This window comes from Phoenix dactylifera, chromosome 12 (genome assembly GCF_051530095.1).
Source record: "Phoenix dactylifera cultivar Ajwa chromosome 12, Ajwa_hap1_PhDact_Kaust_v1.1, whole genome shotgun sequence".
Lineage (NCBI taxonomy): Eukaryota > Viridiplantae > Streptophyta > Magnoliopsida > Arecales > Arecaceae > Phoenix > Phoenix dactylifera.
This window is the reverse complement of record NC_143201.1, coordinates 4,476,334-4,530,000: the sequence shown is the minus strand read 5'-3', so window position 1 is coordinate 4,530,000 and position 53,667 is coordinate 4,476,334. Positions and strand designations below refer to the sequence as shown.

At 36.8% G+C, this 53,667-nt stretch overlaps 1 protein-coding gene across 2 annotated transcripts; it reads left to right on the top strand.

The window, feature by feature from the left end:
• The first annotated feature begins 11,280 nt into the window (after positions 1-11,280).
• LOC103716927 (rho GTPase-activating protein 7-like) lies at positions 11,281-49,974 on the top strand. 2 transcript variants are annotated; one of them, XM_008805128.6, is made up of 22 exons: positions 11,281-11,885; positions 19,320-19,356; positions 21,248-21,324; positions 22,509-22,579; positions 22,673-22,751; positions 22,888-23,032; positions 23,155-23,274; positions 24,613-24,690; positions 24,887-24,942; positions 25,038-25,107; positions 25,501-25,588; positions 28,956-29,199; positions 31,019-31,240; positions 34,857-35,186; positions 35,602-35,651; positions 40,033-40,093; positions 40,172-40,255; positions 41,314-41,427; positions 41,518-41,687; positions 44,016-44,085; positions 49,285-49,473; positions 49,554-49,974. In XM_008805128.6, the coding sequence occupies exons 1-22, from the start codon at positions 11,823-11,825 to the stop codon at positions 49,740-49,742; spliced, it is 2,607 nt and encodes an 868-aa protein (XP_008803350.4). In that variant the 5' UTR covers positions 11,281-11,822; the 3' UTR covers positions 49,743-49,974. The 2 variants fall into 2 exon arrangements, with proteins under 2 accessions (XP_008803350.4, XP_088564366.2); XM_088708240.2 differs by lacking the exon at positions 34,857-35,186 and having other exon boundaries at positions 11,313-11,885.
• Positions 49,975-53,667: the final 3,693 nt, after the last annotated feature.

The following is a 53,667-nucleotide window of genomic DNA, read 5'->3' as shown; positions in this document are numbered from 1 at the left end:
ATCTCGACATCAGATTCCGTATCAGTGCCACACTAGCACAGTATCGATACAATATAGTATAGATTTTTTTTTTGGCGTACCAACAACCGTACTAAATGCCGGTACCGAATCGGTATGGTATGATATCTTCTGTACTGTCTGATTCGAGTCGATACGATAAATCTTACATAAATTTATTTTCCAACCGACTGTTACGTCTCATATATGAACTTGCATTGCTAATCAATCGACTAGCATATCAATGCCTGTCTCAGATGGTACAAAGTTACTCATTGGTGGAAGGATGTGAGTTTGATGCTCAAATAACGCAAGCCATCTAAGCAAGGGTGCATGATTGCTTGTTGTATATGCAAACATGGTGTGGTGAATTATTGTGTTATGCTAATAGATTTGCTCGACTCTGAGTTTTGTTTGGTTGCTAGTCTTTTAGCTTGTTGAGAGCAAGTTATTAGTTTAACTAGTCAAATATATGCAAAAAACTGTATTTTAACTTTATTCAGCCCCTTTACTTTTCACTTTCTCGACAAATTATCCAACTGATCCAACGAATATGTGAGACTCTGAAACTGAGCCCGGTCCATTGACCGGCCCAGCCCAAGGATTTCGACCTCACGTGCGGCGCACGTGAGGGCGGGTGAGAGGGGGGGAGCCATCCCGAAGAAGCCGGCTCCCCTATTCTTTTTTTTAGGGTTTCTCCTCTCATTGAAGAGATTGGAAGAGGAGCCGCTGCCGGCCGAGAGAGAGGGAGAGAGAGAGAGAGAGAGAGAGAGAGAACCATTAAAAAGGTGGGTCTTCTTCGGCACGGGTCTTCCTCTTCCTCCATTACCGCCGAAGAGAAAGAGGATCGCCGGTCTTCGTCGGAGGCTAAGGTAAGGGCTTCTAACTTTCATCTCCTTCCTTCCGTGAAATTTAGCCATGATTTACTGTGGTTTTGAGCCGGCCAAGCGCCGAACTTGGGTCCAAAATGGGGTTTCGGCCCGTAAGCTCGTCGTCGTCGCGTGTTCATCGCCGCCAGCCACCGGGGGGTGGCCGGGCTTGCTCCGCCACCCGCCTACCGCTGCCAAGGCCGGCCGCCGCGGCCGCCCTTGGGTTCGATCGAGAGCAAAGAGGAGGGGGCGGCAGGGGGTGATGAATCCCTGTTTCGCCGAAAGAGAGGAAGGGAGTCGGGAGAGAAAAGAAGAAAGAAGAAAGAGAAAAGAAGAAAGAAGAAAAAGAAAAGAAAAGAAAAGAAAAGAAAAAGAAAAGAAAAGAAAGAGAGAAAGAAAAAAAATAATGGTAATAAAATAAAAGGAGGGTGGTCTATGGGTATGAACCCGAATCCGAACTCGAACCCGGGGTGCTAGACACTTCAGCAGGGTCAACCTTGGGAGCATGTTAAAATTTAAGTTTTTATATATATTGTGATTAATTTTAAAAGAAAATATGATTTTTGGATATTAGGTCATGCGAGGAATTTGTGAGATTAATTGGATTTGTTGGGGATCGCGTTCAAAGTAAGTAATGAACTACCTTCGCTAGACTCTTCATTTATATAATATTATTTTTGTATCGAATAAATTGTTAATAAATTTATATGTGATTTATGAATTTTACGAGATGATGCTTTGAATGAAAAATGGATATATAAATTGGAATAATATTTTTCGGACTATTGTTATATTACTGTTCTTGCATTGTATATGCATATTTAGATCGGATTATGATATATCTATTATGTTACAAAAGAATTTTGATGTGCATTAGATTTAGAACTCTCAGCCTGGCTATGTTCTGGACCCTGCCAATAGGGGGTTATGCATTGGCAATTCTGGCCCCACCACAGGGTATAAGTGTGGTATTCTGGCCCACTTCGCAGGATATAAGTGCGGTATTCTGGCCCACTCCGCAGGGTATAAGTGCGGCTCTGTTTCTGGCCTAGCCACAGGGTATAAGTGTGGTCGTAGCTAAAGGCTGATGAGATGAATATAATTTGTTTCGAATCAGATTTATGATTATGCATATAGATATTTGAAAAATACGAATTTTAATGAATTTGTGCTTGAAAAGGAATTGATTATGTTATTATGTTGATTCATCGTAATTTGTATTTATATTTTATGTTATTATATGAATTGACTAGTTAAGGTGTTTATTACTTACTGGGCTGTCTAGCTCATTATACAATTTCTTGTTGTTTTACAGATTCCGAGAACTAACCTATCGGGGATTTAAAATGGGAGAGCGACTAGAAGAACTGAAGCACAAGTTATCCTAGATTAGGCTTTATTTAAATTGATGTTTTATATTTATTGTTCCGCTGCGTATTTAGAACTGTGAGACTATATAATTTGTGTCAGTCAATGGAATAAGATTGCATTTATTTCAGCTGAATTATTTTATTTATATAACTGAGATGTTTGGTTAAGATGCCTTGCATGCTCGTGGGGAGAGTTTCCTACGGGTGTGCGGCGGTTGGCGCGGACCCCCGGCTCGCTATCTCGGGCCTGGGGCGTGACAGAATATTTACCAAACAAACGATAATTTTAGCTATTGGTTAGCTGACTTAGGGGTGGTTAACAATGTTTTAAATCAATCTAGACCCGATTAGATATTTGGCATTGAAACGCAGCCTCGGAGATATTAGCTTATTATTTTCGCTATTAAAAAACAAAATCTATCCAATTACAAATAACTCGTATAACTTTCACCTACGACACTCTTTTGATGTCAAGATGGGAGCACAAACTTTGCCAATTGCTTTTCATTTGGCCAATGATTAAAATGGATTAGAAACTAGAGTTATTGGTTTTCTTTTATTGATAAATCTAGTTACTCTACTGTCCTTCTCTTTGTTTGTACAGATGTTTACTTTTCGATGGCATATATATGTTGAATATGCAAGAATGGATATTTAATCTATTCCTCCTCCTTCTCCTACTTTTGTTTTATCAAAATCCCATTTTCTTCTTAAATTTAAGTTATACGACACCATATAAAATGAAGAGTGCTGATATAAAGTTAAATTCTGAGAACAACAATATGCACAAAGATATGTGCATGTATTAGGAAGGGGTGATGGGTGATAGGCTGCTTTGAAAAATTAAAGTTATTAAATTATCATGCTGCTTGTATTGATCCTAACAGTATCATTCTTAGATGTAGAGCTAGAAAGTTTAAGAAGTTTTTAATGACTAAGTTATGCAATTGGACTTCTATAAATGATTTAGAACACCAACTAATTTCTACAAATTGTAAGAGATCTATATCGAACTAGTTGAAAAACAACGTAACCATGCAAAATATAGGGTAATTGTTGAAACAAATGCTAGCCTTAAAGATGATAATCAAAAAATATAAAATAGTTTATTTTTACAACAAAAATCTTAATTTCATGGCATGATATTGATTAACCTGCTCCACTCATAGTTTATCACTGCTCAATTATAGCCATGCTTAAGAAGTTGTTTGGGAAACAATTATGATATAAAAAAAATATAAATATCAAAGACTTCAAGAAGAGCTTCCCTTACTTGAATTGTAGAAAACCTTCACATGATGTTGTGGACGTATCAAGTTAGAGTATAGAGATAATAATCCTTTATGCAAGAGGCAACAAAAGGAAAATTAGGTGCAACTAGCTACTATTGTTGTTATAGCATTATTTTTGAGAAGATTAGTTATTTTTATAATATTATCCGCCCACTCGACTCATGATTTATCAAAAAAATAGAAGTTAATCCAATTATATATTTGTTGTTGTGTTCAGCTATTTATTGCTTCAAAAAGGGTGTGGGAAATTCATTGGTTTATTAAGAAAAAAGAAAATGAAAAGAACAATAACAAATACAAGAGGGACCTCCCCACACAATGTGACAATTATATTAGAGGGATCTCGCAACACAATTCTCTCTCTCTATCTCTATCTCTAATAAGCAACTCCCATGTACTCTAGATAACTAAAGCATTCTTGCAAATATGTCCAACGTATTTGCTCTTATCATATATTAACTTCTGATTGAATCATGGGAAATAAGGACTTAAATTGCAACTTGACAAAAATAAGGACTCATATATGACTCAACCACTTGAATTGTTTTGTGGTTGTATGTATCAATCATATTTGTTTTAGCATCAAACATTAAACAAGGGAGCTTGACATCAGGTTGGTCCAAAAAATGGTTCAATTAAGTCTAATATTTGACATTTTTCGGATTTCTGGAACTTTTTGGTCTTCAGTTTCTCCATGGGTTAACAATGACTCTAGAAGATGGGAATCCCTTTACCCACATCACTCCTAAATATACTACACAAAGATGCCATACTTCTCTAAGAGTATAATTTTTTTTGAGAGAAAGAAAGGCCAAATCACTACATTATAATCAGCAAGATTTTAATACTTGGGAATACGCCATCCAAGACTCATACTTAAAACCTTTGGTTACTAAGCAAAAGGGTACGTAAGTTCCAATCCAATACTACTTCAAGGATATTAACTTGGATGGAGAATTATAGATATTCAACTTCAACTTTGTAATATTATATTATTCTTTCACTTAACTGCAAAGATATGGAGAAATTGGCTGTTAGCTTTATGCGCACCTTTAATATTCAAAGAAGCAATCATCAATTTATATTCAAAAAAATAATTTTTTTTCAAAGATTGTCATTATTCAAACATGATACTTAACATTTATTGGATTTCTTTTTTGTTTGGCAACTCTAATAATGGAGAGATTTCAGTTTTTAAGGGTTTTCGATCATATTGCTAAATGGAATCGACAAAAATAATTTGCCAGCATGAAGGATGCTAGGTAGGGCTGGAGGGGGCCAAAGTTTGCTCGAGATCTATCAGGCCAAGCCTACTTCAAGTTGGTCCATAGGCTATGAATGAGGCAGTTTCGATTGGGCTGGATCGAAGAAATTGGAAAGCCTCTCCATTTGGACGATGTCAAGGTCGTCGGACTGCATGTTAACAAAATATGATTGTAACAAAAAGAAAAAAAAATATGGAGAAAGATGGACCAAGAAGACAAAATAAGTTAGTAAATTGAATCTGAAAATCCAACATAATTATTTCTTGTTTCTTCACTGAACTAAATTATCTCTTGTTTCTTCACTGAACTAAATTATCTCGACTTTATAAGTCTTGTCATCAAGTAAAAACTCATTGCTAAAGACAATAATCATTATCATTATATAAGCAATCTATATTAGTGTCCTATTCAATGACACCTGGCCTTTTAAATTCCAATTTTTTTTCTAGCCATACACATTTTTTCTTCAAAAGATCATATTGATTGTGATTAGAATCGAATAAATTAAAAAGAGACACTATAGATGGCGTAAGAAAAAAGATAGTTTTTTGTTGTGACTTTTGTTTATGTCTTATCTATATCTTTAATCTACAAGCCAGTTGTTTATCCTCGGATATTTGAGCATATACATAGATGAAAATAAATATATGCTTAGTTATTCAAATAGATGAAACTATTTTATGTGAAATGCTAGTACATCAAAGGAATGGCAATCCTTTTATTGTAGCATTATTTATTATTTTATGATTAGTTCATTAAACATCAGAATTTGAATATGAAAGTTGGAAAAAAATTAGGAGACTGAAAAAAAGAAGTACATTACTTTTTCAAATTATTTTGTAATATCATATGATAAAATAAATAAAAATTAAAAAATTTTTATTGCCCACCCATGGTCTGGTATAAGCCAAAGTGTCGGTGCGGACTAGCATGGATGGAAAGAAAATGCGGGTCCCTATTTGAAAGAGTCCTACCTATATCATTATGATCTAAGATCCACCTTATCTACAAAGAAGATTTTGATTATTATAAGATTAACTTTCAATCACGAAAGTAGATTGCTAGAAAATATCTGATACATATACTTATTTAAATAGAGCCCATAATTAGGCCCGAAGGCTTAAAAAACCGTATGTAATCTCTCTCTCCACTAACTCCCCACTCCTTTCTCCCACCAGATCTCTCCCCTCTGTGTCCTCTCTCTTCTCTCATCGCTTTCCCTCTTGATCTCTCTCTCTCTCTCCCCTCTCTTCTACCTCATCTCTCTCCCACTGTCTCTCCTCTCTGTTCTCTCCCTACTTCTCTTTCTCCCACCTGATATCTTCTTTGTCTCCTCTCTCTCCCACCCAATCTCTCCCCTCTCAACTTTCTTTACTCTCTTCCTCATGATCCCTCTCCCCTCTCATCTCTCTCCCACCAATCTCTCTTCTCTCCCCCTCTCGGTACTCCCCCCTCTCTCCTCTATCCCACCCAATCTCTCTCTCCTCTCCACTCTCTCATCTTTTCCACCCAATCTCTCTCCCATTCTCCTTTATCTCCCACATGATCTCACTCTCCCCTTTCCACTTTCTCACCTTGCTCTCCCTCCCTATATTTCTCCCCTCTCTTCTCTCTCCCATCTAATCTCTCTCCCATCTATGCTTTCTTTGCCGTCTTAGGGCTAGGCCAATTGGGCATCGGTTTGAGTTCGGACTTAGCCTAGAATTTTAAAAAATTTTAAGCCTTAGCCCAACTTGAAGCACAATTTTTTCTCTCAAGCTAACCCTACGCTGCATAGAAACCTGACCTAGCCCAATTCCAGTCCTAATACTAGACAACCACTCCCTAGCACTCCACAATCATTGACCACGCCCATTCATTAGCTAATATCAACCAAGATCACCAATTTCTCTAGTTGGAAATGTGTTAATTCTTAAAGTATCTTTATTTTATACTGGATTATATGATGCAAGCTAGGAGGCCTAACGCAAACTTTAGAGTTACTTAGCGGAAGACTAAAACAAGCTATCTAATAGAAGAAATCTAAACTTAGAATTTTGAAAGCAATTATCCGTTTGGAAAAAAAAATCCAAAGAAACTAGAGGACATGCAAACTAGTAGCTTCTTTCGTCACTACTAAGAGCATCTCATCATCATAATGGACTCCACCAACTAAGGACTTCGATACACTCTATGACTAAAGACTCTGTCAACTAGCTACATCGCAATTCTCTAGAACCATCAGGGTTATACAGCATCTACTACAGAGAAAAAAAATCAGAGTACACCGAATAAAAAGTAACTTAAATTAAATTTTTAATAATTAAAACTGAGTGAAAAGTGGTATTTATAGGTTTTGAGGTCTCTTACAAAGCCAGAATTATTTGGATATTCTCAAAGTTTAAAAAGAATAGGAAAAACAAGTCATAAGATACCTAGACAACTAATTTTTCTAGTCTCAGCCCTTTAGAAGAATTTTGACAATGACCTATCTGTCCTTGAAATCTTTTCTTTGGCTCCTTATGGCACCATCAAATCAATCGATGGTGACTAGATCCACTGTCATTTGCCTTGGAATGAGTTTGTCTTTGAGTAAGGGCTGGAGCCTTCGAACAATAATAGGTTGTAGTCTGATACTTTCTAAATATGACTGATATACTTTTTGTTAGATTCTATCAATGCACATAGTTTATCGTCATCGAGGTTCTAGGCCAACCTGCCTTATTTTTGGGCCTAACCATATCTCTCTTTATGCCCCCTATGTGGATAAGTCTAGCATCTCTCTCTCTCTCCCCCCCTCCTACCTATTTTCATTTTCTCAATCTTATATCCCTCTTCTATCCATCTGCATCCACGCCTAGATTGATTTCTTTTTTTAATATATATGAAAAATAGTGTATTGCACCATTTGTCTTGAAATAAGATCAAGACAAAGAGCCACGAGCTTTTAATGTCCATCAACTACCAGGTAAAAGTGATGCCCACTAAATATATATTTGTTAAAGCCTGATATACATTATTGACCCTTTTTCTAATAGCTTAAATTTTTGGGGTCAATTAGTTACTCAAATTTGCAGAAGGTAAATTAGTTAATTAACAATATTAAGTAATTCTTCGTTAATAGTATTAAACAAACTTTCACCATTCAATCACTTCTTTTGACTATGTTATGACTTAAGAATACACTAATTATTAAATTCAAGCAATATCTAAAGAGGGTGTTAAGACTGATATACATATTGACATTTTGTTGCCAGCTTAATTTTTTAGGATAAATTAGATAGTTATCAATATTAAGCAACTCTTAGTTAACAATATTAAAAAAAAATTACTCCCTTCTTTTGACCTTGTTCCAACTCAAGATTATACTAATTATTAAATGAATTAGAGATGTAACACAATTTGAGAGGTAAAAAATCTTTAATACTCCATTAACCTTAATCACCATAACGACTTCCTTTCCTAACCTCTTTTCTCCTGCACAACTACATGTTTTGCCACATGACCTGCTCTATGCTAACATAGTGGAACCACTAGGAGATGTACAGTGCAATGCCCCCAACCATATTGGAGAAAGAAAGCTATATGGCATTACAATTTGAGCCCCATGCTTGTGCTGAATTATTTTTAACTCTTCCTCCTTTCCCTCCCTCCCTCTTTCAACATAGAGATATTCTACCTCACAAACTTTACTTAATACGAAACTTTTCTTTGATTATTCCTATAACCAACATGATGTGTGGAAAAGAATTGGCACTTATGGTAGAACAAGGTGAGGCCATAGAGAAGGTGGGCATAGGGAGATTGGGAAGAGGAAGATTATGGATAGTTTGTGAATATAGACAAATAATATGTTATTAAAATGATATCCGGCCGGTGTTAACCAATTAGGGGGTGCGGTAAATTGGCATGATACTCCATGGTATGGCTTCCTAACATTTTCTTGCAAATATGAAAGCTCTCCTTTTATTTTCATATAGAAGGATGTGTTACTCTCTTCCCTTCGTTTAGTGTTTTAACTATTGTATTTATCTAGCTATCTAATTAATTTAAGTCAGGAGCATGTATTGGGCCCTTAATCTATGGATTCAAAATCTAATGTAGTCCATCTATATTAATGCCAATAGATGTTCATTGATTCTACTTGATCGTAAATAGTCTATTTTAATTTAATGATAAGACATGCTAATGCCTAATTCTTTAGGTGCACCTAAGATCAACAGTTTAGATGGGTACCAGTTTTGCATGATAAAGTTCAGTATTTTTCTTTTAAAATCCAATTAACCCTTACATTATTTTCTAAATAGGACATGAACTAATGCAATATTTTTATGACATGATTATGATTTACAAATAATTTAAATCAAGGGAAAAAAAATCCAAAAAGGCCTTTAATGTCCATGCCAAGCATTTGTAAGAATAAAACAAACAAAAAAAGGACTTATCTATCATTTTGTTGGGTTTAAAGCGGCAACACAAGTGAGTTCTCATAATTTTGTAAAAGCATCTTAGATTTAAAATTTTCAAAAAAAAGGCTGCATACCTATCTTTATAATATTTTATTTTAAATAATTGCAACAAACTTGGTGGTTGACCGTTGCATTCTACTAAATAAGGGTGAGGAAAATTTACAAATATTTTTTACCTTTACAATTGGTCAATATAGTTAATACAAATTAAGGGCTAGCTATCATGCGTGCTCACGGAAGATTAAATGCAAAAGAAGAAAAAATTCTATTGCATTAATAAATTATTACGAGAGAAAAGAACACCAACATTATTGTCCAACTATAGTCTTCATCGACAAATCGTTCTCAATAATCTTTTGACTTGTTCATATGCCACTGCTTTGATCACAAGCCATTTTATGAATGACCAACCACTACCTAACCCTTGAATGAGATTTCGTATTTGTCCAACGTTCCTTTAGTTTTATGATCCATCACAGATTGGGACCATTCGTCCATTTAATAAATCTTCTCTTAGCTGCAAAAGATCAACAAAATTAAGAAGAATATAATTGCGCAAAAGTTTACCCCATGTAAAATTTAAGCAAAGAAGTCCTATATTTTGGGCCCACTTCTCACCTTGTCCATGAGATCCAAATGTTTGTATTCCACTGGAATAATCATTACATTTTCTCCACAACCAATTCACATGAAGTCTTTTCTAGACAACTAAGTCTATCATCAATTAGCATAGCCAAGGGCAATTCATACCCAACTATTCCATGCCCCATAGTTATCCTACATGGAGACATTCTACCACCAAATAATGCGAACCATTGGCTCCTCTCCAAGCAACAAGTCACATGGATCCTTCCTCGCACGTGCCTTGTCACATGAACAACATATGCTCCAGGGATCTCATTTGGTTTCTTTTTCTTTTCTCCAACGCCAAAAACCAAAAGGACTAACATCACAAGCTGTCAATGGTCCCAGCTGCATACCGAAAGACCCATCCGTAGCTGTGGCGAGAGGAAGGAATGGACTCTTATCCCCTCCCCCTTTCTTGCCGCTATAAAAAAACCCAGGCGGGCGGCGGAATTGGGGGGGAGAGAGCGCGGGCCGGCGGTCCCTCTCCGTTTGTCCCGCCCCCACGACACAGACGGGTGCTGCGACCCATCTCGACGCCCCAAAGTAAAAATATTTTGGACCTCCAAATACCTACTTTACATGCCAAAACCTCACTTCCCTCTACCCTCTCTTTTACTGACCCAAAAGCTTTCATCATAGAGGCAGCATTTGGTTGGGAATAAAGCAGGCATAGGACTTGTAATCAGAAAAGAGAACATCAAAGCAGGCATTACACTCTGCAAAGTTTTCTCTGGATATCAAATATGATTTTTCCAAGTATTACTCTTCCTTATCACTTGCTATAGCCTTTGTAGCCTGAGATGGCAGTCACGAAGCTGGTTATGCATGTACCTTTTATGCAACTGAATAGACGAGAATAGGTTCAGCAGATTGTTGGCGGTGCGAGTGAGTGCCATATCTTGATCTGAGACATTCGAATCATGGTCTGTGGTGGCGTGGCCTTCTAGACTATGCATGTCTAAAAAAGGCAAATAAGACTGCGGACTAAATGGTCTCGTACGTGGCCAATTGCTTCGGAGACACCTTTTGTGTTGAACTGCCTAGTGTACTCTAGGATATGGTGTATTTTGATTTTTTTTGGATGTATTCGTATTAGAATTGTATCAATCATATGTTATATTTAAAAAAAAATAAAAAGTTGTAACTTATGGTGCAGCTATTCCAACATGGATAACTGCTCCTACTCCTGGCATAAAACCTGAACGCTACCGTACAAAGGGATACGAGAGTCTTCTTATGAGGTGGCACGTCAGCTTTTGAGTTAAAAAAACGAGTGCCGCACTGTACAGAAGACTATTCCAATTTTGAAAACCAAAAAGAAAACAGAGCCGTAAAGGGCTACTGCCTTCTCCGCTACGGTCACTCCCACCCACTGTAGCCGGTTAAAAAGAATAAGGAAAACCCTAAGATTCAATGACACTGCTCTCTAATTAATCCTTTTACCATTTCACCACCTACCTAATCTTTCCCCCCAGTCTCTCTCTATCACGGACAGAAAAAGCCCAAGCTTTTTGAAGAAGCTTGGGAGCCTAGAGATTCCTTCTTGCTCTATTTACAACAGCGGGTAGAGAGAGAAGAGGGGAAGGGCGTCTCTTTTGCTCATCGTTATCCCGTCTCAATCTGGCCCCTTGCTTTCCTTTCTTTCCTTCTCCCAAGCCGGGGGCGGAAACCCTAACATATTCCTATCGGCAGCGCCGAAATCCCCAAATCATTGGCATTTTGTTGCGGGAATCGCACGAAAGATCGCCGTGCGGTGGCCCGATCCGTCGCTGTCCCGCGGATGAGTGCTGGTGTTGGTGGCGCTGGGGGTTTGGAGATTGTCTGTCTCCCACATTTTCGTCTCTGTCTGGTTTTTAGTTGGATATCTCGTTGGCATCGGAGGATTTGGTGGAGATCGGGATGGTAGTGGTTCTGATCTGATGCTTCGAGTGTTGTTTGCTGGGATTGGGGCGAGATGTCGTCTGCTCCGGCCTCGGCGCCGCCGTTTGAGCGCCGTCGAGCCGTAGCATCCAACACAGTATGCTGCCTCTCCCTGTTTATGTTCTCTCTCTCACCCCCTCCCTCCCACCCTTTTTTTCTCCCCCGTTTTATCTGTTTTTGTGGGGAATGGTTTTAAAAAAATGTGATCTGTGGGATGCTTGCTTAGTGGTTAGTGATTAAGGAAGAAGAAATTGCTGGGCCACACCATGCATTCTGCTTTTTGATAAATCAGGTTTTGGTTTTAGGAGACACTAAAAATCTTGATAGAATTTTTCTTGCTTTTCCAGCAAAAGTGGGGAGCTTTTCTTGCCTGTTCGTATTATGGGAGAGCGTGGAGTTGGTGGTGTGGTTGTTAAATTCCCTGCCTCTCTGTAGATTATTGTCGAGTGATGTCTGATGCTTCTTTGTTAAGATTGAATAAGAGGCAATTGTAAAGCCGCAGATGGACCAATGCTTTTTGGTCTGCATCTGTGCAATTGCGATGTGCTGTGAAGTAAGGACTCCACTTAATCGTCTTGCATGCTTTGAAAAAACAAGGAAATCTTTATATACCCAAGCTTAATTACTTGCTTTTTCTACTTTAGAGTCTTCAGAACCTACTTAGGAAGCAACCAGAGATACATTAATTTGAAAGAAGAGAGTAGTTAGGTTGATTCACTTCCGCAGCAAGACAATGCATAGCTAGTTTGAGTAGAAATTGCTAAATTACCCTGTAGATAGAGGCAAACTAAAAAGGATCACCAGAAAAGGTTTAAGTACTTGTATTGTGCTCTTTTCCAGTACTGGCCGTTACAGGTAATGAGATATTACTAGGTAGTATATAGCTACGATTTTGTAAACCAATTCTGAATATGTCAGCAGGAGAAGATTTAAGAAGGGTACAAATTAGATTAAGATTATGAAAGCTTTTCAATTTTTTGAAGTTTAAAAGCCCAAAGTGGGAGTAGGTATGGCCGTGTGGCAGAGGATTTGGGTGAGAGAATAGGGAAGCAGAGGTCTAGAAATTATTTAGGACTAGTAAGTGCAAAAAAAGTGGGAGTGGAAAACAGATTTCACAAAGATTTTGAAGTGGATGCAACACCCTAATCAGAGTTTTCTAGTAGATACTGGGAAAACAATTATAGGAAAAATGTAAAATCTTGGTGGTGTTATTTAGACCATAACTAGATCATGCATTCAATTAACTCATATATTTAGTAAAAAATGAGGAACTTGAAAAATGTTGAGATGGTTGAATAACTAATTAGGAAGACGTAATGGAGGAACTAGAGATCCATCGAGATGTTCTTTAGATTGCAAGGAGTGCAATGAGTTAGAAATTGCTAACCATCACATAGAAAGTTGATAAGGGCATATTTTGGGACCATGTACTACACTAGTAAAATGCAATATAGTTCGAGGGTGTTTTCTGTTCAACAATGAACTTGTCAAGATCATGAATTGGTATTATACTGGTTTACATGCAATAGTCATGCCAACCAATTGACTGCAAAAGCTCAAGCTAATCGGGAAAGGGTCAACAATATATATCAGGCTTAAGACTCCTCCTCACATACACTGCGGACTATGCACGTGGAGAGATAATTGAGTCATGATAGACCATAATCAAGATAAAAGATAAATGATAAAAGATAACCATGGATCATTAAATAAGTTATCTAGTATGGAGGTGATTCAAATTTATGACCTCCAAATTTGAGATTTGGTACTATGTTAGCTAACCAATTGAGCCCCAAAACTTAAGCTATTGGGTCAATGGCCAACAATATATTCAGGTTTAACAAGTTATTCTTGCTAGGTTAGGTGCAGATGTGTACAAGATATCCCATAGTGGGTACCAGTTTGATATTTGATTTCATGATCACTGATCATTTTTAAGAATGCCTTAATCAAAGCACAATCTAATGCAAACTCCATGCACACACTAAATTGCAAGTGATGCTATTGCTGACTTTTGAATTTGGTATTGAGATTCAATTGAAGGAGGAGGTCATGTTAGAAGATATTGCAGCCTTGCACTTGCGAATTTTTCTCTTTCAATCTTTCTTCTAATGCCTGCCAAATCATGAAAAATCTCATGATAGTACAAATGTTCATCAACTATGTGTGTCACTTCACTTGATGTTCTAGATATAAAATTAAAGTAACAAAATTAAACTGAATGACACTTACAGTTTGATATGACTGTACAGATGCGGACTTTAGGAGTAAAAGGATATCAGATGGATCAATGTAAAGACATATATACAAGATCAGAAAAAGACAAAAAGTAGATGAAAAAAATTAAAAGCTAAGAGAATCTAAAAATGGAAAAAAGAGATCAACTAGAAATTGATAGATAAAAAATTAAAAAATGTATGGAACATAGAGAGGGGTTGAAAGAGTGTGCAATGTTCACCAATGATATTTTTCTTTTTTTGGTTGTTGGGTTGAGGGGGAGAGCTATCTTCATCAATGGGGTTGTGAAATTGATGGAGGCAGGTGGCATGAGGTGTAGAGAGAGCCAAAGCTCATTTACAACAACTCATAGCTTATTTTGTTATTATTAGTATGGAACATATTTTAGGTTATGCGATTCCTCAATGTAAGCAAGACTAGTATTATGCAGTAGGTAATGGATGGATAACAATTTGACTATTATGTATTAAATGTAAATCAATATCAAACATATTAAAATGCACACCTTTAGTATCCAATTCATATAAACAAGATCCTTTTAAAGCAATTTGGAGTGTCAAAGAACCACTTAACGATTTGCTGAAGCCAATGAAAAAAATAAAGCAGAAGAATGATCTGCTAATGTTTGAGCAAGTAGTTCTCAAACTATTCTGCTTGCATAGAAATTTAACTCCCCGCTTGAGCAATTAAGCTGTTGTTTTGCATAATCTGATATCTAGATGCTGCCCTTTGCATAAATTACATCGTTGAGCTTCTGTCATGGAACTTTTATATGCATGAAATATTTTAGTGTATATTAACTTTATGACATAGCCCCACTGTGTGTTTTGGCCTAGACTCTATTTAAACCATCTGTCTTGCGTTCGCTTGATGCATATATAACTAACGAAGCATCTGTTTTTAAATTTAAGGCAATATAATGTAGTGAACCATAATGAATAGTTCGGTTTGCATTTTGCAATCTTTATGGCCTATATGCTTTTGCATCTATCAGATTGAGCTCAAAATTTGCTTACAGTAATTTAGCTCTATTCCTTGTGTATATACACTTTAAAAAAAAGTTAAACTCAAGAGTTTGGGTTTTTTAGTTTTACCTTCCCTTGAAAAGCAGTCAATAAGCGTATTGTATTATGAATGTTTTTTTAACATAACTAAAACTTGGAAGGTTTACATAATTCTTCCATACAGTTACCTTGTGAGGATATGCTTGGATGTGTAAAGAACTTGGCGGAGGCCAAACCTAGGTTAAGTTCTGCCTAAGCTCAACTTGGAACTAAAAAATCAAGGAGAGCTGAGGCTTTGATATTAGTAGGCTCAAAAAGGCTTGGTTGGAACATGACCAGAGGTTTGGCTATTTGTCTAGTTGGGATAACCTTGGGCTTGGGCTCGGGCCCAAAATCTGCCCAACTTAAAATTTCTTAAAATCCTAAACCTAGAATCGTCGTTGCTTAAACTTCTTAGGCTTGGGCCTGATTCTTGTCCTCGTTGATGAGCTTGATCTCAGTTTTTTTAGGCCAAGTTTCGGGTTGTTTTTGTGTTAGATTGGCTTATTAATAGGGTTCGAAACGGGCCAGGGGCCATGCCCCCACTTGAGCCCAGCTCGAAATTTTTTTCCTAGGCTTCAGGCTGGCTTAGCTTGGAGATTTTAAAAAATCTGGGCCAGAGCTTGGCCCGAGCCTAGGCTCAGACCCAGTTCAGAATGCAATTGGGCTGATCGGCAAACTCCTTTTTTCTGTCGATCTGCATGTTAATGTGCGATTGGAGAACTCAAACTACAACAACAATGGAGAGTGGCGGTGCAGTTGTTTTCGATGCGGTCGGAGCGATGCTAGTCCTTGTTGGTGTCTGTGATGGCGGTGACGAGGAGAACGAAGACGAGGGGGAGCACGGAGGCGCTGCGGCCGAAGACGGCCAATTGAGGGTGCTGGCTAGTGCCCCTCCCATTTGCCTTGTTTATCCCCAACGCTTGCTCCAAAACAAAATGAATTGAACTATTCAAAGAAAACAAAGGAAATAAAAAAGAAAGAGAATGGGATCCTCCCTACTGCTGCCATAATACATTGTGCAAAACCGCCATCAATACCTTGCTGGGCTTTCCCGACAACTTCCACGAATGCTGGAATCCCCCCTACCGCTTCTGGAATATCCCTTACCGATGCATAGTCGTGAGAGAGCTGGGCCTGACTTTTGGGCTCAGTTTTCGGGCCTAGTTTGGGCTGAGGCTCAAGTGGGCCTGGTAGGCCAAATATCTACTCAAGTCGGGTTCAAAATGTCTATGAGTCTTCCTTTCATCCCCAAACCTGATCCGAGTTATCTCGGGCCTAGCCCGTAGCTCGACCCAAAATCAGCCCGGCTTGATGGGCCTCGGGCTGGCCCAAGCCCACTTCTAGCCCTACTTATTGACCCTTTGAATGTGCCAAGATGGGCATGAATCTATTAGTCTATTTAATTCCATCAAGACTTAAGCATTCATCGGGGCTAGATTGGGTTTAGTTCAGGCCTAAGCTCAGCATCAAGGGCCATCAGGCTGGTTTAAGCCTTGCTTGGCCTGACCTTGACACTTGATTCAAGTTGAGCCTAGCTTGGCTGCTATACACGAGGCTTGAGGTTGACTCAACCTGATCAAATCATGCTCTAGAGCATGGATTGGGGGAGAGTGGAACATGAAGCTGCCATGGAATAATTCTGGTTTGGCATGAGAGCCAAGTATGTGTGCGCGCAAGTGTGAGAGGGAGAGGACACGGAACTCATTTCATGTGCGGTAGAGGGGGAGCGAAGAGAAGAGGAGAGCTATAATGCACCACATCAAGTGGGGTGACTCAGCGCTCTTATGGTGATCTTGTTTGTCATGGTTGAGTGGGAGAGATTGAGAAAGGTAGGAGGATAGGATGAAGGGTACATATGGTACTTATTGGGTGTGTTGGAGATGGCATGAGAGAAAGAGTTGGATGTAAGGAAGTTAGGTGGATGGAGATGGGTTTGGACAATTGAGGGTTCTAATATTTTAGAGATAAAATAATCTTGAGTTTTAAATATAATAGATATTATATATTTTTATTAGGAAACAATTGATATACTATATATGTATTATCTAATGTAGGATTGGGTTTGGTTGGGCCTTATAATTTTTCGCCAACTTGGGCCTAGTCTGAATTTCAAAAGGGCCTCAAGTTTTAGGCTTGACCTGGCTTGATCATTTGAAAAGCCCTGCCTAGGCCTACAAATAATGTTACCTAGACACCACAAATTTTGGCTTTCTTATGTGTCAAACACTTGGACGCTTAGGACATGTCATGGCACTCCTTGATACTTCATAGTTCATATCATCAAATCACAATGCCATTGTTTTTACATGTCTAGTTTTGGCAATTCTTTATCAAGGCTAATATAACAATTAGCAACCATTTTATCAAATTTTATGAACTTAAGGGGCATGAGTCTAGCACATTATTTACGATATGCATATATTGTTGCATAGTTACACTTAATTATATGAGACTCATGCATGTCCAGGTCATGCGTCAGACTCTTCCAGACATTGAATTGACAGCTGTGCCATGTGTCTAATTAATGATGCTGCCCAAAATCAGGCTGGGCGGTTTGGCCTAGCAGAGCAGCACCTAATTTGATTGGATCTAATTCCACCCTCTACGGTGTGCAATTACCCTAGGTCCCTTACCCAGATGCATTCTATGACCACTATGTATCCCAAACCCCTGTCCCTACTGTTGCAAAATTCATTTGCCCTATTTTCATTTTTATCTCTCTCTCTCTCTCTATATATATATGTATATATATCCTATGTCTATGGTTATTATATATTAAAGCTAAGGATATATAAGCCATCAGACATACAATATCTAATATCCTCATGGCACAACTATATTAGCTATACCTTGATGCCAAAATGCATGTTGGGTTATCCAACATATAATCAACACTGTTACTTTATTCAGATGCCAACATGTTTTCAGTTTGGACAAAAATTTGGTCTGTATTTGCCCATCATAGATTAATGCTAATCATACATCTCAGATATCACTAGTGAATGACTTTCCTTTTCTGATTCCTGGGAGGAAAAATCCAACTGCTTGTCAAGGGAGGAAAGTCCTGAATGTTTCATACTATCACATTTGACTTTGTTGAGAATTTTGTGTTTGATTTGCCGCAAATTTGAAGAATTATCGTATGTATGGAGCAAAGAATGTTGAATTGGCCCGTACCGGCCGGTTTCGCCCGTATCGAACCGGTCCAGTCTCAGACCGGTCCGGTTCGGCGTTAAAAAACGGTACTGGATGGTACCGGCTTGAACTGGCCGAACTGTACCGGCCCGAACCGGTCCGTACCGGTTCCATTTTTTTTTTGATTTTTGGATGTGTGAATCAGGCTGAACTAGTGGTATTGGTTCGGTACCGGTTCGTGCCGTCCTGAACTGGTACTGAACCGGTCCGGTGGCTGACCGGTACGCCTACCGGTATCGGTTCAGGGATTCCTGGTATGGAGTTTACTTGTTTGCTGAATCATCCTTTCATTTATTGGTGGGGTTGTAGCAAGCTTGTCAGCTGTATTATGAGTTTCTAATCACATAAATGGATGATAAAGATCCTATTACATATCAAATTACTAATTGCACCATCATCTTTCATGTAGTGTTGACTCTGTCTCCGATCTCTACATGCTTACCTGCCACTCCTTGGACCAGTATTAAATTTATTTTCCAACTTGTCAAAATGCTTCACTTTGTCTTCTCATAAAAAGGAGAGAAGTTCATGTTGCCCATTTAACTATATAATCCACACATGAGATGTGCTCACTGTGCCTAGTGCATACTAATTGTCTCTTTAACTTGCCTTTGCATCAATGATTTCTTGTTGCTGACTTCTTAGTCTCTACTTTTACCAAGCCTAACCAGCATGTACAATGTTACTTAATAGTGTTCCCTTCCCATGCTGATTGCACAATTATTTTGTGCACCAGCAGTTCCTTGCTAGTTATCCTCTCATACTAGGCATGTATATGGTACATAATTATGTACCTGGCAAGACAATTTAAAAAAGTTTTATCTTAGAAAAAAAAAAAAAAACTTACAACTTCGTAGTCAATGTTTCACTTTGTTAAGATTTGGTAAATATAAATTTTTGAGAAGTCAAAAAAGTAAGGTGGATTTTCTTGAATAAGCTAAAATACAATGTCTAATACCACAGCGCCTTTTTCTAAGAAAATTCCTTACTGAAACAAGCTGAAGTATTTATGTATGTGTATTTTTTTATCTAACTTCCAACTTCATTCACAGGTGTTTAAGAGTGGACCGCTCTTCATATCATCTAAAGGTTCGATTTTCCCCACTTTTCGTAGATTTCTCCCTGTTGTAGTTTTTATGCTTTTTATGCATGATTTGTGGATGTGTACATGCGTATGCTTCTTTTACTTTCTATCATATTTGTGCTGTTCTATTTAACTTGTTTCCATCAATATAAGCCTTAACGTCATCTGTCTATGTTGTTTACTCTGAAAATAAGACGAACACTGTTGCAGCTAAAGAATATCTGGAAAGATAGGAGCAATGATAATCATTTTTTGGGATGCATGATATTTTTCGAGAGTGCTGTGCTTGTATCACGAGTTATAACAGTAAAAGTTGGTAGACACTGCAAGATATAGTTTTTGTAGGAAAATGCTTAAATATTGCTTTCATGAGACAAAAAAAAAAGTCTGCATAAGTTCTGACATGGCGAAAGAAGTCTTTCCTGAGGGGCTATTACAATAAAATTGCAGTCTTCCAATCCAACCACCATTTGATGTTCTAAAGTGTGCTTACAATCATATTGGTTTAAATATATCCTGTGCGTGAAAAAAATTAAGAAAATGTGAACAAAAAAAAATTATCTTGAAATTCTTAGGACACGAACTAGGAGCAGTTAGTGTAATACGGATCTCGGGAACCTAAAATGCTTCTTTCAGAAATATTTGAAATAAATATTCTAAATCAAGTAGAAGATAGGACTCCTCTTTCCTGGATTTTTTTTCCTTTTTTAAATGAGAAGAGATGAAACATGCCATGCTTTTTTTTTTAATAATATAATGTCATATGACATGTAGGCAATGTTTGAAATAGTGTTCGATGGGATAAATAATTTTGAAACTGCCCTCTGAAGGAAGGCATGTTGTAGGCATCCCCACAAAGTGTACATCTGAAAAGTTTCTTTTCAATGGATTGTTATCTTGAGAGGGCCTTTCTTTGAAAATACTTGCAGAAAAACATTTGGTGGCCATGTAATTTGCATAGGTGATGAACTAAGTTTTGTTGTGTTGAATTGCTTAAATCAGCCAATACTAGTGTGTATGATCATGTCACTTTTATGTAGCTGCTTGATAAAAAACATCAAGGACCTTCCTGCAATTCCACTTTAAGTACAACCTTCATTAACTGAAGAATTTTGAGTGCTAAAAAGGGACTTTTTGCAAAACCCACTTCTTATCTTACATGGACTTGGGTGTCGCAATGTGTGTTTCAAGTGTTAGATTCTTTTAATATCTAGGAATTTCTCCTCAAGGAGTGATCTTTGAGTGTCATACCAATGTCCGTGTCAAGTGCTGGGTGCCAGCACTTTAGGCTTGGGGGGGGGGGGGTTGCATAATTACTTTAGGCTACTTTGAAGAATCCTTACATAATATCACTTTGTTGAAATCATTGTTCTCAAAATTCCTAGGTAGCCATTGTATGCTTTGCCTATGAGCATTAAGATAGGTTTTGAGCATTAAACTAGAGACCAGGCTTGACAGGTATAACTTTTGGCATTGGTAATCAAAACTTTGATTTCTATGATACTAAATTTAGAGTAACATTGGTTTAGCTTCAGCTAGAGTTGCTATTTGTTATTTTGGGAATCCATTTAGGTTTTTCCTGGAACACAACCAAAAAAATCACTTAAAAAGATGTAAATATTACCACTGTGGAATTTCGATTACTTTATGGCATTTAATATCGACTTATACCAACATTTTATATGTGCTCTTTTTTTTCCCCTAAAATTTGTGTGAGTGATCTTTCTCTTCTGCATCCAAAAATGATTCTCCTCTGACTCCCATTTAAGCTGCTTTCATATTATTGTCATTCATTACTTGGCATATTTTTGATAGTGTTGATTACTTAATTCGCTGTTTTCCTTCCTTTTCTCTTGTTTTTTATTTGTATGGTATGCTTACGTTGCTACTTTGCAGGAATTGGTTGGAAATCATGGAAGAAGCGTTGGTTCATTCTTACGCGCACATCTTTGGTTTTCTTCAAAAATGATCCTGTTAGTATTGTATACTAGTATTTCATATTTATGGAACAATTTGATTGGATTACTTTAATACAAGTAATCTGATTATGGTTTGCACAAGTAATTATTGATAGTTAAATTGTGATCCTCTGTAAAAGTAATCATTGTCAACTTGTCCAAACAATGATGAGTACTAGTCATGGTCTAGATGCTGCGATGTGAGAAAAAAGAATTGATGTTGTTAACATGTGTTCAATATATCTTAGCATCGCAAGTTGCTTATTTTTGAGGTTACCATATGCATTGCCCAGAGTTCTTCTTTACTAGTATGAAATGTGTCTTAGAGGGCTGAGCTTCCTAAAAAATTTAGTAATAACATCTCTTCAATAAACATTGATGAAATAAAACAGTAAAGAGAATATTCTTTTTCATTATTGGATGAATCAGATACTTTACTAATTGCTTGACACTTAATTGAGTCACTGATGCATGTCTAACACGGATTCTCAAAGTTGGAGCCAGAGTTGAGGTAGCAGTGGGCTTATATCTGCTCCCATTTTATTAATTTTATTTCTTGTCTTCTTTCTTTGATTCGATAGATGTGGGAGGAGGCTATGAATAAGTTTTTGACATATCAGTTAAGTACGACCATGAAACTGATATTCAGATAACTCCAGATGCCTAGATTAGTGTAACTAAAAATGCTTTCTAACATAAGTTATTAAGTTACGCTACAATTTTAAACAAGAAAGCCAAACATTGGCGTAAATTTGTTTTGTTGATGCCATATTACAAATTAGTCTTTTAGGACTATCTCATTCCTAAAAATATAGTATACTTCATATTTCTATCCGAAACTATAACCTTCATGTCCAAAACTTTTTGTACCCTTGTTCCGAATTTGCTTTTGGCCTGGCTCCTTCCTCTTTTGGCTGTAACTATGAAACCAAATTCGGTACCAGATGCGTTGTATAAATTTATATACTTTGCTCGCTATCTGGTGTACATTGTTTATTCTGAATCCTCTAAGAGCACTTGAAATTACCACAAGAAATTAATAATTTCTTATTTTGTATTTTCATATTTATTGGTCCATTTCGTGGTTTGTCCAATCTTCAATAATTTCATATTTTTTAAACCATGTTTTCAGAAACTTTATTCTCTCAATTTGAATGTGCATGGGAGAAATCACTTAGGGATATTTGGTTATATTGCAGAGTGCACTACCACAAAGAGGTGGTGAAGTAAATCTTACTTTAGGGGGTATCGACCTAAATAATTCTGGGAGGTACATGTTATTCTGTATCATTTGAAAACTATTTTTCTTTCCATATATGGCTATAGTACTAATTGAGAAATGCTTGTTCATTTTTATCTGCAGTGTGGTGGTTAGGGAAGATAAAAAGTTGCTGACTGTTTTATTTCCTGATGGACGTGATGGGCGTGCATTCACCCTTAAGGTGCTTTTAGCTGTTCTATTGCCACATCCTCTTTTGGATCAGTTGCAAGTTGCAACAGAACCCTTGCTCTTCTTGTTAGTTGTGTATCATTAATTTGTATCGGACCATAAATTGTTGTTGTTTGTGTGGGCACTAGGCAGAGACATCAGAAGATTTATTTGAATGGAAAATGGCACTAGAACATGCTCTTGCCCAAGCTCCAAATGCTGCCCTTGTGATGGGACACAATGGAATATTTCGTAATGACAACACGGACACATATGAAGGGTCTATCCAACATTGTTAGTGCCTTTCCACTACAAGATCATGCAATCAATGGCTTAACATAAACTAATTCTAATTTCTGATAAGTGCATCTTTTCCTGATTATGACTTTTCCCTATGAATGCTTAATGTTAAACAGGGAGAGATAAGCGCCCGATCAAGTCATTGGTTGTTGGTAGACCAATTTTGCTTGCACTTGAAGACATTGATGGGGGGCCTTCCTTCTTAGAAAAGGCTTTGCGCTTTCTTGAGAAGCATGGTAGGCCCTAATTAGCCAACACTATTTTGGATATGAATCTGGTGCTTCTGATGAATGTGAGGAACCATATTATCTGTTATTTACTAGTCTCTAATAATAGTGCTTGCTATGCTGTCCATAATTTTCCCATAAACTTGTCAGGCTGGTCTTTAGGGTTGGTTAGCTGGTAGACTGCTTCTGATCTCCATGGTACTCAAGTCATTCCAAGAACTGTGGGTAAAGATGTATAAGCATAGCAGGCATGTGTGTACACAAATTGTACAAATGTATTTGGAGTAAGCAGAAATGACCAATACCCACCCTTGGCTTTATGCACCTCTAGTGGCAAGAGCTAAAAGGCTTTTTTGTTTTTAATGGTTTCAATAACTGCATCTAGAGAAGCATACATGTTAATCATATTTGCTTTGCATTGTTTAGATGAGGATATTTTATTTTTGTTCTTCTCCCATTTAAATAAAAGTTGTTGGGTGTATCAATCTTGCTACAGCCATATGCAGCATTGCTGATATCCTTGTTATCACCAGCCTCCCCAAACACACACGTATATTTTTCTTGTATTTGTATATCAGGTTTTCTTGGTCTGAAAGAAATAGTTGGGACAATGTTTGATGGTTATAGTTATAATTGTGATCTGGAACTCCTGTCTTTCTTGTTAAACGTTCATGCTGTCAAACAATGTTGAATACCTTACACTTACCATGGATAATACAACTAGGACAAGGCAATAAAATGTTATGTTCTGTTGACACTTCCGCAATCATGGAAGTGATGTTTTTTCATTTATCTGAAAACTGACCTAGCTTTCTTGATGCTTTTCTATTCATTTAATTGCATTTCACAAGGTTTTAACTTTCTATTTAGCTCTGTAATGCACCGAGTTTTCATGACATTTGGAGTTTTAATTGTATGAAGTAGTATATGAGAGAGAGTTCGTGATGTATTTTTAGTGTGTACCTTGCCACCTATCTGCAACTATGCAGATCTCAGGTAGAGCTTGTTAAATTGAGCTCTGCTGATAAATCAAGTTAAAATCATGAGATAACTTAGCATTGCATCATACTTTCTGTTTGTGCTGTTTCTGCAATTTGTATACCCCTGTTATATATATTTTTTCCAGAGAGTTGGTTTATTGTAAGAAAAATTGTTGTTACAAATCCTGCAACTTTCAATAAATTATTTATCTATTTGCTTCACACTTCTTGTCAACTATGTCCCTCGCTTATATGCTGAAGTAGACCTGCAGACATATGTTATTAAAGGAATTTTATAATTTTGAATCAATTTTGTGTTCTGACTGTCAAAACTAAACTAATCAGCATTGTGAATTATCTCTGATAGGAACGAAAGTTGAAGGAATCTTGCGACAGTCAGCTGATGTAGAAGAAGTTGATCGAAGAGTTCAAGAATATGAGCAAGGTTATATGATTCTTCTATATTCCTAGTTTATGATGGTTTGCTGAAATTTTTATATGGTTTCAGTTCTCAATCAATTAGTATTATTGCGGCATTATCAACAATTGATTACTCACTGCATTTGCATGATTTGCACTGCTGTCCAAACATCTAGACTAGCCTTAATTTCAGATCTGACTGTTATTTTGATTTTCATTAGGGAGGACCGAGTTTGCAGAAGACGAGGATGCCCATGTTGTCGGTGACTGTGTAAAGGTACTTTTATGCTGATGAGGGGCTTTTCCTGAATATGCCATATGTTTAAGACGCTTATCTGTATAAAGACTGACCGTCAAGAAACTGTGTTGTAGCATGTTCTTCGGGAGCTACCATCATCTCCGGTTCCTGCATCCTGTTGTACTGCATTGCTGGAAGCTTACAGTACGTAACTTGGCATGTTTTTTAATAAATCTAGGGTACACCTCTTGTGTAGATTATTGGGAAGAAATCAAGAACTAATATTTTGTAACTTCGATCCTCAGCATCAATCAGCTGTTCTGGTCATCTACTGTTACACTTGTTTTGCTACTTTTGGAAAAAAATCCTGAACATTAATTTCCAGATTGGAGTGTATATTGCTCAAAAGGCCCTTTCATTATTTCTGGTCCTGGCTATTATTTATTTGATCTCCATCTAGAGGCAGTCTGGTTGTAGTTCTACTGGAAGTATTTAGAAATGCTGATTATTCTGTCTCCCTAATTTTCCTATCCATCCTTTTTGGCTTGTTTGAAGTTGGAACTAATCATTTGCTACTGTGATGTTATGCTTGATAAGGACTTGAAGGCAAGGAAGCTCGCATTAATGCTATGCGTTCTGCAATATCTGAGACATTTCCAGAACCAAATCGACGGTTGCTGCAGAGGTTATTTCTTTTATTTCTATTTTTTTTCTAGTCCTTATATTCTGATTTTTTTACTGTTCTCTAGTAATATTGACTCTCTAGTTTTTACTGCTGTCTATTATATTTTGATTTGTCTTACTTCTCAGCCATATTAGTCATATTTTTGTTTTTGATAATAAATATTACTCCTGTCATATTTGAAGACATTATGCACATAATGTAGTTATGGACCTCTAAATTTGTAGAGTTTTCCTCCACCACTCAGACATGATTGTTAAATATTGGAAGATAAGTACTTATTAGAGAGCCGGCTGCAAAGATGTTTGGAACTTCAGAGTTCCCATAATTTCTAAGGAGGCCTGAAACCAGAGGATGAGTCCAGAATTGAGGGACATATTTGACATGTTATGAACTCAAATGCAGTTTGTACCTTAGTCTTTACATATTCTAAATGACACATGGGATGCAACTTCGTACTTGAACTTCATACTTGAGCTTCATACTTGAAGGCAAGTTTGTGGTTAGTTTGTTATTGACAATAACACTGATCATATCTGCTTAGTGATGAGTGTGAAGTTCAAGTCCAGAGAGATATATGTGGGTCTAAAACTTAGATATTATATTTGTAAAATCATTGCAAATCAAATGTATCTTATCATGCTGTATATTGACATGGAATTACATCAATGAAGGAAAAGACAACAAAGATGCACATAGCATAGATTTTATATATCATATCAAAGAAAGCATGACTTATTTGATGTTTCCTTCTTTTCTTTTGCTTTCTCTTCTTGTCTGCACCTTCTTCTTTCTTAAAATAGCATCATCTTTGATGGTTTTCTTGCGACTTGGGTAGTTAGAGTGAGTTTTTCCTAGCAATTGCATCCCCTTTACTTAATTTGATTCTTTTGTTCCTTTTCACGACCCTGCATGCTCCATGCAGTTACCCTTCCTTTGTAGGTCTACTTCAAGTAACTCTCATTTCATGCTACATTATGTGAGGAATATATGTTAATGAAACATGAGTAGATACATCCTCAAACACTTTGCTTCCCTGCATGAATAGAGGTAATTTAACTTATACACTGAGTACACTTGTTTTTCCCTTTGGAATCACTTGAAATACAAATAACAAACTAGAAATAAAGATAAACAAAAAACTTATTTTAAGATTTAAATATGAATAATATGGAAGAGAAAGGGGAATTTCTTTTGTTACCATGTGTTCACTTTCAATTAGATACCCTGGTTGCTCACTGGTTAGAGTTGGGACATTTGAACACTTGTATCTTATTCCAAGTGTATAGGTGCCACTGAGGAATGAGGGTGCCTGATTACTAAAAAGAGAATCCAGGAAAAGAGCAAAACCACTAAGGCATAGAAACCTACAAACATAGCAATTCAAGAATGCAACAAGACACTAGAAGCATATTCTAGCTAAACAAAAGTAATGATAGCAAAGGAGCAATCGATCAAAATCACATTCTTAAGAAGTTTGCTTACATTGGAGCAGAAGCTAAGGTGAGAAGATTCATAGATGCAAACTAAGATGAGCAGATTCATAAAAAAACTGTTGAAGTTTTTGAACAATACTCTAATAAAAATGAGAAGTGAAACATCAAACTATTGGATTACAATATGATCAAATAATTTTTAGCAATTTATACTTCTGTAATTTCACTAACTAAGATTGTCAGATGTGGGAATGAGTTCAATTGTCATTCTCATACTTAATTCAACGCATTGGGTGCATTTCCTTTAGGGTAAACTGAAGATGAGTCTTTATCCAACACATTGTCATTCTCATACTTAATTCACTTCAAGATGAGTCTTTTTCACAAATATAAATCATGAGCTATGTGATTTTTCATTTTCTGTTTTTAACTACATTTTTAAATTTATAACTGTCAAGAATTATGAAACAAAGACATTGTTAAGGTAGATAGCACATTTTCTTATAAATTCTCCAGAAAACCTAAGTTTAATAGTAAATGTCTTAGCAAAAGACTTTTATCAAGATAATTCCTCAACCAAACTCTGGGATTAACTGAAGGGATACAAGATTTTATCATTTCACAAAGTTCTTTTAACACCTACATCCTGAACCCATTTTTTAAGAAATAAAGGCCACTTTTAATTTCATTATGGTTATTATGATGTCTACTCGACTTGCTGATACTTGTCTAAGACAGATTCTTTGAGCTGGAGGCTGGTGTCTAAGTGACATCATTGTGGGGTTTCCTTAGGAAATCCCAGGAGCCTGGTGATGTGATACAGCAGGACCTCTTGAGTTCCAGTTATAGAAGTGACGTTGAGGGAGCCCTAGGTGAAGAAGGGTAACTAGTTGGGAACCTCTTAAATTTTCTTTCCAGGTCATTATGCAATAACTATATCTGTGGAGATAAGTCTTTTGCTGATTGCCTTGTGAAGGCCCCTTGTGGAAACTGAAATATTGCATCTCCATCCCTTTCTTCTGCTGATTCCTTTTATACCTCTAATAGAATAACAACCTTACTGTCCAACCCATAGGTAGTCTGCGCATGCAATATTAAAGTTTTGGATGTGATTGGACACAATTATGTCAAACCCTTTTAAGAGGATAATATATAATCATAGTACTCTAGTTTGCGAAAATATGTGAAAATAATGACAACGTACATAGATCAGAGATTTTCAGTCTAATCATGAGTCACCCTGATAATGAACCCATGTACAGGTGGATCCCTTATTTGATAACTAATTCCCACCAAGGGCTTAATCGCAATGACTTGGTGAGTTCTATATAATGTGCAATTAATGCACTCTGCTTTGGCCTCAAAGAAGTTATTTCAATACCTTAGTTAGTGATAGTGTTCTCAGGTCTAAGAGCTTGCATCATCAAATGTGTGATGGTGGATGATCTCAAACCTGATATTATGATCTTAAGAGACTGACATCTCGATTTAAATTCTACACTTGCATCTTATTTCTAGCTACCATTACCCAATGATCAGCATGAATGGCCATTCTGGTAAACCTGGGCACTTACATTTGTGTAGCCATCAGGGCTACGGTACCTGAATCATCCTTGATTGTGAGTACTATTTTAAGCATTAAAAGGAACCAACCCTTTTATGCACTGGTCCAACCACTAATCAGTTTAGCTTTCTGGACCAGACAGTGTGAACAAATATAGCTGGCGTGAAGCCTGACTGATGAAAATACCATCTTCTATGAATGCAAAATGTAGGAACCTCAGTCATGCAATGAGTATCTGCTATCAACCAAATGTAAATTGTATCTGCTTTTCTATATTCCTGAGTTAAGTTTCCATCATTCATTTGTTGGATTATTCTCTCAGTATTATATAAATTATGGTTTTATATCCAATTGTTAATATCGGTTCCAGGATTTTAAAAATGATGCACACGATAGCTTCTCATACTGCGGAGAATCGGATGACTCCATCTGCTGTTGCTGCGTGCATGGCACCACTATTATTGCGCCCACTTTTGGCTGGTGAATGTGAGATGGATGATGACTTTGATATGAATGGTGATAATTCTGCTCAGCTTCTGGCTGCAGCAAATGCTGCTAACAATGCTCAGGCCATTATCACAACTCTCTTAGAGGAGTACGAGAATATATTTGATGTAAGATTCTTGTCAACTGACAAATTAATCTTTAGATAGTACAGAGTTTAAAGTTACTATAAATGTTGATAGGACAAGTGGCTTGGTTGGTTTTCTTCTTTAATTGAACTATGAAAGTGATGTATAGGGCCCAAATCACATTTTTCAGAAAGCATTGTTGATCTTGCGTTTGGTTTATGCGGTGGCTCTAATTGAGTCCTGATATAGTTTAACATGTCCAAGTCTGTTTGCTGCATTTGTTTGGGAACTGAAGAAGCAGCTTAGGCCCAATTTTAGAATTAAAAATGAGGTTATTTGCTCGATTTTCTTTCTGCAATATTATTTCACTTGGGAAAAAAATTTAACTGCCACAATGTGACTTGGCTCAGGCCAAATGTGATTTATGAACCTACTATTAATGGTGATTGAATTTAATTGGTGACTGGTAGTGGATCTTAATTGGTGCACACAACATTCATCAGGAGCTTTCTGATAACCAAGGCTGTTGAAGAAGTGAATATTAAAACCATGAATTAGTGCAAATCATGCATTGAAATACCAATTCCTCTCACATCCTGTTGGTGATACATATGATGATGGGAACTTGTAGGCATGAGAAAGGGCTGAATACCTCCGGCATATGCACCGCTTCATATTGCTACATATCAGCCAAATAAGTGCTGATTATTTGTCACATTACAGAAGGCAAATCATTGCGGTACAGGACTGTGCCCTTGTGTCCCACATATGCATGTTTATATGGGATGGCTCAAAATTCCTTACAATTTCTTTTGGATTTGAAAGGCTGATTTATGGACGAAAATAATAATATAGAATCATGTTTTTGCATCAGATTAAAGGCTAAAAATCAAGGTATTCCATTTTTTCTTTCCTTTAGGTGTCACTTGGTAATCACTAAATTTGCCGCAGATTTGAACCAAAACCATGAAAACTTTTGGGGCAGAAAAAGGAAAAAAAACTATGCATTCTTCACCAGGTGCATGGAGTTAGTATTTTTTTTCATTACCTATATGCCCTTTACAGTTATGTGATTGTTGTTTATATGATATCATTTCTTGAAACTAAAACTAACAAATACATTTTGGATGATTTTTGCTGTTAATTTTTTTTAAAATTTTTCAAAAATTATGTTTATTTGTGCAAAACGTGTCTTTGTATTTGTACAGAAGGCACTTCAAATTTGTTTAGAACTTGAAAAGTTACTTTTATTTTTATTGTGGCAACTGCACATCATGACCAGAAAGTGTGTAGTGAACACTGTAGTTTACTATCTGGGCTTTTAGCCAGAATAGGCATGATACCTGATACTTAGTCCTAAGCACAAGAAGGAACGTCCGGTGCCTGTATAATTTCGATGACAATGACTTTGCTGCCAAGCATCTTTTTTAGGGGCAAGTTGCATCATTAGAAACAGGATAGCAATATGAAAATGGTAGAATGGAGTGATGCCTATATTGCATTTCTGATTAATGTCAACATCTATCTATGTATTTTCCTCCTTTTATCCTCACCTATATATAATAAAATCTCTAGAGAGTCAAAAGGCAAATATTTTTCTTAATTTTCTTGCTTTATTATTTTTATTACTTCCGACTCATGCCAAACATTTGAAAATCATGATTGCTTGCTCTTTGCAAATAATTACGTGCAAGATTCATCCCGAACCTTTCTGAGTATCATGATTTCTTGCAGTTAGCAACTGCTTATTTTTTTCATCTTGAACAGATGTTTTGTCCTGTAGATATTTGTTTGCCTTGTGTCTAATCCTTTGTTTCTTGCTCATATTTTCACGATCATCTGGGTTATCCTTGCTTTGCAGGATGATAATTTACACCAGTGCTCTCCGTCACATGATTCCCAGATTGAAGACACTGGCAGTGAGGAGTCAACAGAAGATGGAAATGCTGATGTGAAAGATAATGGATATCATGATGCAGAAAATGATGTAGATCCAGAAGTGGATGATGATCCTGAACGTGTACTTAGTGGAAAACTGAGTGAAAGCAGTGGATATGCTGGCAGTGACCTTTATGACTACAAGGTTTGCTTTTCATGTTGAATAATGCCTTCCACTTTGTTGAGCTTTTTCCATGCCACATTCATGCATTTTAAGGAGGGTTATGTTTTTGTAAAATATGTTCTAAGCTGAGAAGATTTTAGGCTATTCTTTATCCATGTTCTTCTTTGTAGTGGGGTTAAATTGCTGTTTGTTGTTGGTTTTCGGTTCTGATTCTCAATTGCATGTGTGCATATATTTAATCTGTCCGAGGTCCACAAGTTTGGTTTTGTACATATTCTTTTTTCCTTAATGCTTGTTGATGTGCCTATTTAAGATATTTCTTAATCATGACGAAGATTAGTCTAATCATGATTCTCATATTTAAACTTTCCAATCTCTCTCTCTCTCGCTCTTTCTTTCCCTCCCTCCCCCTCCCCCCTGGTGAAATAAACTCAGCATTTAATCATTTCATTTGCAATTACACCCAACAATCATGAGAAATCCTCTTGAGCATTAAACCTTGAGAAGGGAACCTGTATGGGTTATAACTGATATATTTCCAGGCATGATGATATTTCTGTTGCATGCAGGTGCACAGATATGTTTCGATGTTACATAGTTTAGGGCCTTTAGGCTGTATGTTTGTAACAGCTTTACAATATATAAGGTGGCTTAGAAATATTTGGAAAGCATAACTGTAATCTAAGTCCATTATTAAACATAAATTTGGGACTTGGTTATGTATAAACCAGAGAGGTAAAAAATGTATGAATTCATATCTTGCCTTAAAGGTTTTGATACCTATTTTTGTTTTTCTAGATTCAAAAATAAAAATCCCTTGCTTGAGTCCTATATTCCATTGATTTCTATTATTGTAATGATTCTTCCTTATTATTTCCCTTGGTCATGTGCCAGAAATTTGCTAATTGCTCTCCGCAAGGGTACAGACTGACAGAACTATATGACTGGGTTCTTTCTTCCAAAGTATGCCTGAAGATACAATCTTACCTCATTAAAACTGCTAACTTCTGTTACACATGTCAGAGGAACAATGTCTAGACTTTCTGGATTAGATAATTTGTGGTACAAGAATCCAATAGCCAAGGTATGCCGTATCCTACCAAAATGGGCATACGGAGTGTACTGTGCCGTACCAGTTCGGTACTGGTACACGGTATGGGAGGCATACATATGCTGAATCAGTCTCCATATCGGGCATACCAATATAGTAACAAAGTGGCATTGGTATAGAGCCCGGTACCAAGTCGGTGTAACTTGCCAATAGCTGTGTGCTATTGGCATCAAGAAGCTGAAAAACTAGAGAAATGATTATTAAGCAATTCGTTCTTCAATGTTAACTTGGAAGAAGAAATGGACTACGGATGATTTATTTGTAGATGATTTATTCATTAGTTAAAACAACAAATTTCCCATAAATATTGACAAATTAGTGCGCCTATTGCTTTCAAATTCCTACAGCTGAAAGCTAGCGGGGACATTTTTATATAGGTAGCTGCAATATATTTGGAGATATGACTAACGTGTGCCATCTGCTTGATGTATCATTTCTGTAGTCTGAGGTTATATTGGTCCTCCAACCTAGTGTATCTTCTTGTTCTTCTTCTCATATCAGTTAGTTGTAGCTTTAGCCGTGTTCACAGAGAGAGGGAGACCTTTAATTTTGTAAATTAATATATGCCATCTTTTCAATGTATCATTTCTGTAGGCTGAGGTTATATTGGTCCTCCAACTTAGTGTTTCTTCTTGTTCTTCTTCTCATACTAGTTATTTGTAGCTCTAGCTGTGTTTGCAGAGAGAGGGAGACCTTTTATTTTGCAAAGTAATTTGCTCTGTGCTGTTCCTTTTTCTATTTTCTGAACGGTTGTCAAGACTGATAGGCAAATGACCTATTTGTCCAGGTGACTGGGCTATATCTGAAAAGTTGATATGATAAATCCGCTTACCTAAAAGAGTGCGTGCAACTACCTATTTCTAAGCTACCACTGATGACTTGTTTATCATGTTATTGGCATTTTTTTTTCATTATTTTAAATGACAGATGGTCGTGTTGTGCCTGTCTTTCTTTTCCTGTTAAAATCTTGACCAATTTATATATGTCCAAATTGATTGAAACTTTCTAGTAGAATTAGTAAATAAGGATGATTGAGTGCAGAGAATGCACATGCTTATTCTCATTGAGGCTACTAATGTATTTTGCTGTGATATTGTTTTTCTAGTGTGAAATAATTTGTTAAAATCAAATAATTCTTTTTACCTGTTAACTATGAACTTGCATAACCAATCCACCATTCTGTATAAATGGAGAATGTACTGTTCTTAAAGCTATATACTCTACAAATTAGTCTAAGTCTTACCGTGGATATGACTTGCACCATTAATTAATGAACATTAAATAATATTTTTCTGGGTCCTCAGCTGGTTAATACATCCCTTCTTATTTTCAGGGCAAAAGTTCAATCAGTCTCTGCATAAGGATGTAGTCCTCCTTCTGATTTTCAGACTGGTGTTATGATCTCATTTTTGACAACCATAGCTAGATAAAACCCTTGATTGCTTTTTTTGGGTAACAATTTCTGGTCAAATTATAACATATGCCCAGGTCTTTAACTGGTTTTTACTTGTCTTTTCCTTTTCCCTGCCGTATTTCCCAATTTTTAACTGCAACTTATGCTCTTCTTGGTGTAACATCTTAACAAGATAAACAAAAATTGAATGTCAATTCCATTTCAGGGTATTGCCAAACTGTTTTGCTGGTTACATTAATCATTAGTTAGTTACATTAATCATTAGTTACTTGAAAGAAGAGTTGACGAGGGTGAAAGCAAGCAAAACGCACAAAAATTAGATATGGAAGCACCTAGGAAGCCTTTGTAATATCATATATTATATAATAACATGAATCTACTTGTTTGCTTGCTCTATTTTGAAGAGAAGTATAAAAACAATAAATTATTTACTTACAGAGCTTTGGTTGATTTTGCAAAATAATGTTGTATTTCAAGATATAACCCAAGCATTAGGAATGAGAAAGTGGGTGCAAAATTTTGGAGTGGGTGGGGAATCCTATATAGAAACTCCAGGCACCAAACATTTTACTGTATACGGCATTGCTGATAGAAGGTTCGCCATCTCACCGGACCCTGTATTGGTACCACCCAGTATAGTGTCCGTACACGGTACGGTTTGGTGAGATTCAACATAATGAGTGTTGGTACGGTACAATACCATGTACTGGTTCGGTACCAACTTGTACGACAAACCTTGGCTGATAGAATATAAAATGCAAAGCTTGTTGTAATGACCTTAGTCAATGTGAGTAGTGCCGTTTACTGTGATTCATGATTGTTTGCGTCTTGCATTCTTTAGTAAATCATTCATCATCTTGGTAGTGCTTATACAAAAATTGGTGCTACAATTGGGAGTGCTTATTTGCGATGATATTACATTAAAACTAGACCACAATGCCTTGCTTACAAGAGTTGTTTCTGGCTAGTGAGTGTGCTTTATTCTCTGTGATAACATGCTTCAGTATTGATTTTTTGATGTGCTCGTCATAGCATTTTTCCTGTAGTCAACTTAACTTAGAGTTACTCTTTTTTTGTTAAATCAAAGTACTTTTTCTGGTGTGTGAAAGCAGGTCTTTGCTGGTGATGATTCAGATGCTGAGTCTCCTAGAGATAATCAGGCTTCAGCAACAAATATAGAGTTAACTAGAGGCTCCCAATCCGAACTTAATGAGCATGGTTCAGCGGATAAAACTATCAATAACTCGATGACTGAGAAGGATACCTCTAATGTCTTACCTACCCATGAGTCTCCTCTATCAATGGGAGAGATTCTGTCATCCTTTGAACCAGGAATGTCTTTTCCAGCTCATGTAGCTGAATATTGTTTGGAGAGGCATCCAAGCAAACCGAATGGATCACACACACAAATGAAGCGAACTAATTTTTGGGGACGCAATAATGTGAGTTAAGCTGATACTCTTGATTACTTGAACATCAAATCCTGTTATTTGTAAAAAAATTGAGCTCACTGCTGCAAATCCTTAAAAGTTTCTAGATGTCTTTCATCTTTTGTCTTATCTTTTTTTTCCCCTGTAATTGTTATTTTGGATGTTTGTTATCTTGGGTCTGTTATATGTCTAAATCTAGAGCTTGAATTACTGTCGTAGGTTTCCCCCTTAAGTATGTAGATTGTTGTAAAGTTCAATTTCATTATAGGTAATTCTTTTCAGTAATCATGTATATTGCCAAGAAATTTTCGTTTATATTTTGGTGATAAAAATATTTCCCCGATGTAATTATTGCATGCATGCTTTCTATACCTTAATGTAAAATTTATCTGATAGCTTTCTGCTGTCATACTTGTTAATTTTATAGGCCAGAAAGAATCAATCAGTGGAGGCAGTTGATTCGTCCGGTGAAGAAGAGTAAGTCATCTTGTGCTTGTCTTATGCATTTTTTGATTTCTAATTTTAGCAATATCTAATGCAATCCAGAGGTATCCATTATTGGATCATATGGTTGTACTATAGTAACATGTTGTGCTCTCTCTCTCTCTCCCTCTCCCTCTCTCTCTCTCTCTCCCGCCTCCTGTCTCTCTCTTCCTTGGCTGGTAATGATGTTGGTGACTTGCAAAATGGGAAAGTAAATAACAAATCTCCAGCAAGATGATAATGGTGCAAAAAGAAAAATTGAACTAAATGAACCATCTTGATATTTTCTCCTGAACTTTCAGTAGGTTATCTGTGTTGCTCTTCATTTGTTCAGATGTGCTAGACTTCTTTTGACTTCTGTTGTCCCACTGAAAAGCATGCATATATGAGAGGAAACTTTTCTTTAATTTTTCTTTTTAAAAATTGTAACGATGGAAAATGCTTTCATTTCCCTTTGAGAGCTTTCTGAGTGTGAAAGAAACTTAAGATCATTAAAAAAATGTTGGCTTTTAAGTACTTCCTAAATAAGAAGTGAATGAACTGTTCTAGATTTTGGGTTATTTGAACTACAACTGAAGCATAAATTAGTGCCCAACTTTTTCTTTTTTCGGACTAAATTAGTTGAATCAAATTTGATTTATTAGAAACTATTAGCTAGGGATAAGAGCAGCAAAGTTCTTGGTAGAAAAATGATTCGCACATGAAAGAAAAACCATTTCTACCAAAGCTATTCATTATTAGATGTGACCATCACAAACTAGTCAAGATTTGCCACCTAACAGACTGATTCGTTGAGGTTTGGTTTCATCTGACTAACTTCTGTTTTGACAAATTTGTCAATACTTGTACCTGTCATGGCTTAAATATTGTGCTGTGCTGGACTGTGGCAGCAAGATATCAACATGCTATATCGGATGTTGCCCATGTATTATGCATATCAATCCGAGCTGACTGTATAAACTCATGCTGGTGCATACTACTCAGGATGAACTAGTACAGATCAACCCGGAGGCACAAGCTCAATTTTATAGTTATAAGCCTTGGCATGTGGCTGGGCAAGGACCTAACCGATATACAGGGATTTAACAAGGAAATTTTTCCAAGCTAGACTATTTTTAAATGCCTTTATGGTTTACATTGATTATTTTTCAGGAAATTTGCAAGATTGTCATTTGTGTAATATCTGACTGTATTTAACTTTTCATAACACATTCTACATCCAAAATCACCATTATGTTTTATGTTTCTCTAAATTATAGAAGATAAATTAATTTAAAGTAACAAAGAAAGATGTGAACTATTTAGCTATGAGAAATTATGGAGGAGCTATATTACCATTCCCAAGTTCTGTGCACCAATAATTTAGTTACTGCAATAATGGATTAGAGATCTCAGTTGCATTATCTCCATCAAAGTGTCATGTCCCAAATCCGGGCTATGCTACCATGGGGTGCCGCCCACGATAACATGAAGCTGATCATAACAACCTGTAACAAAATTCAACGCATACAAAATATAATAATAATGGTCCAAAGTCTTTCATCAATTAAATAAGAATATGGAGCTTCTAAACCCAAAATTCTCATATATTCCAAAACCCATATTTTAAAAATCCGTAAAATTATTAACTACAAGTCCATAATCAACTAATAAACTAAAATCCTACTACTAAAGCCTCTTAGTATGATTTTTGAGCCTGGATCACTTCCAGTTCGTAGCTTCCTTATTTGTTTGAAAAAGTTAGAAGAAAGCGAGCTACACCGCTGAGTAAGTAAATCTTATACTACCTTACTAGATTAAGCATATTTTTTTTTACATAAATCAATGCAATTATTTAAAAAAAATAACTACCATTGCAAAATAAAATATTTAAATATACAATATCATAAAACAAGTCATAAATCAATCGTGCGTGTAAAACAAGTCATAAATCAATCATGCTTTTGCATATGCATAAATCATGCAAATTTCATAAATATAGTTTTAAGTGCATACTGTCAATAAAGTCATAAATCATGCTAACTTCATAAATAAAGTCATAATTTTTGTCATTTTGCTACATCATAATTCATAATAATTTTCGTGGACTAAATGCTAACTTCATCTTATACCTGTGACAAGGCCGTTATTGAAAACATGCCAACTACTATAACTCACTAGTAAGGCTGTATACCAAGCTACTATAGCCCATTGGCAAGGGCCGTATGCCAAACTACTATAACCCGCTAACGAGTGCTGTATGCCAAGCTACTATAACCTGTTGGCGAGGGCCATATGCCAAGCTAATATAAACCGCTGGCGCCAACTACTATAGCTCATTGGCAAGGCCGTACATAGTTATCTGAGGGCTCATAGTTATATTTTTTAACAAGAAATATAAGAGCTGGGGTGATGGGTCCGACATGCTGCCCAGGTATGATAGGGCTCATCAATAGTGAGTTTCTAGGATACTTAACAAGAGTCGGGGTGATAGGTCTGACATGCCGTCCAGGTATCAGGGTGGTTCAGAGCCTCTTCATAGGGGTCAACTTGAGTCCATAGAAAAGGAAGACAGGACCCTCTATTAGGACCCATGAATTAGATAAGAGAGAGTAAAGAGAGAAACAAGAGAGGGATGGGTCTTCTTTCTCGTTCCTTTTTTTTCCCTTCTTTTTCTTCTTTGGCAAAACAAGGGAGGAAGGGAGGCTTCGCCTCTTAGAAGAGGAAGGGGAGGCCGAGGTTGCCAGAGACCTTGCCAAGGGGCATGGTCGATGGCCGGAGGCAGCGAACAATTGATGGTGACTGGCCGGCGAGAAAATAGAGGAAAAAGAGCCGGAAAAATAGGGAAACATGGGCTTTTCTTCGTTTTTGGCCATTGGCCGTTCACTAGCAGCCATGGCTTCACCATGGAGGGTCATAGGGAGACCAAAGAAGTTGACTATGGGTTTGATGTCAAGAGGCAGTGGCACCAGAGGCTAGAAAAGGAGAAAAACGGCAAAACATGGGCGAAACAGGGGTTTCTTCTTTCTTGGTTGATTTTTGGTGAAATCGAGGCCGGCAGTGCTGATTCAAAGCTCAAGGAAGGAGGGAAAAGCAAAGAAAAGGGAGATCGGGGCTTACCTTGGCTACGACAAGCATCACAACCTTGATTTCTGGCAGGCGCAGTGATGGGATATGATCTTGAAAGGAGAAAAGAAGGAGAAAGAGAGACGATGTGGAGTGTTGCTCAATGATGGAGTGTCGCGAAGGGGAGAGGTTTCCTATTTATAGAGGAGACCTAGGGTTTTGATGGTCCTAGGTCTCCGATTTCTTCTCGGAGTCGCCAGAGCTTTGGATGGAAAGTAGGCTCCCATCGGGAGTCTGCCTCCTCCCATCACAGGGGAAGCACGCATGGGTCTAGTGGCTGGGTCAGCATCTGGGTTGGGCCAGTCAAGTGGATCAGGCCCTGACGAAGCCGTCACACAAAGTACTGGTCTCCTCTTCATGACAACAGAGTTTTGTTCCACCTCATTTGCCGTGTCATGTTAGAGGGAAAGATGTCATGGATGAGAAATATGGAAAGAGATTGAGTTCTGCTTTATTTGAACTGAGAAACAGAGAAATATTTTCATATTCAACTTTTGATAGAGTTTTTAGCAATTCTGGATTTTGGCTTCAGATCAAATATGGCCAGACAAATTTACCTTTCTAATTTGTAATGCTTGATGTCAATATCCTTTATCCTTGTTACACTTTTCTAGTTCTAGTAATTATGTTTAAAATTCTTTTAAACTAAGATTTGCCATTCTATGACACCTTATTTCTTGTAATCTTGACGTTACTGGACTTACACTCCTACATTATCTATATGCACATTTTTGTGCTAATGCAGATTAAAAGGTAGTTGACCAACACTACTGGATTTCTGTAGTTCTGCTTGATTTCTTGTAATCTTGAAGTTACCGGACTTACACTCCTTCATTATCTATATGCACATTTTTGTGCTAATGCAGATTAAAAGGTAGTTGACCAACATAGCTGGATTTCTGTAGCTCTGCATGCTTTGGCATGAATTTCTTCTAAAATAGATTTCTTTTTCATGCATTATATATTCTGGAAGTTCAGTTGTGGGTGTGACCAATATGACATTTCTACAAGAACCAGTATCAAGTTAAATTCTGCTGACGAAAAATTGCTGTTGTCAAAGATGTTCCATGATTTGAAATTTAGTTATGAAATTGTGGAACTGTTAGAAGAGTTGCTTGAACTATCCAAGTGTAACCGTGCCTATGAATTTTTATCTTATCTATTTTGGCTAGAACTTTTCTTGCTGGAAGACAGTAATAACAAAAGAAACTTTTCTTTCACTTTCTTCATCCCATATATTCTTGATAAAATATAACACATCCTCTGCCAGGCTTGCTATTCAAAGGCTTGAGATCACAAAGAATGACCTCCGGATGAGGATTGCAAAAGAGGTATGGGAAGAAATTCTCTTTGGGGAGGATATAGAGTGGCTGACATCTTACTGACATTTATGGAAAATACTCTCTCAGGCCAAAGGAAATGCTATTCTACAGGCAAGTCTGGAAAGAAGAAAGCAGGCTTTGCATGAGCGCCGCTTAGCTCTGGAACAAGATGTATGTTACTTTCTTGCATCCTTCTACCGAAGTTTCTTAAGTTTCATTTGTTTGTTTGCTTTAAGTTGGAGTAGAAAGTTCCAAGACTAATCTCCAAACAGGTTATGGACTATTAAAAAGTTTCTTGCTATATGATTGTACGAAGTATTTGAAAAATCTTTTCTGCGTAATATTCAACCTTCGTAAACTTTCGCCCTGTAGGTGGATCTATAATATCCTTATCTGATTGGGGGTTGTAAATGTGCTAAGCTCGAGCAAGCTAGGCCAGTTCATGCTCGGCTCACTTTGTAATCAAGGCGAGCTCGAGCCAGCTTGTGTAATGTTGAGCTGAACATGAATTTGTTCATGAAAAGCTCGTTTGAGAGAACATGGAGAAATTGACATCTTACAAAGCTTTTATGTATCAAGTACTATAGTTGAAATACATTCTTCTATGTATAAATTTTATTGAATTTTAATATTTTTTAGATAAAACTAAATTTTTATTTGTGAATAATAATTAAAATAATATATATTATATCTATTCCTATTTCGAGCTTAATATAGCCGAGCTCTAGCAAGCAAACCCAACTCTAGCTCAGCCTGTTTGCTATTCCAGTGAGCTGAACTTGAGCTGAACTCAGGACCAAACACAAGCTGCTCACAAAAGCTTGCTCATTTGACAGCCCTAGATTGGATGGAGTATGAAGTTTATAGAAACATATTTTATGAAAATTCTTAGTTTCTTAAATTCATTTTTAAGAATGTTGAATTAGATATGTTGGTTGTGGGTTTGTATTTTGTTGACATGGTCAAATATGGTATAGATTTGGGATTGAGCATTCATCTAACCTGACCCAATTTGATCTGACCTGCTTGTATTGCTGTCCCTACCATGAATGACTTGGTATTATAGGAACGAAGTGCAAAAGTTATATATGCGAAGTATCTGATATGCAATCACTTCCCTTTCTCATTTCTGGTCATTGTTTGCATTTATTGAAAGGCTGTTTTATCTTAAGCAACTATATGCCTTATCTGAAAATATGTTCTTAACATTCTGTTGATGATGTTTTAAGGTCTCAAGGTTGCAAGAGCAATTACAAGCTGAGAGGGACCTTAGAGCTGCTCTGGAGGTTGGCTTGAGCATGTCTTCTGGACAGTTGTGTAGCTCACGTGCCATGGATTCTAAGGTCTGCATGTTCTTTTCCTGCTCATCATTCTTCGAATAATGTAATGGATGCCATTGAGTATGACATTATGCTTTTTAACTTTCTCTGAAGACAAGGGCAGAACTTGAGGAGATTGCCCTTGCTGAGGCTGATGTTGCCAGGTTAAAACAGAAAGTTGCAGAACTCCATCTTCAACTTAATCAACAACGTCAAAATCACTATGGATCTCTCTCTGATGCATGTGATCGCTATCAGCACCTTCCAGCCCATCTTACACAACAGTAAGACATTTTCAAACACAAGGAATTTATCATGCTTCTTACACTTAGGCATGTAAACACTAGTTCTATATATCAAGGCAATTGTTGGTGTTGGTATATCATCACAACTTTTTATATTTGGATATCAAGTACTTTGTTTGTGTAAAAAGGTTATTTAAGATCCTATGTTAAGATGTATATTTTGTATCTACACATGTTCCTGAATATATAGGGCATCATAAACAGACAACACCTTTATCATTTGGAAATTGTCAGGAAGTTGTTAGAACCATGGATTTGAGTGCTGGTGCTGATGGGCATGCTGGTGAACTGTGCCATGACATTGCTGAAACAATGAAAAATAAAAGAGAGAATTGGCCTGGAACTTAGCACAACTAAGACGTATTGATCCATGCCAATTTGACACAGGTTCATACCCATGCATGCCCAGTGCCAGCACCCTGTCAGCACAGCATGACATGGTAGGCACCTGTATCTTTAGATACTACACCTCTCTTCTTATATCTCAATTTATTTATTTCATAACAACCTTCCATGTCATGCATCTAAGTGCCACTGGAAATCTGCACCAGTTTGTAAAGCTGGTTCTAAAGATTATATTAGGCTTGTAATTGTAATTTATTTATGGCATAAATGAGTTCTTGAATATGCAAATGATTTGGAAAAGCTGACAACGAACATAGGAAGTGCAACCAACTTGACATTATGTCTGCTCATCTGATCAAGTTAAACATACAAGGCAAGAAATATCCCTTGCTGTGCTGATTTATCATGAAAATCAAATCAAGTACGTCTGAGTGGCAAAAAGGCCATATCGACATTTGAGAAGGGCACTAGGTTGATGGGATTAAAATTGTAAACCTGGTGCAGATAAAGAAACCACCAAAGAAGGCCAAAAGATGCAGGTAGAGCCAATTTTAAGGCCAAGAATGCTAAGTGACACCAAATTGAAAGCAAATGGTTAGGAACGTGTGAGAACTGAAACACGGCCATTAAAAAAATTCCAGATGTTCATGTCTTGATGAAATCGTTACCAAAGGGGATCAAGGAACTGCAAGGATTGGAAACTTGAGTAGGGTCCAAAAATGTCAAAGAATACTTCTGATGTGGGCATAAACCAAGGGGAATCGATAACTATATTTTCTTAGTATTTTTGTATTCTTTTGCTAATTTTGATTTAATTTTTTTGTTTTTTATTTTAGATTTTCAAGCAAAACTAGGGCTAAAACTTCCAAAATTGGAACTCTTATAGTCTAACCGAACTTTGGTAAATAAGAAGTATGACTTGATTTAGATGGGTTTGGTTGGATGGTTGAAGGACTTATATAAAGACAAAAAATGTTATTAGGTAAATCATTGTTGGCTACAGTTAGTGCAGTCCTTACTGGGTTTTGATGCCAAAATTTTTGTTTCTAATGTTATTTATGAAGGACCAATTCTTTATGTCAATTTTTTTTTTCTGGCATGTTATTGAACCAAATAAAGGCCCAATTAAAGTTGACAACTAGACCTGTTGGTGCCTAGGTGTTTACCCAATTTCTATCCAACCTGTTTTTAATCATGGTTCCATGCCCAATCCAATGGCAACCTGTACTGTGCCTGACATAACTAACCCATACCAACTCTGCCAATTAGGGGTAAGGTTAAGAGGTTTCTGCAAGAGATTTTTGGGGAGAAAAGACTTCTCATGGGTGCATGAGCAAGGAAGGATAAACTGCTGTTGGTTCTTATCATCTATTACCATGATGATGCTGGCAAAGAGTTAAGACAGAGACAGTTGCACTAGTGGGGATCATGGATTTCATGTGTCTGAATAAATACATGTGATTGCAATATGAAAAATACGCAGCATATTGTAATTTGTTGGCTAGCCTCAAACTGGGTTGATATTGACCTATAGTCGAACTTGATTAAATCTCCAGGTGTTTGAAGTTTGCCTGAAACATTAGCTCCAAATGATTTTGACAATTTGACCTGATGATATACTGCCTGGCTTGGTCTGACCTGATCTCCGACAAGTTTCTTTTACTTTAGATATCTTAAATAAGGAATGACTTGTCAATAAGTAGGTCACATGATTGTTCCTTGTTGTGTTATATTTGCATTAAATTCTTCAACCAAGCGAACCTTTTTGTTTCTTGGCATGCATGATAACCATTGGTTTAACTTTTGGTTGATAACTGAGCATATCTATGTAATTATGTATGCACTAATATATTAATCAACATAAGTTGCCTGCATGTACTTGGTTATTTACTTGATCTCATAGAGAAACTCTATTGTCTGATCTTGTTGCCCCATTTTTTTTTGTTTTTAAATATTTTGCAGAAAGATTGTTCAGCAAGATTTTGATATGAGCCTTGCTTTCTGCAACCATGAGAGGAAACAGATAAACGAGGCATGTCTAACCAATTCCCTTTCTGTGTGCTTTTATATATAGTCAAATTCTTGTTTTGTTATTTGTTGACAGTGCACATTAGTTGTTTATTCCATTCTTCCTTCTTTGCTTAATAGCTGATTTTTTTAGCCTATTGCTATTTTAGACATTTCCTCTTTGATTTCTGGTGACATCACTGTCCCCAGAGTATTCTTCTGCAGAAAATCCTCTTGTTTTGTCAGATAAGTATGATCTACGAGCCTTTCGAGCAAGTAATATTTAGTTTTACTTCAAAATTTTTAAATCTATATGCAAATAATTTGGACAAAGAAAAACCCATGGTTTCCACTTTCTAGAGACGAGTTCTCAGACGAGTTTGAAATACTTAAAAATGATAAAGAATTGAAATTGAAAAAAGAAATTGATATTGAATAAAAACATGGTAGTATGAAAGAATTGATCAATGACAAGCGATTTGAATGCATCATGGTTCGTCATACTGGCTCGAATTGGGTGGTACTAGTCGTGCCATACCAGTACCCGGTATAGGTGGCATACGGACATTCGGTATGCCAAAAAGATCCCGTACCGTACCGATATTGTGCTAGTGTAGCACCAATACTTAAAAATGATAAAGAAATTGAAATTGGAAAAAAAATTGATATTAAATAAAAACATGGTAGTATGAAAGAATTGATCAATGACAAGCGATTTGAATGCATCATGGTTCGTCATACTGGCTCGAATTGGATGGTACGAGGCATACCATACCAGTACCCGATATAGGTGGCATACCGACATTGGGTATGCCGAAAAGATTCCGTACTGTACCGACATTGTGCTAGTGTAGCACCAATGCGGGGTTTGGTACCGAGACGACGAACCATGGGATGAATGCTTGACTCTATCTAATAGTATGTTTTATCTTTACAGTAATAATGAATATAGGATCATTGAAAATGGATCAGACATGTATCAGGTATTAGTATATCCATATCCATATCCAATTTTTTTGGTGAACCAAAAATACTGGCATGAATGCTAATGAGATGCTGAAATTTGAATCTATTGTTTGAACTGATATAGATTCAAATTGGAGGTATGTGTATGAATTGGATGGTTAAACTTTCTGGGTAGGATATATTTCCAAGCCTACAAGCATCCAGACTTTTATTACTTCTATAAAGCAAGCAGATGATAATATGATACCAATAAAGAAATAACCATGTCTACCTAATGACATGACTCCTTTAGTGGATCCTAATAGTTCTTCTATGCTACAGACTGTAGGGATGAAACGTACCAGATTAAGAATTTCGCTGTATGGAAGAAAATTATATTGAAAACATGTTGGGTTATCTCTTATTTTTCTTTGGAGTGTATTAGACCTATATGTGACCAAATAGGGTCAAAGATAGATTCAGATATCTGGATACAATTTGGATATTTGTCTATCCTAGGATTATCTTCTTTCTTTGATGGATATAAATTAAGGTTAGTTGGACACAAAAATGTGTCCATATTTGGGTAGATTCAGATATAAGAATGGATCCAGATGGGTATTTTCTGATCCATTGTCATTTCTATAATGTAGAGAAATTTAACATTGTTATCATGTTCTTAACATTTAATCATAGCATTGTTATGTTGTTATTTATCTATAGTTTTTCTGGTTATATTTACATAAACAGCAATATAATTAATATTTTATCTGAGATGATTTTAACATTTGTTGTAAAATGTGATATCCAGATCATATTCTATCTTTGGACTACTTTTGAGATATGACCAATTACTGAGGTACATTTAAGGTGCAAGTTCACATAAACCCATAAAATAAGGGGTATTTGAAAATTCGTATTAATGTAGATGATCTGCAGGATTTTGAGCTTCTGTGATGTGACAACCACAATGTGTACCAAGTTCAAACAAGACAAATATTTACCCTAGTGGAGTAGGCTTCTCCATGTGCATATACTTGTTTAACCAATGACTACCTCATGGTTTCTTGGATGGCCATCCCTTTCTCCATTTTGTTCATGCCAACAACTTGTCCAGATAAAACTATTACAATTTGAAAATGCTTCCATGACTTCCCTGTTACCTTTTATAGGATGGATGAAGATGAATATGTTGGTGTCCAGGTCTATCTGATTAGGGCAATATAGGCTTTGAAGACCATTGCGCATTCACCTGTTTAGTGTACTTTACTTTATTATGTGCACGTTCATCGGATATTTTCTCATTGGTGGTTATGTGATTCTGATTTAAGTTTTGGCTAGGGGCTCAAACAATCGACTGTTATAATGTGATGGACTACTACGGGTGCTGCTTGTTTGGGTTGGGTCAGAGTTGGCTTGGGTCAAGTGAAAACAGTCATCTCAAAGGTGTATGCTGCCCTTGGTCACTTCATGTAGTACAAAAGTGAATCCTGTATACAGATGGCCACACAGTGGAAACAGGAAGCTTGAATATGCCTATGTTCCCATATATGAAGCTTTGGTAGATGCAGCTTGGTAGGGATTGGATCACGCTTTGGTCTAAAGTTCCCCTTTTCTTATCCTCCTCTTCTGTCTCATCCATCTGCTCTCCTACTCATTAGGTCTCTCCTGCTTGTGCCCTATTTTTCCTATTCTTCTGCCTTCCCTCTTCTACCTCCTCTAGGCCTCACAATAAATTTTCTGGTTTTATGAATTTTTAGCGAATTCTATATTCTAGTTTTCAGATTATATATTTCTAAGTATTTATCAGGTATGAATCACAAGGGTGGTCACAGAACTGCCTAGATGCTACCTTTTAGAGTTACCTGAAACCACATTGCTTTTTGTAACCTTTTTATTTTGGAATAAAATTTACGGTGGGTAGCAAGAGAAGAATGCTATTCTTATAGGTAAATGATATTCTTCTAGATGTCTTTCCCCTTTAAACACATCTATTACACCAGCCACTTTTCCTCAAGATTATGTGATATAGGCGCATGCAAGACAGACTTTTTAAGGGAAACTGAGAATCTGAGATGGCAGATCCAATGATTGCATAACAATGTCTATGCACGTGTCTCCAAGGATAGCGTTACCCAATTATGTTCCCTATGAAACATATATCTAAACCTAATTAAAATATATAAATGTACATAATTATATATAATTGTATTCTAGGTTTAAGGTCAGCTTTTGCTTGGGGCTCAAGCCAGGTTGAGGTTGCTCAAAACCATTTTGCTTTGAAAATCTAAGGCATGCGTGACCTTGGCCTGTCTTGGGTTTATAGTCAGCCCTAGATGTGTCAGATACTGCAATGCTACAGGAAGCTGGCTTATAGTACTATTTCTATAATGACAAGCCTGGAGACTTTTGCTATCAGTACACACTTGCAATATGGGTATTGGCTAGGACAGTGTTTTCTTTGTTTTTGACGGATACCAGGAAAGAATGGAAGTGGATAATTTTAAAGCTAGTCTGCATGTATTGACAAAGAATTTTATGGCCATCAGTGGGACCAGCCTCGGTGAAGTTAATGGCAGTAAATATCATGCTATTGACAGGACAATTATGTTTATGCAAGTATTAACTGAAGTTATAGGTGCTTATGACAACTTGCTGATAAAGCTGCATAAGTTTCAATTTATCCTTGAAAATAACATATTGTAAAAGGAGCTGCACTTCTTGTGTGTTGTTTGGGGGAGTCATATTATCTAGCATAGAAAATTTGCACACATAATCATCAAAGACTGATTGGATCTGGAAACAACTATATAAGTAGTTTGAATGAGCCCATGGATGGCAAACATTTAGTTCTTAGAGATGACCTCTTTAAGTTAATTAAGAGTTATAAGAGTGGTGTTGAACATAAATGAGACATGTTTGCAGAGGACGTCTGCACTCATAAATCTGATGGATCCCTTCAAGTTCATCATGGGCCCCATCCATGATCAGATTAGACCCACCAAACACTGCATTTGTGCAGCTCACAATGCATGTAGGTGCCACTTTACTACACATTTGCTTAGGAGTGGTCTTTGGAATGGAGCAATGTAGAATCAGATTCTATAGCGAAAGTTACTGATGCTACCTGCTAGATTGCTTGCTTGTGTAAGTCTCTTGTAGGATATGGCTGCTTGACAGGTTCAGTTATTTAATAAAGCATTTGTTTTGTTGTATAGACATTTCAGTAAGATGCTTTATACCTTTAACATGCACCTATCATTTCCTTTAACAACTGTTAGTCTAATCACAACATCAAAGTATGATAAGTTCATCACTTGTCATCAGTAAATGATGATTGACATCTGATGTGCATAATCTAGTGTACTGAGATTTAGTTGGAATGCTCAATGACACCTAACCAAATATTATTTGATGTTTTATTGAACATAAATTATTATAGAGTTTTTTGCATGAATACCCTCCTAAATATCGAATTTTGCATGAATACCCTTCCAAAAGTGATATTTGCATGTATATCCTCGTAAAACACTTGTTTTGCTATTTTATCCTTTTTTTTTTATCTTTGTTTTCGCATATGTACCTATGCCATCTAACGTTGTTAAAAAATTAATGGTTTTAAATTAAAATGACTAAAACACCCTTAATGGATAGATGTGCAAAAGGAAACATTTATAAGGTGATCACGATGGAAGATAACAATATAATTTCAAAATTTTATTTTATTTTTAATTAAAATAAATATGGTTTTTTATTAACGGTGTTAGAAGAACCGTTATATTAGGAGCATTTGTGCAAAAACAGTGTTTTATGAGGGTGCAGAAATAAATATAAATTTGAAGAGGGTATTCGCACAAATTTGAATTTTTAATTTTTTAGAAGGGTAGTTATGCAAAAACCCCATTATTATATGAAGCCATCCTCATTTCTTTTGGTACATAGTTCTCATTTGCTTGAAAACTATATGATGTAAAGAGTTACTGGGGGAATATTACTGGCAGATTGAATTTGCACTTCAATTGTAGAATTTACAGTAATACTAGTCTACTGGATTTTATGTCACGTTATAGTGGAGGAACTATGAAAATATGTATACTCATTATATCCCATGTTGATATTTTGATATAAAAAGCAGAAAAATTCAAATGTGATAATTATGTCACGAGGGATTAAAGCTGGTCGACAAAGCAGGGAGGGTGTGAAGGCCTGTTGACAGGCCAGCATAATTTTGCTGTGAATGAATGTCATCTCGAATGTTAATGCTCAGAACTCATTGCAGGAGAGCTCATCTGGAACAGATTGGAGGAACATTAAGCCTCAAGTGCCACCTCATGCTAGTTCCAACAAGCTTTCTCGTAAACTTTCCTTGGAGACAGGTGTAATCGAATTAAAAGGTATGGAAGCATCAACAAGCATGTCATCAGAAAGCATGGCTGCCATTGCTAATGATACTCCCAGAACAACCGAGGTAAGGGAAGCCATCCATCAGAAGACCTTGACCAGTTTTACTTCCGTGCATAATTGTTAACCAAAAGTTTGTGCCATCAGGGTATGGAATATCAGAGGCCACCTCCGGTGGCATCTTCTACTTTGGTGGAACTGACAGCTCGTCTTGACTTCTTCAAAGAACGGAGATCCCAACTCATGGAACAATTGCATAGCCTTGATTTGAGCCATGGAGCGCCCCCACATGGATTAGCATACAAATCCTCCTCTCCTTGGAACAGTCCAAGCTGAGAGAAACATGTAAACCACTTGTACATCCTCTATTCGAGTCATCTGTATGTTTCGCAATTTCGTTTTTGATTATGTTGTATGAATGGACACTTCTGGCAAAGTTGTTTTATCTTGTAGAGAGTAGAGACCAGTGTGAAATTTTGGCTCCTGGTTTTCACTTGTGTCATTTTGCCCTTGTAAACTGAAGAGATTATATCAGCTGTATTTAATCAGTTAAAACCCCAATTTTAAACTCCTGCACTTCAACAGCAATGCTGCTCAACAAAGCTGATCTGACAAGTAGCTTACGGGGAAGTCTTTTGGATTCAGCAAATGAAATACTAGGAAATATACATTAGAACGAGAGATTGGTTTACCCTCTTCTTTCTTGTTTCAGTCAATATATGTCACGATCTAGATTTGGAGCATGATTTGCTATGCCCTAGATTTGGAATATGGTTTGGCTGTGCTGTTGAGGGTACAGTCTACAATAATATAAAGCCAATATTGCATTTAGTTTTCAAATTCATTATAAATATTATATAATATATAAAAAATTAATTTTATTATTCAATAAATGCAATCAGTACTGGTTTTGAGCTTTAAAATTTAAATTTAATATTAAATTTATAATTTTTATTATTAAGAAAATTACGAACTATAATTTTATAATCAAATAAAATTCTGCTACATAAATCGTTAAGTTTGCTAGTGCGAATTTCAAGTTAGGACCATTTTTTATTCTTATTGATTCTATTTGTCTAGGGAGAGAAAAAGAATTATAAAGGTGTATGAGCGACAACTCAGTAAGTAAATCTTCAGATCAAGAATAAAATTTTTTATGTTAATACATCATTTTAAAAAAAATAATAGATTTTATAAAATAAAGTATTTCATAGTATAGTATATTAAAACAAGTCATAAAGCTAATCATACATTTATAAATCATTCATATTTCATAAACATGATTTCTTGGGTATAGCATAAATTAAATCATAAATTATTTACCATTTAACTATATCAATAATCAAATTACTACTTCAGACTAAATGCTAAGGTCACTATTATATATGTGACAAGGCTATAACTGACAAACACCAATTACTATTATCCGTAGGATCGTATGCCAACTATTATTGTTCGCTCGCAAGGTCGTATGCTAACTACTATTATCCATTGGAAGGGTCGTATGCTAGCTACTATCATTCGCTGGCAGGGTCGTATATTAACTACTATTATCTGCTGGCAGGGTTGTATGCTAACTATTATTATCTATTGGTAGGATCGTATGCTAATTACTGTTATCCGCCGGTAGGGTCGTATAGAATTAGATGTCGATCTACCCCCACTTTCAGAAGCCATACATAGCTATCCGAGAGTTTTTGCCATAGTTCTTAAAACAATTCTTCTTAAGTCCGTATTCTATTGAATCATGCATGAATAAAACACTAAATGCCTCTACAGGATTCATAGCCCATAAATAAGCATTTAACAATAGAATAATTATTAAATTATTTTTTTCATAACATAAATACAAACTTCATAAATATGGAGTTCATAATTCATCAATAGTGCTTAATGGTAAAACAATTATGGAACCATTATTTCATAATAAATTATGAGTTTTATAATATCGTATACTTGATCTTTGATTTTTTATAATACTAAAAGACAAGTAAAAATTTGAAAATAATATGGAGTATAAGATCTACTTCTTTCTTGTTAGATTATCAGACTTCGCTAAGCAACCCCGCTAGACCTATTTAAAATATTAACAACATAATTAATTTCTAATTGATGACTTTAATAAAATAATATGAGAAGACTTGACCGAGCGTACGGTGTTTCATGTGGGTAAGGTCTAGACATTTTACTCAATGAATCTGACTCAATTAAGCCAAGATCAATCAACATGGTTCATCAATAGGGGTTTGAAGGACATACAACAGGCTGGGGTGATCGTTCTAGTAGGCCATCCGGGCACCAAGGCGGATCAGGACCCTTTACAGGGGTCAACTCGGGTTCGTAGATCAGGTCGACCGAACCCGATACTGGGTACCATAGATCTTCTAGAGTGAGCATTATGAGAGAGAAGGAAGAGAGAAAATAAGAGAAACAAGAGAGGGATAGCTCTCTCTCTCTTTCTCTTCTTCTCTTCTTTCTTTCTTGGTAAAATGTAGGAGGAAGGGGAGTGGCTGGTGGCTGTAATTATGGTGGTCCGGCAAGGTGGCAGCCGACGGTGGTGACGCCCGGCGATGGTGGTCGGCCGGTAAGAAAATTCAAGAAAATGGCTTGAAAAATAGAGAAATCGGACATTTCCTTGATTTTTGGCCATTGGCCGCTCACTAGCGGCTATAGCTCCGTCGTGGAAGAGAGTAGGGAGGCTGTGAGACTCAACTGGAGGTCCGACACTAAGAGACGACAATGCTGGTGGCTGGAAAGATAAAGAAAAACTCAGCCAAAATATGAAAAAATAGGATCTTCTTTTGCTGGTTGGTTTCCATCCTATTTCTCAGCCAGCGGAGACAATTCGTAGTTGTTGGAAGAAGAGAAAGAAAAGGAGAAGAGGGCTTTACCTCAACTCCAGCGACATGCGGCAGCCCCATTTTTCGGCGAGCACAAAGATGGGTAATTGTGAACTCAACAGGAGAAAAGAGAGGGAAAGAAGCTCGATGATCACCGGTGGAGGTCCATGGGAAGGGGGGGGGGGGGGGGGGGGGGCTCTAAATAGAAGTGGAGGTTATACTTACCCTAGCCTTCAATGGAGTTCATGGTGGAGAAGAAAAACAGATACGATTTCATGCCATCACATCGTACAACAGCAAGTTTTTCACTGCCTGTTTTTATTTTACCAAGCGATGATTCATGGTTGTGGTCGTCTACCAACCAGAGCCCACGGTTGCGGAAGCGTTTGTCCTTCTTATTCATGCAGAGCCCAGTGATGTTGTTATTGTGAATGATGACATGCATGCCCTTGGTTGCCTGTACCCATGTTTCATTTTTTAAATACAATCCTCCTGAGGGAAATGCAGCGTGGGGCAGCAGATAAAGATCCACCTGCAGTTAAATTTTTCGTCATTAGCGTTAAGTCTCCATCAAGTGGAACACAAAACAGGACAAACATTAAAGGCAGTCCTAGAAGTTCTTGGTCAAAGATAATCTACGGAAGTTGGACTCGAAGACTTGGAGCACATAATTTGAAAGAAGTGCCTGGCATTTTGATACAAATTTTAATGCAAAAGAAGTTATCTAAACAATGAATGGGTAAGTAAACAAGCGAAAGAAAAGAATAGATGGATAAACATCAAACATTATGAGTTGGATTAAAGGCATTGGTAGGAAAAACATCGGCTATAGAGTACAACTAGAACTCATAAAATGGAGTCGCTAGAACAAAATTTGCGGTCACTTGCTTAAAGGTATCTCTAGGAATTTGCAGCTACCACAAACGTGAGTCGCTGGCTTAGGGTAGCATACTTGCTTTTGGAATCTCTTCAGAAAATTCATCCCTACACTAGCTTCCTGAGCACTTCCTCATTCAATTCCTTTTTCTTTAGACACCTGCAAATTTAAGAGACTTAGGTAGCCGCCATTTGCACTAGTTGAGTTGAGACTTTTGAAACACTTCCAAATTTAACAGCTCAGCTAGAAACAAGAATTCCCAAATATACATTAGAGATGAAACGGGATTTAGTTCCCATTTTGGACCATCCCTTCTCTTTGACTAATAATGTCTAGATCAAAGAAGGAAGAATCGTCCCAAATCACCGAGTTTGGAGCATGTCAAGTTGTACTGGCGGTGGACTGGTATAGTTCCAACAATGAAATTGAGAAACCGGCGAAGGTTGGGAAGAGGAAGGAAAGAGGAAAAGAGAGAGGGGGAGGGAGGAAGAGGAAGAGAAAGAAAGAGGGAGGATGGTCGAGGACCATAGAGGGCTGGAGAGCT

Bases quoted from the DNA above. Each gene is read 5' to 3' on its own strand.
- LOC103716927 (XM_008805128.6), top strand. From the start codon at position 11,823: ATGTCGTCTGCTCCGGCCTCGGCGCCGCCGTTTGAGCGCCGTCGAGCC. The intron at 31,241-34,856 runs GTTTGCTTTTCA...GTGTGAAAGCAG, and splicing joins GTGACCTTTATGACTACAAG to GTCTTTGCTGGTGATGATTC. The intron at 35,652-40,032 runs GTAAGTCATCTT...ATCCTCTGCCAG, and splicing joins GATTCGTCCGGTGAAGAAGA to GCTTGCTATTCAAAGGCTTG.